At 37.5% G+C, this 72,089-nt stretch overlaps 3 protein-coding genes across 3 annotated transcripts in view; 2 read left to right on the top strand and 1 right to left on the bottom strand.

Moving 5' to 3' along the window:
- Positions 1 to 11,576: 11,576 nt before the first annotated feature.
- On the bottom strand, positions 11,577 to 36,809 carry LOC121866060 (run domain Beclin-1-interacting and cysteine-rich domain-containing protein-like). Its single transcript, XM_042365656.1, has 14 exons — positions 36,728 to 36,809; positions 34,091 to 34,319; positions 31,786 to 31,863; positions 30,671 to 30,837; positions 30,228 to 30,360; positions 25,207 to 26,874; positions 24,490 to 24,706; positions 24,131 to 24,250; positions 22,351 to 22,526; positions 20,551 to 20,696; positions 19,983 to 20,165; positions 19,536 to 19,718; positions 18,641 to 18,794; positions 11,577 to 17,539 (listed from the first exon to the last, which is right to left on the bottom strand). Exons 2-14 carry the CDS (start codon positions 34,298 to 34,300, stop codon positions 17,336 to 17,338), a joined length of 3,639 nt encoding a protein of 1,212 aa, XP_042221590.1. The 5' UTR covers positions 34,301 to 34,319; positions 36,728 to 36,809; the 3' UTR covers positions 11,577 to 17,335.
- A 2,183-nt stretch (positions 36,810 to 38,992) lies between these two features.
- LOC121866061 (ADP-ribose glycohydrolase OARD1-like) lies at positions 38,993 to 53,480 on the top strand. Its single transcript, XM_042365657.1, has 5 exons — positions 38,993 to 39,067; positions 40,595 to 40,675; positions 46,299 to 46,466; positions 46,898 to 47,002; positions 47,286 to 53,480. The coding sequence occupies exons 2-5, from the start codon at positions 40,616 to 40,618 to the stop codon at positions 47,490 to 47,492; spliced, it is 540 nt and encodes a 179-aa protein (XP_042221591.1). The 5' UTR covers positions 38,993 to 39,067; positions 40,595 to 40,615; the 3' UTR covers positions 47,493 to 53,480.
- A 9,201-nt stretch (positions 53,481 to 62,681) lies between these two features.
- The window catches only part of LOC121866062 (probable glutamate receptor), an 11,140-nt gene continuing 1,732 nt past the window's right edge, over positions 62,682 to 72,089 (top strand). The window contains exons 1-9 of the mRNA XM_042365658.1: positions 62,682 to 62,763; positions 63,305 to 63,382; positions 66,980 to 67,138; positions 68,551 to 68,641; positions 69,565 to 69,868; positions 70,254 to 70,471; positions 71,012 to 71,192; positions 71,449 to 71,548; positions 71,979 to 72,089. The exon at positions 71,979 to 72,089 is cut by the window's right edge and continues 19 nt beyond it. Coding sequence (XP_042221592.1) covers positions 62,735 to 62,763; positions 63,305 to 63,382; positions 66,980 to 67,138; positions 68,551 to 68,641; positions 69,565 to 69,868; positions 70,254 to 70,471; positions 71,012 to 71,192; positions 71,449 to 71,548; positions 71,979 to 72,089 — 1,271 coding nt within the window. The 5' untranslated portion in view covers positions 62,682 to 62,734. The remainder of the gene's footprint in view (positions 62,764 to 63,304; positions 63,383 to 66,979; positions 67,139 to 68,550; positions 68,642 to 69,564; positions 69,869 to 70,253; positions 70,472 to 71,011; positions 71,193 to 71,448; positions 71,549 to 71,978) is intronic.

The raw sequence follows: 72,089 nt of genomic DNA on the forward strand, positions 1-72,089 counted from the left end.
CCTCACAGTCGACCAATTTTCCTCGTTTTCCTGATGGAGAATGATGACGTCAAGTTCTTTGACGAAGGAACACCCCGAGATCCTAGCAGGTGTTGTGGTGGTGATGGTGTGGTAGTGCTGGAGTGGTGTCTAGCTATCTCTCTACTCTATAACGACCCCCACAACGACCGACCCCCACAGCAGCCACCCAACGACCCCCAACGACCTCCACACAACGACCTCCAACGACCCCCCAACAAACCCCCCACAACGATGTCTCTCTATCTATCTATCTATCTATTTATCTCTCTACAACGCCCCCCCACACAACGACCCCCGACAACAAACCCCCACAACGACCCCACAACGACCCCCGACAACAAACCCCACAACATTGCGACCCCCAACGACCCCCACAACAACGACCCCCTACTGGACCTGTACTGTTATGAATTACACTGAGGCAATGGGCCTGTTTGTGGTTCCTAAATCAAATTACAATATGTGGAATGGCGGTCATTTGGCTCAAAACTAAATTGACGGTGCCGGGTTCGATGTGTAGAATTCAAACCCTCTCTCTCTTTCTCTCTCTCTCTCTCTCAGGAGGATAACACAACAGCAGAATCTACTTTAGGATATCTTATCTCTGTCAATACTGATAACTTCTGTCAGACAGAATAATCCCTAGATCTTATGTAATATTTCTCACCGGTACTCAAACAATACTATTTGTCCCCTAGTACCAACGCCGTCTAGGGAATTTTCTCACTCAATCACAAAAAAAAATAGCCGTCTTCCTACCCTGCCCCCCCTCCGCCCCTCTGGTCACCTGCCGTCTGTTACCTGTTGATTATCTCACCTTTAACAGAAAAATATCTCTTGTTAGTTCACGCCGTTAAACCTAAAAACAAAATCTATTATTATTATTATTATTATTATTATTATTATTATTATTATTATTATTATTATTATTGCGTTACTTTCTCCATAAACACCAACACCGCTGAAATCACTACACATGTTCCATTCGCCCACCTGCCGTCCATTACCTGTTGATTAGCCTCTCTTACCTGTAAATTCAACAACAACAAAATAATAAGCTGGCTGGCTGGGTAAACACGCCCATTTGTTTACACAGGTCTGTCGGCTGCATCAAGTTCGCTTTATGGCTTGGCTGAATAACAAACTCGCTCGCTATATTGGTGGATAGAGAGAGAGAGAGAGAGAGAGAGAGAGAGAGAGAGAGAGAGAGAGAGAGAGCGACTGACATGAAGAGAAATAGATTGACAGAGAGAGATTAAGAGAGAAAGATTAAGTGAAATATGAAGGAAAATGGAGACAGTGAAAGAGACAGACAGATATAAAGAGATACAGATAGACATAGACATAGACATACATAGATAGCTTTAAAAGATACATAGATACATACTACTTATAGATAAAGATTATATTTTCTTTTATTAATATTTCATAACACATCTCGAGTTAATTATATTTTTTAATACCTCCTCAAAATTATAACTTACTCCAAATAATTAACAAATTCTACACAACTCAACTCATCAGAATACATCGCTATGATTCACTATAACTCACTAAACTCATTCCTCATCTTGTCCCGACATTTACAATCCCTCACATTAATGCTCCAAGGCAATCATTATGCTCCAAGCCAATCATTATGCTCCCTTGAGATTACACGCTGGTCCAAGGCTGTCACATCTTCCTCCCTCCCCACCACTTACCCCAATCACGGCAGATTAGCTAATTCTCTCTCTCTCTCTCTCTCTCTCTCTCTCTCTCTCTCTCTCTCTCTCCACAAACAAATACAGTATTATCTCCCAAATGACTCTGGTTTATCGTAGTTTTCACAATGTAAATAAACAAACATGAAGCTGTGGACATATTACGGGAAAAATTACCTCACTGTATTAAAATTTTCAAGAGAGAAATTTCCGGGGTTTTTTGAGACAGAAATCATACGGGAATTTTATTAGAACCTTAGTGCATGATGAATAAATGAATAGAAATGATGAAGAGGATGTAAAATATACTTGTTGTTGTTTATAATTCATTTTTACGTGTGAATAAATGATGTAGGAACCTAAGGCCTTACGTGACATCACCCTACCAGGACAAGTTATCTCTGTTATCTATGTAATGGGTCGTGTTACTTTGTGTTATCGTAAATGAGGTGTAACTGTCTGTCTCCCTGACGCTCTAAAAAAGAGATTATGATTTGTTTATTAAAGTTTCGTGTGTGTGTGTGTGTGTGTGTGTGTGTGTGTGTGTGTGTGTGTGTGTGTGTGTGTGTGTGTGTGTGTGTGTGTGTGCCGGAAAGACGCTGCCACCGCCCCTCCCGCACTCGACGTAACCCTCCACATGTGCAACATCTGTGAACGACTCTGCCGGTCCCGATTCGGCCTCTTTAGTCACCTCAAAACTCACTAATGAAGGTGACATCCTTAATAACTCATATCATTGTACCATAGCTGGATGATCGTCATACTCGATTCCGAGTGACAGAAAGCAGTAGTAGTAGTAGTGTGTATGTGCACGTAATGTATAGTATATTCCAAAGGCAACACAAGAACTGACTGACAGCAAAAAATGCATCTTGTTGACTGATAAACAACACCAACAAGTGAAGACCCTCCTTCGTCATCACCTCCTACAAGAGAGAACACCACCACCACCGCCTCCTCCTCCCACAGTGAAAGCAATGCATTTTTATGTGGATTTTCTCCGTGAAAATAAAACCTTCATTCTGTGTTGCCGTATAAGTTGTGGTGAAAGTAACTCTTATCTTTGATGTAGGTTTTCGGAAAATAAAAGTCTCGTTCGAATGTCAAGATCCTTCCCATCTAAATGCAGATCTAAGGAATTGGTGGTGGTTGGCGGCACTTCCCCTCAGGACAACATCAAAGGCGTTTCCTCCCCAACTCCTCGACCCTTCTCTCCCCTCTTCCCCCTCCCCCTCCTTCCCCCTCCTCCCCCCTTCCCCCTACCCATCCTCCTGGACCTCTTTGGATCTCTCCCTACGCCCACCAACTCACCTTATTCACTGTATAAGATTCTTCCCTTGAGCTTTTTTTATTGACTCCTGATTGACCCAAATGTAAGACTTCCAGAGAGAGAGAGAGAGAGAGAGAGAGAGAGAGAGAGAGAGATACACCTCGCTCACTTCTCGAAAGGGAAATTTACGATGGCAGCTCCTCTGGGTCTTTTTCGCCTGCTGGAGTGGACGGTATCACTAGGTTTTGAGGGCCTGGCGACGATACTGTCTTGATTTATAGACGGGAAGCTTCCGACGCGGGGGGGAGGGGGGGAAACGGGGAGAGAAGATTCATGTGTACCTACGGTGCTTGGGGGGAGTGATTTACGGGTCTGTTCTCTTCTACTCGACCCTCATGAAGGAGGGCGATGCAGGAGGATGAAAGGGGGGTAAAGAGTATGTGGTGCTGACAAAAAGAAAGATCTGTCCATTATCTATTTGGACAAAGACACACACACACACACACACACACACACACACACACACACACACACACACACACACACACACACACACACACACACACACACACACACACACACACACACACACACACACACCTACAGTTACCATTGCCAGCGATCAGAAGACGTAGCGAGTGTGGTGGTGAGCTGGAAGTGTTTGCTCCTGCTAATGTTTGTGTGTTTACGGTATCTCTTGAAAGGTGTTTTGATGGAGGTTTGAAAGCGACGGCTGAGCACTGAGAGAGAGAGAGAGAGAGCTAAGCTGGTAAGATTCTGAATATGTGTTTGTTGGTGTTGGCAAATGGTTGAAATGTTTATTTATTTATTATTAGTATTATTATTATTATTATTATTATTATTCCTGTTTTATTTCTTTATCATTCCCTTCTCTTAATTTTTTGTCTATTTCTTATTTTCTTAATTTTTCCTCCTCTTCTACCCCCTTCTTTATCACTTTCCTCCTCCTCCTCCTCCTCCCCATTCCCCTACTCCATCATCTCTTCCACCACCTCGTCCCACTCCCCCCTCTTCCTCCTCTTATCTTACCTTTCCTCCTCCTCTTATCTTACCTTTCCTCCGCCCCCCCCCTCCTCCTCCTGTTCATCTTACATTTCCTCCTGCTCCTCCCTCCTCCCCACCCCAACAGCCTCTCGCCCACACCCACCAGCTAGAGACTCACTAGAGACATAGACGTAGCCTCCGCCTGTCTTATACTTTCTCATCCTGTGTAAGTATTTGAAAGTCAAATTTTCACTTCACTTGGAACTCTCAGACTTGTCGGAGGAAAAGTTTCATATAATGGCTTCGTAGTCTGACAGTCTGACAGTTTAAACCACCTCTGATAACCACCTGACTTGATAGCCTGATACCGTGATTTTTACAGCTGACTCTCTGATTACTTATGCTGACAGTCTAAACTACCCGTGATAACAGCCTGACTTGATAAGCTGACGTATTGATTACTTATGCTGACAGTCTGACCAACATTGCTGATATAATTGAAGTATTATTGTTTAGTCTCTCTCTCTCTCGTCTAATTATCCACCTATCCAATTATCTATCAACCTAACATCTTTTCGTCTACCTATCTATCTATCTATCTTAGCCATGCGCATCTCTCTGTTCATTTGTCTGCGTTAGTAAACAATGTGTTAGCTGCATCACCATGGTAACATCCCGCGCCACCAACATGAAGAGAGACTAATTATTCTTTCCTTCATTCCTTCCTTCTTCCACAGAGAGAGAGAGAGAGAGAGAGAGAGAGCTATGCTAGTTATGTGAAAAATTATCTTAGGAATCTTTGAGAATTTAAAGAAAAAAAATTTAGTTGGTGTTAACAAAATTACCTGGGTGTAGGATGGTAGGACCTGGGTGTGGGATGGTAGGACTGGGTGTAGGATGGTGGGACCTGGGTGTAGGATGGTAGGGCTGGGTGTGGGATGGTAGGACCTGAGGTGTAGGATTGTGGGACCTGGGTGTGGGATGGTAGGACCTGGGTGTGGATGGTAGGACCTGGGTGTGGGGATTGTGGGACCTGGGTGTGGGATGGTGGGACCTGGGTGTGGGATTGTAGGACCTGGGTGTGGGATGGTGGGACCTGGGTGTGGGATGGTGGGACCTGGGTGTGGGATGGTGGGACCTGGGTGTGGGAGGGTGGGACCTGGGTGTGGGATGGTGGGACCTGGGTGTGGGATGGTAGGATCTGGGTGTAGGATGGGGGACCTGGGTGTGGGATGGTAGGGACCTGGGTGGGGATGGTGGGACCTGGGTGTGGGATGGTGGGACCTGGGTGTGGGATGGTGGGACCTGGGTGGGATGGTGGGACCTGGGTGTGGGATGGGACCTGGGTGTGGGATGGTGGGACCTGGGTGTGGGATGGTGGGACCTGGGTGTGGGTGCGTCCGGGGCAGATAAGACACCGTATTCGCCCCAAATTTGAGAATAGCGACGAGGTGAAGCTGATAAAAACTTTGGTGCTGGCGGGAAGTGTGTGTGTGTGTGTGTGTGTGTGTGTGTGTGTGTGTGTGTGTGTGTGTGTGTGTGTGTGTGTGTGTGCATTTATCTCTGTTTATTTGTTGTATGTATGTATGTATGTACTGTATGTATGTATGTATGTATATATGTATGTATATGTCTACATTGATTCTGGACTTGACAACCAATCTAAGACTCTGTCTCTCTCTCTCTTTCCTTGGTTTAGGGAAAGTCGAGAATTAGGAAGGTATTCACGAGGGCGCCTTTGATGTCCGCCTCAAGATTTGCATAAGAGCATCCCCAATTTTCGTCTACTTATAAAAATGCAAATGGGAAATAAGGAGGAGAGGTGAGAGTATTATGAAATTTAGCCCTCCAACATAGAGAGGCGCAAATAGGGTATGGTGACGCGCAAATAGGGGATGGTGACGAAGTGAAATTGGGAAATAATTGTTTGAAGGCAGCAGCTATTTTTTTTTTATTAACATTATGTAAACTGCGAAATTAGTAGGTTAATTATCATACCCTAATTGACCATTATATGAGTAGGCTATTTTAGGTAACGACTGCTTGTCTGCTGGGTGGAGAATAAATTGAAAAATAATTACAGTAATGTTATGACCATTATAGTAATTATGTGCATCGTATTTTTACGTAATGAATAATAATTAAGACATGGCTATTAATTTTAAGTACCAATTAGACTATTACACCTAATTGGGATAATAGGTATAGGGATTAGACTGTGTTACCTGAAGTGGAATTGGGTTGTGACGTGAAAATAGGGTTACAGGTTACATTACTTAATGAGAATATACACCTGAGTTATTACACCTGTCCTTTTTACCATTTAAGGATAACAAACAAACACACTCACAGAAACACCTCTCTCTCTCTCTCTCCTTCCTTCCTTCCTTCCTTCCTTCCTTCATTCCCTCGGATAGTCAGGTGGAGGACCTTATAAATGACCCCCCCCCCAAAAAAAAAATAAAAATAAAAGCGTCTTCCACCAGAATATAACACAATTTAGTAATCATTTAAAACTTCATTGAGTAAAAAAAAAATTAGTCTAAGGATGTAGAGATTTTTTTTTATAGTTTATTTGGATGACTTTCGTGAAGATGTGTGTACAGTAGTTTGTCGTATTCGTGAACGCCTTCCTGTTAACGCCCAGGCAAATTCAGATAAGTTATTCACAAGTTAGTTTATAGAGATTATATCATCCCCTTAAGCCTGTTCTAACTTTGTCATCTAATCTTACAAACTCAAGTGAATAAAAAAAAAAGAGTTATTTCGAGTCATTTTATAATAGACAGACAGACAGACAACAGAACAGACAGATAAGGCAGCACAACAGACAGACAGACAAGGCAACAGAACAGACAGACATAAAGACAGACAAAGACAGACAGACAGACAGAAAGACAGACAAACAAAGGCAACATGACAAACACTCCCACCACCTCATCTTATTGCACGGCGTAATATCTTATTAAAACAAAGTGATTCATTAATAACAATAACTACCACCAATCAGCTGGACTACGAACCAAAACACACATCACCTCCAACACAAACCACTACCCACCCATCACCTCCAACACCACTACCCACCCATCACCTCCAACACCACTACCCACCCATCACCTCCAACACCACTACCCACCCATCACCTCCAACACCACTACCCACCCATCACCTCCAACACCACTACCTACCCATCACCTCCAACACCACTACCTACCCATCACCTCCAACACCACTACCTACCCATCACCTCCAACACCACTACCTACCCATCACCTCCAACACCACTACCTACCCATCACCTCCAACACCACTACCCACCCATCACCTCCAACACCACTACCCACCCATCACCTCCAACACCACTACCCACCCATCACCTCCAACACCACTACCCACCCATCACCTCCAACACCACACTCCACCCATCACCTCCAACACCACTACCCACCCATCACCTCCAACACCACTACCCACCCATCACCCCCAACACCACTACCTACCCATCACCTCCAACACCACTACCTACCCATCACCTCCAACACCACTACCTACCCATCACCTCCACCACCACTACCTACCCATCACCTCCAACACCACTACCTACCCATCACCTCCAACACCACTACCTGTAATCTAATCTACACTGCTAATAAGGTTTTGGGTAGCTATTCCATTATAGAAACTAGACCCTGGAATTATATAATATAAAGTATACACATCGGTCCATAATATGTTATAGGAATTGGTGGAGATAATTGGGGGAAGAGTGGGCTATTAAACGTCTCGCTAAACAATAGTGAAATTTGGGCGTCAGTTCGCGTTAATATTCATAGGACCAAAACGGGTGATTTGTTCATTTATGTACCGGTGGGAGGGGAGGGGGAGGGGAGTGGTCTCGACTAGAAAGGGGAAGGTGTTGAGGTAGGGGACAGGTAGGTGCCATGGGTCGGTCATCACTGCTACACATCATCACTACCATCTCCATCGCTGCTTGCACCCTCCACCACCTCATCACCACCACCACCACCACCCTTGTCTACACCCTCCATCTCATCACCACCACCATCACCCTTGCCTACACCCACCACCACTACCACCGTCACCCCTGCCTACAAATACATTCTGACAGACCACGTAAATCCCGTCTGTTTTATGTGACACACACACACACACACACACAGGTGGCCACAAAGGGTTGGTGGGGAAGTACTCAGACAGGAGCCACCCCTCCCTCCCTCCCTCCCCTCCGTCCTACGTGGCCTGGGGCAGGTAGTGGGAATTTCAATCAACACTCGTGATAGTTGTTGAGGAGAAAGGGGGCAGGGGGGGGGGAGAGGGAGAGACGGTGTGTGGATGAGGTAGAGGGGGGGGGAGGGGAGGATAAATGGGAGAGGGAGGGAAGGAGAGGGTGATAGTGATGGGACAAATGATGATAACGCTTAAAAAAACTCACTTTATAACTAATATTTTTTTTCGGTTTTTACATATCAGTACTTCAGCGATGGTTCATTTTAGAGATCTATTTTGGCAGTGGTTGGCATTTAAATATAATTTCATAATAAACCTCCAAAATTCAAGATTTTCTCAAAACAAAACAATGAAACGTAGCCTATTGTGGAGAAGATTGGTACTGCAGGGAGTGTTTGTGATCAAGTCAAGCGAGACAGTGTTTCCTTTTTCTGTGTGGTTTTATCAATGAATCTTCTGTCTTTCAATGTTATTCTCGGAGTTCCGTTAATAATGTACACTATATGATAAGTGTTTTCTTGTAATTGTTGTTCTTACCTGTACTGTAGTTTATTAAACATGTGTTGAATTCCCAATAAAATCAACCAATCACTCAATTAATCGATCAGTCATTCAATCAATCAATCAATTAATTAATCGATCAATCAACCAATCAACTGCTAAGAAGCTGATAACAGGGAAATGATAAATAAAACACGTTAAATAGTCTCCAACATAACACAGTTAGCCCTCTCGACTTACTGAAACGCCTAACATTAGAGAAAACAATTCATAGGATAACTACTGAATATATTTCTCATTCACCAAATTTTACCAACTGTACTGTACCTACTTACTGTCTTTACCTGATGACCGCCCACTATAGTTCACCATGCTGAGGTATGGGCGCCAGCAGCCTGTGTAGGATCCCACCATTGTTCTTGATAGTCTTGTCAATGACTGTTTTGAAGCCCAGTACTGTTTTCGCTTCCACAGCTCGATTTGGTAGACTGTTCTATAGGTGTACGTCTATCATCCTCTGTGTGAATAGGAGTACTGCATCTGGAGCATTGTTTTTCGAGCATTGGTTCTGGAGTATTGTTTCTGGGGCATTGGTTCTGGAGCATTGTTTCTGGGGCATTGTTTCTGGAGCATTGTTTCTGGGGCATTGATTCTGGAGCATTGTTTCTGGAGCATTGTTTCTGGGGCACTGGTTCTGGAGCATTGTTTCTGGGGTATTGATTCTGGAGCACTTGATCTGTAACACTGGTTTTGGAGCACTGTTTCTGGAGCACCGAATCTGGGTAGCTGAGGTGCCGAAGTGCAGGCAACAGTCTGGTGGGCCCTCCTTTGGACATTTTCAATCGACTGACAGTCCCTAGCATATCTCGGGGACCAGGCGGGGAAGCACCTCACTCTTGAAGACTGTTACGAGGTACGGACCGTCTAGATATCTGAAGGTCGTTCAGATATCTAGACGGTTAAAAACTGGATCCACCATGTTAAAGTTTACTGTTGGTTGGGCAGCCAATCAGACCCCTGTTGTGCACTGTTGGTAAGTAAAATTTTTATTACAGTACTGTACATGGTTGTGTATTGTCTTTAGATGTGATTTTAACTGTTTTGAAATGCTGATTAATCAATAAATAAGAGTTCTGGGTGCCATTTTTTGCACCTTTTACTGTTGTACTAAAGTTGTAAACAATTCCAAAGCAATAAGTGCCCATTCTGAAGAAAAAAATTATTGCCTTGAGATTATCGCTCTGTTGTGGCTTATCAGCTTGTACTTGTAACCTTCTCGTAGTCTTTCGACACAGCTTGTATCACTAAGTGCTCCCGTGATAGCACAACCCTTCCTGCTTAGCCGATCTCACACCGAGAGCACCTCTCCCATGAACAGAAATGCCTTGTGGGTTGGCAGATGCATCTCTAAGGGTACAATTTAGGTCTGGATAACTCTGCCTAATGTTTACTAATATATTGAAAAGTCGTTCCTGCATCGAAAGACCGCAAGGGGATGAGATTGTAAACGACACTATTTGTGTTGAAAGACCACAGGGGTTGAGATTTCTGACCATGGCCAAGAGTACCAGAGGGTTAATTCCTGAGCACTAAGGAACATAAGATGTAATTAATACTTGACAAATTGGTATTTATCCTATTTATAATTCTATGCTGGAATTTTTCTTTTAGCATTTTTAACCATTGGGATTGTAGAACTGCTACTTCAACTTTAACAGTACTACAACTACTAATACAGTACTGTATTACTTTACATCTACCACCACTATAGTGCTACATTAAACCCTCGCCAACCATGGATTTCCCATCCGCGGTTTCCATGTATTCACGGTTTTCACTCTATACCATTTTACCAACCGCGGCATTAAGTTTTATGTACAGGTATCCGCGGATTATACCATCCCCGCAGCCAGCCACAGCTCTCCATGCTCAATGTTGTGATCTCATAGCATGCTGACATACTGTACTGCTTCGTATTCTCTTACTTATTTCATATTATAATAACATTGATTTTGCCCTTGATTATGGTCCCTAAGCATTCCTCAAGTGGTAGTTATAAGGTGAGAAGAAGGCGAAAAGGGAAAGGAATGACATTAGAAAAAAAAGATAAAGTGTGTGATAGACTAGAGCATGGGGAGAGCATTTATATAGCATCAGTGGGATGTGCTATGGGGGTAAACGAATCATCTATTTGTACCACAAAAAATAGCGAGGCTATAATACGGGCATGTGTTGCCCTTTCCCTCCACATCAAACTTATCCATCAATATCGTGAAGGTAAATACTACCCCTGTACAATAAAACTTACATCAATATTTAATTTATATTAAGCTATTTTATATGTATTTGACTCAAATATAATTAAAAGTACAGTGAAGGAATTGCTTAGTGAAGGAACAGGCATCTTAGTTAGGCTTTGATGAGTGTTATCTGCAGCCATGGAATCTACTGCATAACCCCCTATTTCCCATACGTAAGCCTTTATGCTTGCCAACCGCAGATTTAAACCCACGATTATTTTCAGGAACCTAACCTCCGCAGTTGGCAAGGGACCACTATACTGTACTACTACTACCATACAGTGCTGTTAATAGTGTTCTGTCCTCCTCCCTCACGTTTTTCCAAGTTTAAGTTAATGAGAGTTGCCCTAATGACTTGTCTGTTAGAGTACCAAAGATATTAAATTGAGCCAGAGAGAAAATTATACAAAAACAGAAAATTGTTCATTGTGTTCCCCTCCTCTGCTCCAAACTCAATTTATGTGAAGGCAGCTGTAGGGTCTTGCAACCTATCATAATACATTGAATTATATAAAATAAAAAGTATTTTGTTTAAAGGGAACCTTTATTTGAAGCACATAAGGCTACATCTTTGAAAAAATATAAGGCTTTGGAAGTTAAATTATACATAGAATGAGTATGAAAAAGATATAATGTATAGTATAAATAAAGTCATTGTGTAAATGTGATAACCAGTTCCTACCAACATAAAGAAATGTATACATCCTGTGGTAAGGCCGCCATTGTGCTAGCATTAAACAATTATTATAGTCTGTATTTAAAATATATATTATTTACATAAATTAACATAAGCTCTAAAAACTAAAGAAACAAATAATATGAAAATAATAAATTGTAAGGAACAGTGTATCCTATCTTAAAGAAAATGACAAATCATGTTCCTACAACTTTTCATATAACTGGGATTCATCTAATTTTATTGTGGAGTCTGTTATGAACTTGTGAAAAATGCAGTTACGAGAAACATCTTATCAATACAGGTAGTCGGTTTCTTTTTACTAGACTGTACAAGCCCTTGCAGCTCATTGGCTCATACACAATGTTCGATTAATACTGATATACTGTATAGCAAATAAATTCGTATATAACTATTGAGACTCAGTTGAGTCTCATTTTAATACCCAAATTAATGTATGTAAAGATACAGTATAACTGCTTGAAAACATTATCTTTGAAGATATGAGTGAAAAAAAAAAATATATATATATATATATATAGAAATAAGAATATTTACTGTCAAAGTTACAAACAAACTGACACTTTCGGAGGTGGAAAAAAGTTTTGTCGAGTGATTCGAAAAGATTGGAAACACTGCCCTAAGGGGGGAGGGGTTTAGACACCAAGCAAACACCAAAATAAATACCACATACTGTACATGATTTAAACATTTAATGATACCACACAAAAGCTAACTTTCTCCATGTACTATCCTTGAATATAACATCATCATTCAATAAATTATATCTTTTAACACAGTAAAGAGTACATGAGAAGTGTCATTGTACTGTACTGTATATTAATATAAGGTACAGTATTTAGATAGCCAATTTACCTACACAGTAATTCTTCTGCAATCATTTTGGCAATCTATGCATACTGTAAGCATGTGCATAAGAAACGGTTCGGAATCAATGTGTAGTAATTCAACAATACAGTACTGTAATGTGAATTTGGTAATTATTGTCCAAGCCAACAACCATTGCAGATGAAGTCCACTGATGTTAAATCTGTACTGTAAGCTCCCACTACACATATAGCTGTAATGTGTCCCAATAGTTGCCACAACATAACTGACTGCATTACTCTCAGATTTTAATCACGTGGAAAACAAGGCTTTATTCTAAAACATAGTAAAATAGCTGCTGTATCTCCAATTACAATGGTTGAGCATCATCATCATTTTTTATGGCCATTTTCCACGCTTGCGTAGGTTAACTGCAGTTACCTGACGGCAGCTCTCCATGCTGCATGGTCTCTTGCAGTCTCTCTTGTCGGGTTCCTAACTCTAAAAGTTATTTCTTACAACCTCTCCCATGTCATTCTTGGTCTACCTACTCCTGGCTCCCCCCCCCCCTCCCCCCCTTTGCATTTAGGCTTGTGTACCTCTTGACCCAAGGTCAGTGGTGGTCAAGTAAATACAGCACTCGCCTCCTGTTCCAGGGTTTGGTGGTTCGATTCCCGGGTGCTCCCAGTTCATCCAACTGTAAATGGGTACCTAGTTTACAACTTGGGGACGTGAAGGTGGTCGAGTGCAGTACTGGCCATGCTTTCTCCTCGTGTACCTCAGGCTTAGTACAGTATACAGTGTGCTGTATCCACACTGCCCTGGGCAGTCATGCCTATGGGACCCACTTTCATTTTTGCCTTTTGACTCAATTGGTCTCATCAATTCTCTCCGCATGCCCAAACCATTTCAGCCTTCCTTTTCACAGGATTTTGCGAATACAGTACTGTACTCTCAATACCCAGCCTCCCTCTTAGCTCTGAACAGATATATATTCTGAAAGTTAATTTTATTCAGAACTGGTATGAAGTGAATATCTAATTAATCAGTGTTAACATTGATTTCATACATGCAATTTAGCTTAAGTCAACCAAATACTGTAGGTCCATTCTTATGTCTTCACTCTCGAGGATTATTTATTGTCAAAACAACTGAGAATCTGAACTCAGTCAGTTAGTTATTACACATTCACCAGGCTTCCCATGGACCTGGTTACACTTCATAGCTGATAAGCTTAGCATGTTTTTTAAATTGTATTCTTGTTTCAAATTAATGATAATTGATAAAGTACTCTTTAATCATAATCAAACTGCAAATTCTGCAGTACAGTAATTAAAATTGGAGATGGAGAACTATGATCACTGCTGAATGTATACAGGAAGCTACAGCCAAAGCACACAACTCCTCAAATGGCTGTGCAAGACTCAATATGGTAATTTAAACACTTTGCCACATAAAAATACTTTCTCTAATTAGTCTGCCACAAAACAACAAACCATGAATGTTTATGTCAATGATTTGGTGGTTTTCTCTGCTTTATGCAAGGGTTGTGTTAAAAAAAAATCGGAAAAGGCAACTTTGTATAAAGAAATCCATTTATCATATATACCACATTTAACAAGGAAACATTCCTGGACCTCTACTCACCCTACTGGTCCTCACTACAAAATCCTTTCATAACAAATCCAATGAAAATCACAACATAAAATAAAACTACCATTTCAAATAATAAAGTCAATAAAAGAAATAAAACAGGTGCAGCTCGACCAAGTTTATCCCAAATTCATATACGGTACGTATTGCAATTTCAATCTACGTATCAAAATTTAATTTGTGACCAAAATTTAAATTGTTTCAAAATGTTTCATATTTTTGCTATGTTCTTGTAATAAAAAAAGTAACACCATGTGCTTTTACCAATTTGTAAATGTTTCTCTATGAAAAATCACCCCAAGTACCCACAAAATTCCTGGTCAGGAATACATCCCCCTTAATACATTGTTTCTTGCTGAAAAGTTAGCTTTGAATACACAGCTGCTGGATTTATCCTTTCACCTTCCCCCTAAAAATTAAAATAGAGATTATGAAGTCAAGTAAACCTCAGGTATGAAGGAAATATCTGTAGGTGACACGACTCTAATATGTCACACCATAAAAATATTCATTGGATGGGTTAGATGTACACCTGCCCGCAAATGTTATGTTCCTCGCCCCTCACTTAACCTGGTACATGTGGCACCGCTGCAGTCAAGGTAATCCAACTGGGGGATGGCCTCTAGACCTAACGTATTTGTGTTATAATTAAATTGTTCGACTCTGTTGTCCCTCTCCACCATTCCACCCCAACTCTCACTGCGGTGTTGTCATATGTACCAAGTCGTATGTCAGACAAGGAATACAGTATAACATATGTGGACAACTGTACATTCTAACACCTGTACTAATAAAGCACTGTACTGTACATACAATCCCCAAAAGCTATAAGAGACAATACCCAGGCACTTTCCCCAAAATAGTGTGTAAAAGTTCAAAGGAACCACTACATCAAAATTTTACACACAGCATTCGCCTATACTATACAAAGTCGAATGAAAAAAATAAAATAAATAAATAAATAAAATAAAATAAATAATGCTATGTTTTCATTTACAACAGTGGACTACAGTTGGGAATAACCATTTATTTTTACTTTGAACATGTATTATTCTTAGGAAAGTAAGCTAAATGATGTTGGTTCATGGGATGGATACTAAACTGAAACATAGTCACATCAATATTACTTTGTTTCCATCCATGACTCAGGTGTAGTGTTGCCCTCTTCATTACCCAGTAATAGCTTAAATGTAGTCAGTCATGACAGTGAGGTGTTAAGGAAATACAGGTAAGGGGTTTTCTGGTATTAAAAAAAAAAATTAAAATCTTATGCAGTACAGTATGTGCAAAATTGTTGAAAACCTTAAAAATATAATTAACACGTTAATTATACATTGCTAAAACTCTAATATTTAAATAGCATTTAAGCATACAAATATATTTAGTAAATCCAATTCATGGGGTTCCCTCAATAGGGTGGCATTATCCCATTGAATATTATTATGTAAACATAAATCTTAAAATACCTTTGTTCCAAAAATACAATACACCCTCCAATAAGCCAAAGCCCAATTAATAAACTTTCATGGATAATAACTGTTAATAGTTTAGAATGCAATTTTGTGAAAACTAAATTACCTGTATTTGATTAATATAGTACTGTACTGTTCAGTATATCACTTTTCAAATCTGTTCTTCTTATATAGACTGTACAGTACTGTACACTTCAGAGTGCTATCCAGTGTTAATTTCAATGATGAGTTTTGTATTAATATTATAATTTTCAAAAGCTTGGGCACAGCTGCCAAATTTTCTGTAAACTGAAAATGACCCTTCTATAAGGTAAACATGTACTGTACCCTATACTGAATCACAGATGGCATCTCACAAGGGGATGCTCTCAGCCACCTTATGCACAATCCTCCGCAAATATTATTGTTACGCCATTCTAGTTACCTTCCGTAATAACAGAAACTCTTGGGCAACCTGAAAATTTTTATACAGCAATGGAACTAATGGGAGGCATTCTGTATCCTCGAATTTCTGTAAACCAAGTGTTCTCTAACCCGGGGAGTGTCTGTACAGTTAAACTCTGATTTTTGTGGGATTAATAAAATTCCTAAATTGACAAGTAACTCTTAATTTATGCCATTAACGGGTGGATTTATTGTATCATGCTATCAGTGTATTAAAATAATCTAAAAATTACTAAACTATTGTCCATACCAATATTTTTTAATACTGGAGCAACAGAAATATTAATGTGTACATAAATGTTTATTTCCTCTATATTCACTCAAGTTCTCTTTATGCACAAACATAATCTGCTGTAATGTGTCATCTGTCTTATTACACAATACATATACAAATTATATTTTTATATAAGGTTCAAAGTATCACCTTCTGTGTATATCTGACCTCTTGGACTGTCTAATTTATTATTCAGCTCCAACAGAATCACTTGCCACTACTGTAGCAGGTCACACAAAATATGACAAGTTGCATAGGTCTACACATAACAGAAGTTCACACTTCAGCTTGAAGCACTTGAAGTATACTGTGATGAGTGGGATGATGACTCCCTGGCAAGAAGTTAACTAGCATGGATCAGTCATGGTACTTGACTACTTAGCACTGCAATTGCTTACCAAACTGCTTAAACTAGCTCTTGGTTTACAATACACAAACAACTTGGCTAATGGTTGCTTATAAGCAGTAACAAGTACCTATTTGAACTGTTATTTGGCAGTCAGCTTTGATTCTTTCAGCAAACAGTAAAAATATTTACAAGCATTACACAAGAACCAGATCATATTTTGTGAAAGGATAATGGCATTCTTTGGTTAAAGTTTATCGGTAATTAGGTGCAACTATCACATGTGTAAGAAGCTTCCTAAACTAGAGCTTCAGTGCTAAATGTATATACAAGAAATAAGAAGATAAAGGTGGATAGTCAGGGATATATAGATGTCAATTTGCTGGATAGATGGAATAAGATCGATATGCATAATGGATAGAGGGGATATTTTGGCATAATGGATCTACTGTAGATACCGGTAAGTAGCTTGACATGATGGATAGTTTAGACAGTAAGATATTATTCAACATGAAAATGGCAAGATTGATAGGTAGACATAAATATATTAATAAAAATTAAGATTCTCAACTTAACAAACCAAAGCAAATGTTAGGAGTCTGGTTTATCAAGATGATCTTGGGATAAACGCCGTGTCTCTCGTCTGATACAGCGAGGACAACGGAGGGGAGAGAAGCAGCCAGCATGGAAGCAAGCACTGCAAGTATTACAGAGTGCAGTAGAATCCAACTGAAATGGGAAAATGGCTTCCCCCTCCCCACACACTTCACAGATGAAGCCTCGTCCCACACACACCTGTAAAGAATGGTCAAGATTTATATTTGTACAATGTGATCACCAAACTTCTCATTCAAAAAGATTTAATTAGCAGGACTGAAACCATTCTGATCTATCCCCCTATCCTGCAACAGAAGGTCATCTGTATATACTGCACTACAATGGCTACAAACTCAAATAAAAAATGTTCCAAAAGAGGTTGCTGATACTTATAACAGAAAACATACAAAAACAGATAGTAGATTTCTCTTCACCCCCAGAGGCAAGGACAACTTTTCAACCTTTTTTAACAATCTACAGCAAAGTTCTGTTGAATGAGTACTCGATGAATAATAATTCAGTTTAATGGCAGCAGTGATTTAAGATACAACAATTCAATGAACAAACTTGCATTCATGGAGTTGGGATAGTCATGCTTTGTCGTTGGTTGAACGGCCAGTTAGCCTTAGACAACTTGGCAATGTTTGTTTATCATCATGTTTTCTCGTGTTGTGGAATGTACATTGCATTTGCTAGCTTGTTTCTTGTTAATTTTATGATTAAACCCAACAACGATGAGCTCAAAGACAACTGGCATTACAAGCAATGCCACTCCAAGACAATTGAGTACAGGTACCACAATGAGGTGTATAGAAAGAAGCAGCAGAAAAAAAATTATACACCTCTAGGATTGACAAAGACATATACAAGTGAAGTAACTACATTCAAGAGGAAGAATTCATTGACTCTAGTTGACTCCTCAGAAGGAAAGACAGGAAGATGCCTCTATCTCCTCCACCTTCAAACCAACAATGCTCTGCCAACACAAGCAGAACACATCTTCAGTACTGTGCCCCTCTGTAAAGTGTACTAAAACAACATTTAATCATTGTTAGGTTAGGCTTTAGGGTAAAAATTCTTTGGGCTGGAGCACATCAAAATTTATATCATGGGGTGTTAAAAAAAAAAAAAAAAAAGGCTGGAATACATCTCAGCTTTTAACACGAGATCCAAAGGGAAAAATGGGTGTCGTTAAATGAAAATTCACCAAATGAGCTTTTTTCACACACTAATAAATTTTAATTCTTGTCTCATATGTTTTCTGTTTAATTTAAAAAAAAATTATACAACTACACTCACCTGACATTTAGCAATATGAACTATACATTGTGAGGCAATATTCTTCATTTCTATCATTAGCAAACCAGCTTTGACCGATATGAGATCATCCAGAGAGTAAGCGTGAGGTTCTGCAGCCCAGTGTGGAGGTGCCTTACTTAGCATCCTCTTTTCCCTGTAATAAGAATTGGATTACAAAACCAAATAATCATAAATGCCATCTCAACATTATTTCTTTCTATTCTAAGTGTTTCCATTATAAGGTAGCATGATAAGTTCAAGTTACATTAAAAAATATCAGAAGCATAATATAATTTTAATAAAATATCCTAACTTGTTAAGTTCCTAACTCTAATGTGATTTCTTACCACCTTTCCTCAAGTTGCCTCTCTTGGCCTACTCCTGGCTCTCCTCCCCTTCACATTTAGAATCATGCACCTCTTGACCCAATTAGTCTCATCCATTCTCTCTCATGCCTAAATTATCTCTGTCTACTTTTCCACAACATTTTGCCAATATTCTCAATAATACACAGCCACCCACTTAGCTCTGATCAGGCTTCCTATCTTTTAGTGTCACATTGCACATCTACCTCCTCATCCTCATCTCAACTCATTCAAGCTTGCATATGTCATCCTCTTTGACCATCAATGTTTCACTGCCATAAGACATCACACTTCTCACACCAGTTGTATAGATTTCCTTTTACATGAAGGGACGGTTCTCTTGCCAGCAGCTCCCTAAAATTCCTCCAGCCACTTTCGACTCTTTTTAAACTCTTTCTATAGGCAGAGAACGCAAACCAGAACATTGTCAGAGTTAATGATACACTACCTATACTGTGAGACATGCCTGAATTAGGTAATTACAGAGACAGATGGATCACTTCAACACAAAAATTTGGAATTTGCATTACTTTTCGGCTCTGCTGCAAGTGTTGATGTATGGCAGTGTGTGGTACAGCTGTAGTCGGTAGATATATGTCTGGTGAAGATGTCTGCATCGCTTGTACAACCCAGGGTTGAGCGCATCAACATTAAATAGGGGATCACTCCTCATACTTTTTATTAGTTCAGAAGAAAAATTAGCAACAGGGCATCTGCAGGAGAGAATTTCATTAAATTAAATTATTTACTGTTTTGAGGTAAAAAAAAAAAATTATTATAAAATATCAAATATGATGAGTTATACATTTAATAATTACATAATTATACTATTTTAAAATGTAAAGTATAGTGGTATAGCAAAGAACAGTATGTGAAAAATTAAGATTAAAAATCTGATTCTACATACGGAAAAATGAAAATAATGAAGACACACAGTGATATACTTTACATTAAAGCAATACACAAAGTTGTCTTACAATTTGAAGTCCCATTTATGAAGAATTTTGGCAGGAATCATAGCTGTCTGGTTACTGTGGCAAGTAGTACAAAAGTACCGGCCTAGGTAGTTGCAGAGCCTGAAGTGCCTGCTGAGACTCTCTGATACTCTCATTCCGCAGCCAGCACATCGCCACCCTTGAGTCCCCATCAACACAGAGCGTCTATAAGATAAAAAGGAAGTAAAAAAAAAATAAATATAACAAAAACTGTCTGAAAACAACTAAGCTCACCTGCAAATAAACTAGTTTTCACCCTGAGCTTTCTTTTAAGGCTGAGACTAAGTGTAATCAGCTGATCATTTACTTCAAATTTAGTGACTGTTACCAATTTTATTATTATACAACTATAACTATAGATGTTTAGAAACCCCAGCACAGTGACCTCATTGGAAGAGAGGTGATTAGATTTGCCTAGATGATCATACCCATAAACTTTGGAGATTATAAAATAGTTTGTATTAGTGTAAAACCCAAACTGTATATCTCAGTTACATACTTTTCAGAATGCAGTATTAATATATGTAGGAATATTACAGCCGTTCCTTACTTAGTGTTGGCGTGGAGAGTAAGAATAAGCTGGGGACGGGGTGGAGCCCAGTCAGAAGTTCCACGCAGTTGAGTTTGTAACTGGGATTCCTTAGTTGCCCCGCCATCATCAGGACTAATTGCTACACTTGTTGGTAAAGGTAACAGCTACCCCCAGACAAAGAAAATTAGTACATTTAACAGGGCATAATTACTGTTTAATTATTAAGTACAGTATCAGATTATCTTCGAGTGAAAACATTTGAGGGATTAAAAAAGAATAAATATGGTTAGTAGTACAGGTATTGAGTGGTTGAAATGTTTAAATATGTATCAGTTGAATGCAATTCAGCAATAATGAAGTATTGATATATTCCCATGACAATTTAAACCAATGAAATTATCAATACTGTACATAATAAGTGCCTTTTGTCCTGCAATGACAATGAACAGCTATAATTTGGATCTTTCTGTGTCATATTTTTTAAAGTTTGGTGCCTTATTTTGGCTTGAGTGAATTATTGTAACAGGTGGCAACTTTTCTTTCTCTCTGTTAGTTCCTCCCTGTACGAGTAACACTTTTTGTCATCATGGAGGAGTATCTGTTATTTCGAGTGACATGTAGCACGGAAAGACCTCTCACCACAGTAGAGCTGTCTTGACAACCAGAAAAAAGTACTGTACTGTACAGTAAAATACGATGGGAACCAAAGACTGAGGGCGAACTTCAAGAACTGGTAGAGTTGTCGAGTAAATTCAGAAATGATAGCTCGTGTGAACTTCAGCAATAGTCACGCTGATAAATTAGTTATCAGCGTAGAGACAAGGAAAGAGAGGTAGAAGTGCTTCTCTATACAGTATGTTGCATAAGGTGTTTGTCATGCAGGAGACTGTAGTAGTGGCACTGATTTGGACCGCAAAAATCATTGTGGTAAAACAATAGTACAACACCTCCGAGAATCATCTTTCGTTTGTTTTCGCCCTATCGACGTTGATGCCCCATGCCCATAAACCTGTTCTTTATGGTGGTCACTGGGAGAGATACAGCCATCTGAGGATACCTGTGTTTGGAAAGGGACAGAAAACAACGGCATTGTCAAGATACAAGTCCGCATTCCTTGTAAGTCCAGCCCTATCAAGTCTCGGTCTCGCACCAATATACTGTACTGTAAAATTAAAATTATGAAAAACAAAATACTGTACAGAGTGTAATTATTTTCATCTTGGTACCTTGTTTCATTTTATTTTTCATCATAATAAAAGGATTTCTGCCATATTGAAAATTTTCATTAGCTTTAAATGTTGTGGGAGGGAGAGAGGGAATGAGGGGCTCAAGAAAGTGGTACTTTATGATACAACTTATTTGGTTATTCTCAGGTCAAATTACAAATTATATCCCGGCAATGTATTTTTTTCTATTACGGATCATGTTATATTATTTATGATGAAGCATGCACTGCGGGAGACTGATCATATGAGAATATAATAATGAACCGGTAATAAAAACAGGTCCAAAGGTGGGGCGCACGGCAACAATCCTCCCACCTGGTCACATACACAGTTTCTTCCCTCCCATTGTTTATGGGAGGGATTACAACACCATTTTCAATGAACAAATCTTGTCCTTTTCACAAGAAAACTTTAAAATTCTAAAAAAATTTTAAACCCTCATCTTTCCTTGTCAAGCAAATACCGTAGTCTAAGTAAAAATTCACCATCATTTTTAGGGTTAATAAAAAAAAGTACAGTACTGTACAGTATATAGTAGTGATAATGTAATGAACAGGTAACAGTGATATAATAACACGTATAGGGAGTTCACCTTTTGTGGGACATCCTGTTCAGACACTAGCCACTCCAGTTCACAGGCTTTGGGAAGCCTCCGTTCGTTGAAATGTTTCAGCAGGTTTAGGGCCACATTTTCTGCAGATGTTATGTCACTCTTGAAGGACAACTCTCCACTATTTGAAGTACTCCTTGATCGTAAGATTGGAGTCTCTGTTGGTCGGGTTTTGTGGAAAAAATCAGTACTTATTTATAAGGTTAAATAAAGCTCTTGAAATATAATGTTGAAAAAAAGTAAACATACAGGATATACTCTACTGCACTCTTGAGTCAGAAGTAAATTAAATGAATAAGATTTTTTGTTTCTGGCATCTCCTACAGGCAGATTATAGGGAAATGTGTCCTACATTAAGATGAACAGCTAAAGGTAATTCCCCTTTTCCTAATGAATTCCCCACATATTACTCTTAAATATCTCCAAAGGTCTTTGAGAAAGTGTAAAACTTGTTCTCATAGCTCACAAGAAGAAAGCAAACTTTAATGCTTCAATTTTTCTTTTCATTCTTTACTGGTTCCATCTAGTAAATTCAACAAAAGAGTGAATATAGAACTTGCCTCCTGTCCTAAAGGTCCCTGGTGTGTGCTTAGGGTATCCCATGTCCACAAGATACATATGGGTACCTAACCTTGCTGCTGGGGTACTAAATGAAGTCACATGCAGTGGCAATAACACTCTCTCCTTGTATATATCATTGGTGTACAAACTTTGTATTCAGGGTGCTGTATTCACACTGACTTTAATAGCACAACAAACCTATGGGACTCATTTCCACTTCCAATGTACTAGAACCTAAGGACCGTACAGATTACAGTACAGTGCATGACACTGACGTATGAGGCACTCCTGGCGAGAACAAGACAAGTAACTTTGAGTTGTGTTTTATCACACAATTATCCTTATTTCAAAATTTTTAAAACTTTAACTGCATTTTTTTTTCACTTTTGTCACTTGGTCTACTTCTCACTTGGAGCATCTCATAAAAGGGGGTCCCCGACTTACGAACGCCTGCCGATATGAATGGGTTAAACTTGAAATTTACAGTACTGTATTTTATTTACCTGATGGCTTATTTTTTACTTTCATTTACTGTATTTTGTCATTATATTTCTACTTTTCTCTTAAATTAAGTGATTTTAGATGTATATAAAGACTAAGGCTATGCTATAGTGGGATTCTAAACATTATTATGCAAGTACGGTATGCAGCATGTGTTCTGACTTAGGTACAAATCTGACTTAAGAACGTCCTCAGGAACAGAACCCGTTCATAATCAGGGGACCCCCTTATTATGTCTGCAAAGAACTTGTCATTTGACCCATTATCTAAAATGAATGTTTTTGTTTGTCCCTACTGTAACTTCATAGTTAAGCTTGAGGATGGTGTGGTGTGTAGAACAGTCACCATAAAGACACCAAAATGGTAACAGATAATGAATACTGCCATTTGCCATAACATTATACACATATAGGAGCATCTACAGATGCAATCCCTAGGAGAGAAAGCTAGCCATATTAGGATTCATTGATAAAGTGATAGTTTTGAGCAAAGCAAAGATAATCAAGTTCTCCAACCAAGGGTGATCACAGAATCAAACCAGTGTGTCATGGAATTGACCTTACCTCTTTGGTGATGACCAGAAAAAACTTTTATTTTCATGAATTTCCATTCTCTTTACAAAGAAATGACACCTTAGCCCTTTGTGTTACTGGCAGAAAATTGATTTAATAAATGGCAAAATTAGCGAGAATATCCTCACCTTCACAGCTTGATGATCCATCATTCCCTGTGGCCTCCTCCTCCATCTCTGAGATCAAATCTGACTCACTATTATAAGGGGAGCTCTGTGTTGACTCATATACACTGTAATCTGTTGTACCTGAAAAATTTTCAACAAAATACATATGTACACATGCTAATACCTTTCCTACCTATGTCCAAATTTGTAACCATTGTCTTTACAAGAGAAGTCTAATAATCTTTACATATGAAACTAAAAATCTTATAAAAGAAAGTCACATAACTGAGATAAGTACATTGAGTAACACTATATCTGATAATTTGGTGACATAACTAGCTAAAACTGAAACCCTTCAAAAAGAGTGAAGGTGCTCTTACTCTCTAACTTTACTGGAGAGTTGCAGGCCCAAGTCTGAGGATCAGAGGTTGATTCAATTACTGTGGTGGTTGAAACTGATGTTGATTGTACAGAGCCTGATAATTTTTGTTTTCTTTTCTCTCTAATCTGAGCCTGTAGATTGCGAATCTCTTCATCACTATCATCAGCTGTTCCCGGACTTGAACAATAATTTTGTTGCCAGGAATCAAACTGCATCTGAATACAAAATTATATACTGAATTAAGAGTCTTCATAAAATCCTAAATACATAGTTTAAATCTGAAAACAAAAGCATATGAAATTTTGAGTAATTGGTCCTCCATATGCCTTGTGAATCAGAGAAGGCAAGCAAAAGAGGGATGAGATTCCCTTCCCTGAGTTTTAGATCCCTAATAGTCTTTGGATGTGGATTGAGTCATCTCAACCTTTGATACATACTTAAATTTAATATTCTGCACTTTGTCAAGCATGTGAAGTTTAACAAAAACACCCATTTTGATGTAAAAGTGATACACTGGAAACAGACCTTACCATAATGTGGCCTTTATTAAACCAAACAAATGTGCACATACATGCTTGCACAAATATGTACACACACAGAATAATTAGTTTTAAATCTATGCCTTTCTGGTATAAAAAATAGAATGTTGCACCAACCTGGAGTGTGTAGGCTTAACTTTTATCTCCTATACTCTACAGCTTAATATGAACCATACCTGAGTTAATGCAGCAATCACAGCTTCAGATATGTTAAAATGAGCATTTTCTCTGTCAAGATCAGCATACTGCTTGTGAAACTCTTTTGATGAGAGGAATCCTATGAGGCTCTGTCCTGGCTGAGGACGTGGGAAGAATCCATAGTCAGCTGCTGGTGTTATGCTGTGTCCCCCATCTTCCATAAAACGTTTACGTACTGGAATTGGTGCACTCGCACCAGTCACTCTTTGGGACACTTCTAGTTTTCCTGATTTCATCTTAGATTCTAACTCAGGAGCAGTGTTAGACTGTGATAACCGTAATTTGCCAATCAACTCTTGGGATCCATCTGACCGAGAGCGACTGTGAGTTTTTTTATTTGTTTTAGCTGCTTCAGTTAATAACAAATTTGGTTTTAAAATTCTCTCAGGAGCACTTAATGCTACATCTTCCATAAACTCAGGGGGAATTTTAGCAACCACTGGTGTTGACATAACATGTGGAAGGTTACTTCCTGATATATCAGAGGTAGTAGAGGGTACTGGAAAATCACTGGTCAGTGGTAGCCCTGATGTTACAGGTACAACATTGGTAAGATGATCAACTGAAGACGAATTTGAGACAGAAATATTTCTTACACAATCACTTGAATTGTTTTGAAGATTACCTCCTTCAGACTTTAAAACACCTCGACTATCTACTAATATCTTGACAGAGGACTGTTGAAGTGGTGGGGGTCGCCTCCTTCTCCGAGAAGCCTGAGAATTCCCATCTACAGTGTCTTCACTATCTGGGTCACTATCTGCAGGTACTGACGCCAGTCTACCACTACTAGCCCTACTTCGTAACTGTGGAGTTCTGAACCCTGTGCATCCTTTTGGTCTGTGGATGCTATAAGCTGAGCTACTGTCCCCATCACTGGTGGAGTATTCACCTCCATAGTTAACCTGCAAGAGGCTAGGAGAAATACTACTCCCTGGTCCACTACAACTATCACTTATATCCAAAAATTCCTTATTAATAACTGGTTGAATAATTGGCTTAGGGGTAGTAGAGAATTCCTTTGGTCTGGCTCCAGTTTCATTTGTTATAACATGGATATTTTTCCCATGCACTAGTTTTGATATTGTTGTAAGAGCTGCATTACTGGATACTTGGGAAGTTTCATTTGCTATAAAAATGGGAGACTGATTAACAGGACTTGTTGCAGGCCAGTCTGAACTATCGGAACTGCCATCTGGGCTCTCTCGTGGCATAAGCGTGACGTCTTGGGTTTTCAAATCATTCACTTTCAGGGGCTTTGTGGTATCTATGGAATCTTTTGATTTTCCCTCATTTGACAGCACAGTACTTTGGCCCTTGACTTTACTATGCATCTCTTTACTCTTACAGGATTCCACAGCATTTAAACGAGAAGGGCTGCTTGGAGCCAATGAATCTTTTAAAAACTCTCTATTCAAATTTCCTTTCTGGGTACTAGAATGTGACCATACTGCTGGCCATTCCTTATCTGTCACCGGACTGGTGGGTAGAGATGAAGTGGACTTTTTATCAAACCCAAATTTACTTGTCACGCCAGATGATTTTGCATCCCAAAGAAGTGGTTTGGTTCGTAATCTCTCAGAGTTGGCAGGTTCAGTCTTCGCTGTATACGTAGTGCCAGGTGGTGGTTGATATGTCCCTACAAGCTGCAAGTATTAAAATTAGGCACTTGTGAGATTATCAGTTGTGCAAAAGATCAATGTACAATATACTGAAATAAAGAGTTAAACCAAGGCAAAATTAAAAGGAATATTATGCAAATGATAATAATTCACCCTAAAATCTACTTTTCACCTTACTTGACCTGATCTCTCTCTTAATACATGTACATATACAGTAGTCTATTGCAATGAGGAATTTATTTCTTAAATGTATTAAATAAAATGTTCATACTCCTAATCTGCTTAAAAATACTATATTTGTGTTTAGGCATTACAAAGTGACTTGGATGCAAGAGGAAAAAACAGAAAATTAATTTTAGAAATGTTGAAATATTTTTCTTCACAGCAATACTACATAACAAATGGATTGGGTGTAGTAAACAAGAAATACAGATATAAGGGGGTATAGATCTGAAAGAAGTATTAGACAGACCCTGCCATGGCAGCTAAAAGGGCACGTGGAAGTCCTACATGTAACGTCCAGTTACCACTCTAAAAATGGGTTGGCAATAGGAGGTGTATCCAGTCATAATACTTGCTTGAATTTTGCCATCAGGTAATCATGGTTAACCCTTAAACAAAGAAAATGGCCATAAAATGGTGATGATGTCACATACGGTAGATAGCTGGCCTGGAGCTTGCTAATGAGAATGGATGAGAAAATGAGAAGTACGTGTATATATATATATATATATATATATATATATATATATATATATATATATATATATATATATATATATATATATATATATATATATATATATATATATATATATATATATATATATATACATGTATATATATATAATATATATAATATGAGAGAATTGCATGTCTCATATCAACAGTCCACGAGGTGTAGGACTAATAACCCTACTCTCGCACACTCACTCACTCACCCATGAAAACACACACACACACACACACACACACACCTGTGTGCATGCATGTGCATGTAATGTCACCACAGCTGTTCAATATAATCACAGATGGGGTAGTGAGAGATATGTAAGAAGAGAGTGATGGGGAAGGAAACAAGTTTGTTATACAGTACTTTATAGGAATACAGGATGCAAATGGGAGGTGTGGCAGCTGCTGGTGGGTGATTTAGAAGAAAAGTTAATAATCTTAGTGAATGTGTACTAGGAGAAAGTTAACAGTGAATATGAATAAAAGTCAAGTGATGAAAAAAATAAATAAATATGAGACGGAAAAGTGGTTCAGACATCTTTGAGTGAATGTGTCAATGAATGGAACAGATTAATAAATTTGAACTACAGTTAAAGATATATTTACAAAAGTATGGATAGAGAACTGGGTCACAGGAGTCAAAGTTGGGAATGTATAGAGGATTCATTGAACTAATGTGAAAGTGATGCATGGGCTCTGGATTAAGGGATTAAGAGGAAGGAAAACATTAGGAATAACTGAAATGACAAACTTGAGAATAATATTTGGGATAATTAGGTTGCAGAGGATAAGATACAGTATAATCATTTAGATATTGTTTAGGTGGAGTGGGTATATTTAGAGTACTGTATGGGGAGTAAATAACCTGCATAAAGACTGTACAGTATAGTCTGCATTTACGCGGTCAATTGAACCCGTGGAGGCCCGCGTAAAACGAGAAACGCGTAAATGAAATAACAGAACATATGGGATTAATTGAAATAAGAGACTGGGCCGACCCCCAAACTCCACTTTTTCCGACACAATACGTACGTTGTAGTAAAAATAACATCTTAATTTTATGATGGTATGCACACACAATTAATAATTAAGAGAAATATCAATAATATTAGGTTTTTTAACACTTACGTTAGTAGAAAAGCTGGGTCGGCACACGTGGATGGCGGCTCGTTCCGAGGCAGTGGGCAGATTAGTTGCCCTCCAGTGAATCACTTTCACTACTCGCAGAGGTTTGCAGGGCCTCCCAGACAAACCTCTCAAAGTCCATATCACTATCACTGACTTGGGCTGGCTATCGTTGTGGTGGGTTGCGGGCGAGGAAGTCCTCAATACTACCTTGACGACTAGCATTGATGTTGTCGAGATAGATCTGGATATACGACTCCATAACTTTCGTCAGATGGTTATTAGACGCTTCATACCGATGCTTGTCTGGGTCGTTGTCAAGGATGAGCTTATGTTTCTCCCCCAACTCGATGATTTCCTTCACATTATCATGGCTTGGTCCAGGTAATTCAATGTTTTTCTCGGGTGGTGGGGGTCCCGCGGAAGCCATTGTGAATTGTGAGGGGAATAGCGGGCACAAGAGAGAACTGTATACGCGGACTGAGAACAATGAGAGGGGCCCTGCTACGTCAGCGACTTCTACCCTCTGGTGGCAGGGCACGTCATGTTACATTAGACCAATCACAGCTAGCGGCGGAGGGAATGCGTGGGTGATAAGGATGCGTGGCCCAATCACAGCCGATACGTCATATGACGTCAGCGATAACGCAAGAGCGGCCTAATGCGCACAACTCACCGCGCCGCTTCCCGAGTATGGTCAAGAATGGACTTCGTGGGTAAAAAATGTCGCGGCGGTCTGGACCTCTCCAGCCACTCGCTGCGTAAATGACCAAATTTACCGCGTAATTAAAGCATTTTCATTCTGGCAAGGCACCGCGTAAATGACCAAACGCGTAAACAAAATCCGCGTAAATGCAGACTATACTGTATATTCAGAAGTAGATATTAGATGGGAGAGCAAGGAAGAGAAAAGGACTTAAGTTGAAGATGATGGATGAAGCAAATACTAGTCTAGAAGTGAGAGATGGACACCCAGTAAGGCATCAAAAACTTCATAGGTATGTCACAGCACTTTAAGAGTACTGTACTGTAAGGTAATGAAGAATGAGTCTGTGTTTTGCTCTCTATCTCATCAGCCTTCAGCATAACAGAAAACAACTGGCAAGATTAAAAATGAAATATAATGTGCACGTTGATTTGTTTATCTACGCTGATATGATTAATCTGTTTGTGTATGCACTTTATATTCTCGTTGTTTTGGCCTTAATCATCACTGAAGTTGGGATATTAGGTGATGCTTCCCCTCCCACCCCCGGTGACTGTGAGAAAAAACTACAATCACCTGTACCAAATTGATCAGACGATGATTAAACAAGAAAAATGGCACGGAGGTATCTGACCACAAACAATCTTCCCAAACTGTCATAATACATAAGGAGTTGGATTTGGGAGAGCCATACAACATTGTGTCCATAGGAGAACTACCAGCACTAGTATGAAGAAAATAAAAATAACTGATGTTCTCAAGTTACAACAATTTAACCCTTTCCACTAAATATCTTGTGATGCAATTCACTAACCAACTTTGGATTTATGTCAGCTAAGACAGACTGTGAGTTCTCTTCAAGAGCTCGAAGGCAAGTTATAATGGCTGAGGTATGCTCCTGTGATCGCATCAATGCCCATGGATGAAAATGTTTCTTAACATGGTCTCTGCAAATAAAGACTGGATATTAGAAAAAACACAAATAATAAAATTTTGAAGCAAGAAGCCAAATACACAAGAACTACAGAAAGATGTTAACCAAATTTTATATACAGTATTCAACACCAAGAACTAACTAACAGATGGGTAGAAAAATGCCATAGCCAAAGCAGGTTATATTTCATATGAATGTCCACACAGGAGAAAGGAAAGCTAAAGCCAAACAAGGAAGTACTTAAGTTACTTCTAACTGGAAAAGAACGTGGGTATATGGATATAGTTTCAGTGAACAAAATATGCTTAAATTGAGTACTGTACCTATCAGATGTAAGTGCTTTAACTTTAGCTGCCAGTTGAAGATTTTGTAAAGACATACGAATCCATTCATCAGCAGGCTGGGGCGTTGTCGTCATCTTCACACAGGGCCCAAGTGTCGGGTTGAGAACCCGTAGACCAACCACAAATGGCCATAAATCTGCATTACCCTGTAAAGGACGGACAGGAATAATATAGGGTTTTATAGATCCAAATTACTCACTTTCATAATGACAATTACTGAGTTTTTAGAATTTCAAGGGCATTAGTTAAAGGATTTGGTAGATGTTACACAGAATCACAAACCAAATGCAAATACTGTACAGTATCATGCACTGAAATAAGTGAATATATATCCCTCAACATCCTCATCAATTTAAAATACTGTACCATACTTGTGTAAAATAGATCAAAAGCCACACATGCAAATTTCCACAATATATACAACACCTGCAGCAAATGACAAGTCAGTTCAGTGACTAATGTAAAAAAAATTTCAGTCCATACTGTAGTACATTTTGCTCTTGTTCATCAGCTTTATAAGGACCAGCTTGGGATATACATTACTGTACTTGGTTTACTTTATGCAACCCAATATGATACTGTACTGGTTCATGTGTACACAGCTGTGAATCACTGCCAACTCCTTCCCTCCCTACACTCACCAATGAATGAGGTTATGCACCAGTTACTTACCACCCCCTACATGTCTGTATTTACAAGAAAATGAAATAAAAACAGTACACAGTATTCCAATCTTATTTTTGTTTAATACTGTACAAAGTCATCAGTTTTTACAGCATTTCAGTATTCTCTATTGTATTTGTTAATTTGACTGTTTTGTTCATCCTGTATTTATTATGTACAGCCTTAACACTGAGCTAAGTAATGTAATGTCCCCTCCAAAGCATTTTTATGAAGAAAAAAGAATTACCCAGTGTACAGTGAACCCTTGATCTAATGGACAATCTCTGAGGGGAAGGGTTATACAATAGACCCAAAAGTCCGTTTTACATCAAGGATGAAAAACACAATACGGTAGTGTATCTGGATTCTGATACTCACGATACAGTACTGTAATAAATTAGCACAAGCTGAAGAATTAAGAGTCAACTCACCCGCACATCTATGTGTTTACACCCATGGTAGAAAATGCGTTGAATAGCATCATATATACGCTGGAACCCTCCATACACCTGTGAAAAAAATACAGATAAAATATCATGTTACCATTGTTTCTTAATTAATTGGGGGAGAACATTTATACAAAATATAAAAAGGTTAACTATGTAATTTATTATAATTAACCCTCACTAATCAGGGCTCCTCTGATCTGGACTATTGTAGGTTTGGCCTGGCATGGCCACTTGGCATCAGTTTATGTTTATTCACATAGCAGTGAGGATGTCTCTCAAACTTTTAGCTCCCTATAGAGTTTATAATGGGTCCAAATAAAGATACAAAAAAAGTGAAAACAAAAGGAAACATGATTCCATAACTGTATTCCTTTATTTAAAAGTTCTTTACTTTATTTTTTTTTACTCCAGCTTCCATTCTCCTGTTTATCAATCCATTTACTGTATATTATTTGCCTTCAGTCCAATACTGCATTTTCAAGAAACATCCTTAACCATTACAAGTCATAAATGGCCAACATTAGACATAAATGCTTATTATTTAGGAAATATATTTTGTTAATACTGTATAAGATAAATCATGGGGGAGCCTCAGGACTTAATGTGTATACTACATATGCAGATTGTCAAATCCATTTCCTGTGGTTTATATTTTTGTCTTCCACTATCACCTCTGTCACTTCCTCCCTTTGCTTTGTTTGAGGCTTCTCAATCTCTTGATCTACACTAACAAAAGTAGAAGAGTGAAGATGAAAGAGGGATTGTTTCTGAAAGCTTTAGTTCAGTCAACACTCTAATGGGTTAAAAACCTTGATCTCAGGGCCTTGGTATGTGACACCGGAGTCAATTCAGAACAAGTTTGAAAAAGCCTGAAAACTTTCCAAAATTAGTTAATCCTTCCCCACACAACCATAGTCCCAGAAGGGGCTACAGTATTGTGGGGCATCAGCTACTATTCAAGATTAAATGCTGAGAGTCTTCAGCACCATTCTCCACAATCATACATTGGCTACAACACGACAAATCTGGATCAACCACTTCAGCATCACGTTCACTTAAGTATCCCCAAGGGAGGAGGGAGGAAATCTGAGTCATTGAAACTAAACATGGCTATAAAATGATATTTCAAGAACAAAAGGTTCAATGTGCTATAGCTGTATTGAAAGGTACAGCACAAACCTTACCTGCTCATCAAACGACAATCAGGATGTTAAACCTCTATGGTCAAGAGTAGAGGAACATTGTTTAACTGTGTGAGCTAAACAGCCTTAATAATGAAGATTTCCTAGAACCTAAAAATAATTATCAACTACCATCACCAGACCAAGTTAATCATAAGAGTTATCTCCCAAGTCTCCATAACAAGTGACAAATACATTCAGGCATAAAACTAGGAGTAGGTTTCTTTGATACAAACTTCAGGCTTGGCCTATGAGAGTGATGAAAAAATAAATCATCTTCCCTCCTCATAACCAGAAGCTCAGAAACTTGGCCTACCCACTGTTAGAACTGGAAGGGAGGTTGCACAATGACCTGTTAAGGCAAGGATAAAATAGGTAAGGGTTAGGGCATAATTAATCAAAACTCTTCCCCCTTCCTTCACACAACTGACTGCATATTACTGGACTGTAATCAGCTAGAAAGCTTGCCACATATTACTTCAAAACAAAGGCAAAATTAAGCAATGATTTTATCAATAACAAATATATCACAAAATAAAAAATTGTCAAGGATGGGATTGATGTAAGCAAAAATATACTTACACGTGATGAAAAGTGAAAAACTCTGCACATTTTGTAGTGAATTTCAAATGATGAGTTACTCATATGTATGAGATACATACTATGGCGAAGAGGTAAAATTTTGTGAAAGAATATATACCCTCGGCTAGAACATCAAGTCATAGTCAATGTGAACAGGATAAAAAAGCAACCTAAACCATATACAAGTACAGGTAGTCAGAATACAATATACAGAAGAAAATCAACAAAAGATGAAATATGGAAACAAATTTAGCAGTCCATTTCTCATGACCCGTGGACCACCATGAATCAATATGTGCAATAAAGCAATCTTTGGGCTAATACAGCACTTTGGTCCCTGTTTTTCCTGGCCACAATGTCCACTGGTACTGTACAAGCAGAGTGTAGTACCTCACCAGTAAGCTCAACCTACAGTATACATAAAGAATATTTTGAGTACTGTTGAGGGCAGTAGGTGATGTATCCTTCATGACATAACCCCCCAAGACAGCTAATGAATTAAAATTATCTTTAAACAAACCTACCTGCCAAACATGTGTTGGTCTTGATGTAAGAACCGCTCCAACTGTGTTGACCAACTCCGAAAGCAATGACTCGACCTCAGCAGAAGGGGCAACTGTTCTCTTTGTCACATCTTTGAGATTTCTAATGGACTCCTCTTGTTTTGGCCTTTGACCTTTAAAGGCATTTTTGTGTTGTGGTAGACCTTTAGCTGCTTTAACAGGCTCTGTCATTGTCTACAGTTTAAGTACACTGTAAAGAATGAAACATTTTCCAAATCACGAATAAATATTACATTTTAAAAAGAACATGACATCATTTATTTAAACAGATGTCCCCTTCTTAACAATGTCTATTTTCTAGAAATTGTTAGATTACCATGAGAGATTTATTTTGATTGTTTTTCTTTATTAAAAATTAAAGGTAGTACAGTACATTATAACATGCATGTTAAAGACTAAAGAGATGATTACCATTATTTCTTGGAAGTTTTTGATTGGGTCTTCACTGATATGTTTGTTTTATGCAGTTAATGAAATTAAGTGGGAGTGTGGGAAGTTAGGCATTAAAAAAAGTTTTAAGGCTCAAACATCAAAATAATGAAACAGATTCATTATTTTTGTTTTACATTAATTAGTACAGTAGTATTATTCTTACCCATAAATAGCATAAAACCAGACAGACAGCTCAATTTATATGATACAATAATAATCTTATGGTAAACACAATATCATGGTAAACTTACTCTAACCTTCTTTACTTTACGATTAACTGATGATATTCAGGATTTCAACATTCACTTATTTTAAGACCATTTTCCACACTTATTTGGGTTCACTGTGATTAACCAATGGCAGCTCTCCAGGTTGCACTCTCTCTTACAGCCTCTCATTCTCTGAGGATATTATAACTTCTACCCCGTGTCATTCTTGGCCTACCCCAAGCTCTCCTCCCCTCCCCTCCACAATGAGACTCATGCATCTCTCTCTTTCTCTCCCTTTTTTTATCACCATCATTATTCTACACCTCAGCTTACTGGCCGCCTGGATGGTTGGCCTGTTCTTGTTACAAATGTTTTTTCCAGTTGATCTCCACTATCATCTCCACATGCCTATATGATCTCAGCCAACATCTATGCAAAACCTCACCAAGACTCACCCACTACCCAGACACCCTTTCAGCTCTCAACACGGTTCCTATCTTTCATTTGCACATTACACATCCATCATCACCATTCTCATTTCAGCTTGCTCAATGTTTTACCACCATACAACATACACTTCTCATGCTGATTATACAGTACAGTACACCGACACTTCTGCCATTCACTTCTGACCCTTGCAACTGAGCTAACTTCAGCACAGCTCCAGCACTGATCACATCAAACAGGCTACAGAACTAATCAACACATCCCAACATTAAGTTTTTCTCTCTTCACAGTCATAAATCACTTGTAGTGGGCAGTGCATGAAGGATCTGGGAAATTGGAGGATAAAACACCCCGAAAAACTGATATGACACTAAAATGATGTCTACGTACTTTGTATGCGAAGAAATTAATTATTTACCATAAAAATTCCGCCAAAAAATCTACTGTGTGGATGTGTGTTGTTGTCCACTCTTAGTTTGTTCCAGTAACCGATTGTACTCTCACGTGTAAAAAAAAGAAAAAAAAGAAAAAAGTAAACTTACACCAGGTAGCTTCAAGAAATTTGCTCTCATTGGTACCAAATACCAAAGAATATTCTTTCTGCTTAATAATCCAGGTAAGAGTTAGGGGTAATTATATAGGACTAACTCGCGAGCGAAATTGATTGAAAACAATTTTAAAAATGCCGGATTTTCATTGTTATACAGTATTATCGTGGAGACTTTTGTAGTTTATGGAGTAGTTAAAAAATGGATATTTTTAAAATAAACGCTACTTAACATTTGTGGGTATGAAGAACAGAAGACCTAACCAACCAACCAAACAAAACTACCTAACCTTACCTAACTTCCCCGGTATATTAAACAGAAAGAACTTAATATGATATGGTGAAATTTGAGGCATTTTCTGGACGTGAGATGATACGGCCACATCTCCGCTATGAGGCCCTGGCGGGTTAGTCCTATACAGTATATTAACCGGAGTTAGGTAAGGTTTGGTGGGTATCTTTGGTTGGTTAGGTCAGGTTCTATTCGGTTCAGTGCATTGTTGTACAGTTTTTATTACTATGTACTTAGTGGTTTAGTGTGATACCGTCTTCCAGTATTACCCCCCTCTACCCCCTCCAGTACTGTAAACAAAATGGCAAAATAAATCATTAAATTTACATATACTTGAGATAGGAGTAATTTTTGCCTGGGTGAATTTCCTGGTCGTATATAGTGTGTATACACTATTGTTTCAACAGTTCTATCAATCACAATTAATTTGAAAAAATCTCCACCACTCCCTTTGTCAGAAGGTTGAGGGTTACTGCAGTAATATAATTGACCTGTCCGTCCTGCCATTAACAGAGTGTGCATCAGAGATAATGGAGACAGGTGATTAAGGCACCGTACGTGTCTCCTGCAGTTTATTCATGGTAGTATAGTGAATTTAAGCTGGAATTATTTTTTGTAATCATTTTAGATGTAGAATAATTCAAGAAGAGCTTCAAATGGTAAACTCTTACTATTTGAAGGGGAGGAGACCACCCGAGCCCTGGTGTTTGTTGTTAGGCAGCTTTTGTCCTGTGTTTCATCATCACGTTCAAGTTATATTTTTCCTTCTTTTTATATTTTCATTTATTAAATATATCAACTTTCTAAATATTTAGTGAATACTATATATTTTTTATTTACACTTGAAAGCAAGTCGATAAAAATATGTAGATATTCATGTAATAGAGTAACTGTGAAGTCGCCTAAATAAAATTTTTGTATACAGTATATATTTATACAGCATATATACATTATAGGTTCTTCTTAGTTTTTAATGAGTTCATAAGATACACAATCACAATGATAAAACGACTTGATGGAGGACAAGATATTTTCCAAGAAAACTTTCAACAAAAGCTACGCCCTATAATACTTATACAGAGGAGCTAAAACTGGGACCGGATACTTAAAAGTATTTACAATGTTGTATCTCCCAGTTAGCTCTTTAATTCGATGTGAGGTTGTAAGACCTCTCTGTAGCTCTTCCACCGAATGTTCCTACTACCCAGTTCGTCTTCGAATTACATTGGCTTCCAATTAAAGCATGTTCAGTACTTGCCTACAGTGCGTAACAGGCGTGACCTTCCGCCCAAGCGGCGAACGACCCGATCATTGGCGAAGAGAATAAAAACAAAAGTAAAAGCATAGAGTTCAAACTCTGTCTAATGACTTTTAAGACACTAATGTTTGGTGAGCCTAAGTATTTGGCCAACCTTCTAATTCTTCTGACCACGCATTCTGAAATGATTTTGCGTAGTAGTGATGACCTTCACGTCTACAGGCTCCTAGAGCAATACGGGAATACTCTTTTGCCTTTCCTATACAGCACCCAGCTCTCAATGTTTACATTTAAGTTACAATACTCAATAACAAAATTGTAAAATAGTTTTGATTTTGGGCGACTTATAATATTGTTAGTTTGACTACCGTAAGTTTACAAGGTCGCTGAGCGTGTAACTGTGGGGAGTTTTGAGTATCTTGTTCTTTCTCATTCACCTTTATCATCGCAAAACAGATGCGTCTTCGTTAGAGCTGAAGTATTTCTTCTAATTTCGAGCACGATTGGTCTAGATATTGTCAAATATAAATAATAATAATTATAATATGCATTTATACAGTTCAGCATGAGATAAACCAGTGGTTCCCAATGAAGGGTAAATTATAAATTTGACATTTTTCCGGGGTAAAGACAGGTCATGAGATATAGCCATATTTTTCCTGCTTTTTTTATTCCATACACAGCCACTGGTCATTCATGAATCAGACACGTCCTGGACACGGCAGAGTTGGTACCTCTTGCCTCTCTCCCACCTAATAACCAAAAATAGTAAGGAAATAAACAGTTGACAAACCTATGTCGGGGTAGTGATTATTGTTGTCAGATTTGTTTTGGGGTAATGGTTAAAACTAATTGGGAATCACTGGTGTGATAATGTAGGTGCACGTAGGCCGTGGAAGTACTGTTCCCTGTGCCGAGCCCAGGACAGTGCAAGAAAACAGCAATGGTAAACAGTAAAGGCAATTTGACCAAGGATAGCCAACAAAAGGTGTCATGTGCTTATTTCCAGGAGACATCATGATATTACCTCGCTTCGTATTAGGTTAGGATATACATAAATTATCTATACCATGCACTTATATTCTTGCAAACTGTATATTAGCCTCATATTACTAGTTTACTTGACAAGAATTGCCCAACTGTTAGATAGGTCTGGTCACAAGCGAGTCACAAATCGCACTGACAGAATTTAGTCAGTCACCAACTGACTCATCTTACTTTTATTTTTATCTACGCATTTCCTGGTACCCCATAACTTAGATGTACTTCTGGTACACTACTCGTATTTAAGTGGTGCTAAATAACATATTGTTGTTCCCTAAGTTGTACTTAACCGCGTATCTTCTACTGAGTTTACCCCGGGGCGTAACTTGTTAATTAAAAGAATCCTTTTGTTTTTATCTTACCTCAACTCATTCTTAGACTGAGAAGAATATAAAGCCACTTATGAAATAGTTAGTTCTTAATATATTTGTATACTTTACTGACCATAATCCTGCCCATATTGTATTACTGTAATTACAAGAATGCAATCATAATCATGTTCAAATATATATATATAAATGTTATATAAAGCTTTTCATGGTTATTATGTGGAGTTTTATTACCACTTTAACATATTTATATTACTATATATTGTGTCATGCCAAAAGCAGCAATATTTGGTGCAGCTTGAACGGCACTCATCATCACAGCTGAAGGATGTAAACAAATGAGGACGGCGTGTCTCTTAAATTCAGCTTGAATTTTCCCCGTAAGTTCAATGCTTTAAAGCAACCTTTTATCACCCATGAAGTAGAATAGGTACTTATCTATATGACTACCATAGGAGTTGGAGATGTTGAAGAAAGGAAAGACTTAAAATACATGAAACATGAGAGCCTGGGGTTTCGCCGCCGCTCTTCAATAACAAGAGGAACCACTGCAGCCATGCCCAGTAACACCAAGTCATATTAATAACCTCTCTCCCTCCCCTCTAACATTATTCAAATTATGTGAGCCATTGTGATTGAAACTAGCTTTTCAGTACACTACCAAAATTGAGATTATTATTTAGTAACTGGATATTGTAAGTCTTAATTTGTTTTGAAATACTGTTAAGAATTAGTATGTTTCGTAGATTAGGGATATTATCATTAATTAATTATTGTTAATATAGTTGTTTTTAAATATTTATTCAGTATTAAATAATATAATAAAAGATATTGTACTAAAATTTTCCCCAAGAACACTGGTGTAGATTTTTTCAGAACAGAAGTGAGAATTTGAATTTAATAACTTAGAATATTATTAAATATATGGGAAAATTTTTAGTTTCGGTCATCCCTGTATTTAAGTATCCAAATTAATGTAACCTAACCTAACCCAATGTAACCTAACCTAACTTAGACACAGAACCCAGGAACTATATGTAACCAATGCACCCCCCCCAGACCCCCTAAGATTCCCCAGATGACTGAAACTAAAACAATACCAATATATTCTGTGGATATCTGTCACGTTAATCTAAAAAAAAAACTACCTAACTGACAAAAGGGACAAATATCCACAGCCTTACATATATACTACAGTATATATAAGTAAAGATGTCCTGTTATCTATTGGTGATGTTGACTGACCTGTAAAGTAAAGCTACATCTTAAATAATTTATGAAACATGAGGTAAACCAGATTAACCCAACTCAATTAAGACTCGAGGTGCCACTAGAAGTCTCGTTAGAAATATTGAAATGAACACACCGGGTACAGTATATAACGTAATTTATGTTCTGGAATGTAAGATGAAATTAGTTTAACTGGACTTTTTATTTATTTCTTGTGTATTTACTGCCTGCTTAGCTCATGGATAGTGAGTATATACAGTACAGTATTCACATTAAGTGTGTGCTGTATATGCTGTACAGTATATAAATAGCTGTACTGGTCCATGAAGACTTAAGTGAAGGAAGGTGACTTATTAGTTGAATATATGTAACATGGTATTATTTCCCCATACACTAGCCTTTACTTTACAAATCCAATCAATACCCAGAAGATTATAATAATAGATTGGGGGGGTGTGTGTTATTTGGGTGTCAATTCTGTACAGTACTGTATTCATTTGGTTTATTTGCCTTCTAGTTTTTGTTTTCATGAGACTATTATTATAATCAGTACATTAAAAGTAAAATAGTTCATAGTACAGTATTACATTTGTTCATTTGATTTTAATAGAATTACTGTATATAAAACCAAGGAGATGAATAAGTGACACTGATTAGTATAATAAAATTGTTTTCAGGTCAAGTTTGTGGATGTGGAAATGGACAAATACCTGGTGACTCCAAAAAGAAAAATGACTGAGGAGATTACTGAAAACTGTGTAAGTATTTTGCTTTTTAATATTAGTGGTATTTTTTTTTTTTTTACTTACACCATTCTCTTTCTCATCACACATCCACCAACTAACTTCTATAGTCCAAGCAACTAACATTTATTATAAATTATGTAAAGTGTAAAATATACCTTGACAACACATTACAGATTACTGTACTTATTGGTAGGCAGGTAATATTAATTAACTTATAGGAATTGTGACCCTGCCTTACCAGCTAAGAGGGCACCTGGAAGTCTTACATGAAAAACATTTTACAAGCTGCCACTTCTGCTTGACAGTACTGTACAGGAGCCTGAAATCAGGGTCAGCACCCTGAGAGGCTGCATTATCATTAAGTGCATAATACTGCGGACAGTTTTAGTGTCATGTTGCATGTGGAAGGGCATCCCAGAAATTGGTTTTGGTGGGTCACCTTGAGGCCATTGGACTGCTGTTGCTATGGTATCAGGTTCACTGGCATGCAAGTACAGTAGAATCCCAGTTATCCAGCACTTACGGGAATTGAGAGGTGCTGGATATAGAGTTTTTCCAGTTATTTGAAACATACTCTGAGGATCCCCCAATATATCCTACAATGCACAGTGCTACAGTCTGACCTCGCAAATTCTTGTCTCAGAAAAACAGACTTCATTAGCACTTTCTCCACTATATGAAGGATGTGGATTGGAAATAAAGGAAATATAATATAAAACTATAAAATAAGAAATATGAAGAGCATTGGTGTACTATATGTGTGAGAAGTGAACGTGTGTGGAGGCAGTTATAGCCAAGGCCTTGGCTATAACTTCTTCAACTTGTCATCTCCGTGGGACGTGAATGTGTGTTGAGGCAGTGGGTTACTGGGCTATAACTGTGTGGCTGCACTCTCTCCTGATGTGCCGTCATGGCAGTCACACAGCCAGTGCGGCAGCCACATGTCTGTGAGTCAGCTGATTGACTACCTGAACTGTGTCGCCTCGCCCAGAAGGTGGTTTGAGTGTGGAAGGAGCAAAATATTTGTACATTAAATATGTGTTATTGCATTTTATGATGTGCTATGCATCAATTTTACTGTTTATCATAGCAATAAATATGGCAGCTCATCCTTATTAAGAACAATATTCAAACTTACGATTTTAGCTGATTTTGGAGGAATTTTTATTTTAGTAGTGAGAATTATTATTTCATTTTGGTGCCAGTTAGTTGAATCCCAGTTGGTTGAATCTACCATTTGCCTGGGTACCGAATAACTGGGATTCTACTGCACTTGGATTTTCAGTAGTCAGTGTCCATCTCCAAACATGATAGCTAAATATGACAGGACAACTGAACATTCTAAGTACACCTGTTATATATAAATCGCCTACACAATGGGAAGCAGAGTTGGTACAATGTGGGGAAGATCAGGTGAGGTTATTGAGACATTGAGTTGTAGAAAGGTTGTATGAAAGAAACTAGATGAAACAGATGAGTAGTAAGGTTGAATACTGGTAGGATTGACAGGTACAGATTCCTTTGGATAAATAGTCATTCTGAGTCAGGTGGGATCTTTATTGCTGAAAAGTGGGTGGAGAAAATGCTTGAGGTGAAAAGGGTCATCAACATTATCAACACTTTATGGCTATTTCCCACACTTGCATGGGTTAGCCCTGATTATCTGATGGTGGAGTTTGGTGTCTTGGTTGCCATCAGGAAAACTTGAAGGAAGTTTAACAGTCGGATGCTTTTCCTGTTGCCAAACTTTTTTTTTTCTTTCAGAGTGGGAACTGAACATTATACTGTATGTAGGATTTCTAATGTTAGAATTTGGGTAAATAAATGCTACAGCAGCTGGTTCTTGACCACAACTTATTCATATTTGACAGCAAAATTTGATAAAAGGGGTAGGAAGAATATGAATTTAGATTTCTCTAATTATCGTGACTACTGTACTGCTGGCTTCAGCCAGTAAGATCTGGTAATGGGAACATTTGTCCTCATTGACCGGTTTTACTGCTCATAAGATGTCTCAAAACACACACAAAGTATTGGTACTGACGGCAGTAGTTTAAAAAGAAAACTGTTTAGTATCAAAGAAATTGTGGAAATTCTCCCCAAACTCTACATAAACTTTGTGACTGAACATATCTGATTGCTGATACTGTACTCAAGTGTACCTCATAAGATGTGCATTTTAATGGTTGTGGAATGTGTGTAACTTTTTTGTATTACAGTCTTTTATGTTCTGTATACACAGAGAAAAAAAAGGAAATCCTCAGAATAAAGCAGCAATCACACAAACTCTTTCATGATCAATTCCTGGACTGAAATTATTTAGATTAATTTTCCAGAAATTCGATCAAGCTTTGGAGCAATTTTACTGGACAATTGTGATCGTCAAGTCTTGATGATTTCGAGCAAGATTCTCAGGTTAAAATATGGCAATTACTATATTTAAGTGACATAAAGCTTCTTTATCAAATATTTACATATATATAAAACATAGGTTAATAACATTACTATGTATAAAATGCACTCACAGTTTTTTTAAGATACATAATAAGTTTATAATCTGGGAGACCACCCTACTCCCTACTACTGTATTGCTATGATAGTCCAGTAGGTAGCTCATTAAGCTCGCTCTTCTTTAGTCCGATCTATTGCCTCATGGTATGTGGGTCGTTTTAGCTCAACTCTAACCAGTATATAATAAACACTCAGTCATCCTCTTCACCAGCCACTTATGAGTCCACAAACGTTTCTTCTTCAGTTTCTCTCGTTTCTCTTTAATTAAAAGAATACCAAGGATAAGTGCTGTGTCATCTCCCATCTAAAGTAAGTCCTCACCTAACGTCGAGGTTACGTTCCTGAGAACGCGACGTTATATGAAACAATGTTAAGCGAATCAATTTTCCAAATAAGAAATAGATAAAATACGGGAGTTACGTTCCTGAGCCTCCCTTTGCCCCATGAAATGCATTACATATACAGAAATTCAATATATATATATATATATATATAATATATATATATATATATATATATATATATATATATATATATATATATATATATATATATATATATATATATATATATATATATATATATATATATATATATATATATATATATATATATATATATATATATATATATATATATATATATATATATATATATATTGGAGTCTGCATTTATGCGGTCAATTGAACCCGTGGAGGCCCGCGTAAAACGAGAAGCACGTAAATGAAATAACAGAACATATGGGTTTAATTGAAATAGAGACTGGGCCAACCCCCAAACTCCACTTTTTCCGACACAATACGTACCTTGTAGTCAAAATAACATCTTAATTTTATGATGGTATGCACACACAATTAATAATTAAGCGAAATATCAATAATAGTAGGTTTTTTAACACTTGCGTTAGTAGAAAAGATGGGAGGTTGGTTCCGAGGCAGAGGGCAGATTATTGGCCCTCACCTGTATCACTTGTATCAATTGTATCACTATCCACCACAGAGGCTTGCAGGGCCTCTTTGTCAAACCCCTCAAAGTTGATATTCTCACTATCACTGACTTGGGCCGGCTGTGGTGGGTGGCGGGTGAAGAACTCCATAATGTTTTGATGACTGGGCGACCTTGTGCGCACCCTGCCCGCGCCGCTTCCCGCATAAATGACCAAATTTACCGCGTAATTAAAGCATTTCATTCTGGCAAGGCACTGCGTAAATGACCAAATGCGTAAACAAAAGCCGCATAACTGCAGACTATATATATATATATATATATATATATATATATATATATATATATATATATATATATATATATATATATATATATATATATATATATATATATATATATATATATATATATATATATAACTAAAACTAAATCAATTTGTATTGTACTCACTGATGGTGGGAGGTGGTGGAGCGAGTGTGGTGGGCAGTGGAGCAGAGGAGGATGGCTGAAGAGGAGGAGGAGGGTGGTGAGTCACTGAGACTCAGTGGGTGCCTCCTCCTCCCACTCTGACTGGCGTTCCTCCTCCATTTTCGTAGCAAGGCTAATGGTCTTACATTGCCTCTTCACAACACTAGCATCAATAGCACTTGATGGGCGCTTGGAAGCCATTTTGAATGGTTAGAGTACAGTATTTATAGCAAAAACACTTAAGTACACACGAATGATGTGGAAGCTTAACAGAGACTGGCTTGGCGTCGCTTGGGGACGCTGTGACATTCCGTGAGTTGAGACACTGCAGCATGTCGAGAGAGGGTGATGCGTCGTAAAAAGTAGTCCATGACGATGCAAAAACGACGTTATATCGAGTCGTCGGGACGTTAAACGAATTTTTGGTATCTAAAGGTTAGTGACGTAGTACCGAAACGTTAAGCGGGCCAACTTTATACCAGGATTTACTGTACTTGCACGACGGTGTTCACTTTTATTTTCTTGCTGTACAAACTGGAGCAAGAACCACCCGTGTGATTACATTTTGAAGGAATTGATCATATTATCTTGCTCCATTATTACTGCTTCAAATTAATTGATGATAAAAGCATTTGTGAGACCCCACCTCAAGGGACAGAGCTTGCATGAATTAGTGTGAGGATTTACTATATAGGTATCCCTCGCTATGCGAATGTTCACTATACAAAAATTCTTTTTTTCGGGAATTCTGTTCCTGTACCTCATTCTCACTATCTGAAATTGATATTCGCTTATACGAAAAATGGTATGGCCCTTATTCAGTGCACCTCTCCTCGCCCCATGGTGAGCCATCACTACCCTCACATAAGGTAATGCACCAACAGTAGACAGCATTTTATTTACAGTACAGTAGTTAAGTATATTGTATTATATTTTGTTTTTGTTGTTGTTTGTAAACCATTTCATTAACCCTCTTTTCCCCTTTATTTTGTTATTTGCTATCCAAATACAGTATTCAATATCCAAATGGTTTTCAAGGAACCTAACCCATTTGGATAGTGAAGGAAGCTTGGATATGGTAAGTACCTGTGCAGAACTGTACATACTCCATTGCTGTAAACAAGTTCATTGTAAATGGTTTTTAAGTTAAATGATTGATTTATTAACCCCCAAAAAATCTATATACTCATAAATGGTGTGCTTCAGAGTTAAATGATTGAGCAAACACAAGGTGAACCCAATTCAAACGAATTTTGAGTTGCCACCCCCCCCAAATAAAACATACACACCCATGCTCTTAATTTTTTTCTTATACTATAGTTTTGTATTATATTTTCTTTATTTCTAAGTCACATTTGAGAATTGTATTGATTTTTCACAACTTTTATAGTTTCCTTACATGAAACAATGGCAGCATGGTTAATCATCTCACAGGCCACCTCACCCCAGTTTTCCCCCTTCCCAGTGCATATATATATATATATATATATATATATATATATATATATATATATATATATATATATATATATATATATATATATATATATATATATATATATATATATATATATATATATATATATATATATATATATATATATATATATATATATATATATATATATATATATATATATATATATATATACAGTATATATATATTATTATTATTATTTATTTATTTATTTTATTTTATTTTTTCCAGGATGCAAATGGAGATATCAAGAAATCCAAAGGAAATCACGTCCGCAGTGAAGGATTTGCTATTACAGAAGTACGTGGGGATGTTTTTACATGTCCAGATGGAACCTCGCTTGCCCATAGCATATCACAAGATATACGTATGAGCAAGGGTATTGCTACCCTTTTTAAGGTTAGTGATATCTTTAGATGGCTGTTGCCATAAAAAAATTATGTTGCATTATATGTTGTGGTGCATATTGTAAAGTACCGGTACTTGTATTTGTGGTGAATATTAACATGAGTGACAGACATACACTTACACACAGATGTACTTGTGTGTGTAAACACACACATTCACACACACACACACACACACACACACACACATACATACATGCACACTTTCTCTATTTCCCTCTCTCTTAGCAAAATTAAGAGGTTCATGTACTGCACCATACTACAAAATTTAAAGCTTTTTTTTTAAGCATGTTTCTATTTGTTTTAGTTACTGTAGTTTCATATTAATTGAAATATTAATTTCTTTTAATTGTTTGGTGTTCTGTTTTGTTTTCATTATTGACAGCTGAATAAAATAAATTTGAATAACATTTTCTTTTTCAGGCCAAATTTGGTGGTGTACAGGAGCTGACAGAACAAGGCAAGAAGCCAGGTGATGTTGCCGTCCTGAAGCGGGGCCAGAGATACGTTTATTATTTAGTTACTAAGGTGACTATATTCCTATGTTAATTATCTCTCTTGGTTTGATGGCTTCTATGTGTTGTCATGGCCATTTCCTGAAATGCTCTACAAAAGTTTCCCATCAATTGCCCATATTATATCTCTTTTCTTTGAGGTTCTTTACCTCATTATTCAACTCACACAAATGGATAGAAATAAAGATAGATTGATAGGTAGATCAGTTTCATATATACATTAATAGCTTTCCATTGTTCTGATTATTTATAGTATTTAAGTGTAATGAGAACTAAAACTATTATTTTGTTCCCAGGAGAGGTACTGGCACAAACCCACTTATTTAAGTCTGCGTTCATCTCTACAAGCCATGAAGCGTCATTCCTTACAACACAATGTAGCAGCCATTGCAATGCCACGTATTGGATGTGGACTTGATGGTCTGGTATGGGACCGTGTGAGGGACATCCTTACTGATGTCTTTAAAGATACTGATATTAAAATTTCAGTGTATACTATCTGAGGGTTCATATATAACTTTCTAGGCACTTGAAGAGGCAACTGTATAAGCTTGTTGCACATGCATCTCAAGGCTGTGTACTCCACTATCATGGATGAGCATATTTTGAGGTAGTTTGATGTGTGCATGTGAGCTTCACAGTTTTACAAACCCAAGATAGAACCTGGGAAGAGTATTTTATTATAAGCTTTAGAATATAGCTGTTGGAGCTACAATGGATCAAATGTCCTGATCTGAGGAAAGCTTATCCCTCCAGCGGGTACACATTGGTTTATATAGAGTAGGTTATTGTCATCAAGTGGCAGATGACATTACCCTGAGTTGAAGGATTGTCACTTCTTGTGAAGAGCAGCTGTACTAATAACTAAGAGGGATGAAACCTAATATGCACTGTGATGGCAAGAACACATTTGTGATATCTTTGCTCTTATGTATAGTGTGAGCTAAAGAATGTACTGAGAACAGAAGAAATTCAGAGTTATTGGGTTTTTCGAAGTAGCATGATGTATGCAGTTGAATGAAAGGATGTAGGCAATGACAGAGTGTTGAGCATGCATCACTGCAGCTGTGTCAGGTTTTCTACAGTGGTTATATAAAATTGAAGAATTTTTAATAAATTTCTTTTTTCACAGAAGTTTTCAAAATGTTGATAGTTGGATACAAATATTATTTTTTGGTGGGGACTGTTCATTATATCACACATGTAAATTTCGGTAGAACTGCTAAGGTGTGTTTTTATGTGAGCATAGAAATAAGGACCCTCCTGGTGCTCCAGTTACCTAATACTTCGCACATTACGCTTACCCGTGAATGCAGACAACAGAGGCTGACCAATTACAAATCAATTACTGTTTGAGACACTGCAATTACTGGACAGGGAATTGATAATTTTTAGTAAAAAATTCACTTAACTGTCCCAGTGTGAAATTGTTTAATTTTTATCGTAGTTTCTAAAACTTGTAGCTAGATAATAATGTATCTTATCCTTTATTACTGTGTAATTGGATATGGCTTACACTGGAAGCCCAATTAGGAAGTTATAACAAAGATTTGTTAAACTTTAAATACTAATTCATGTAAAATTGTAAGTACATTCCCTATCCTTTAAATGAAGAAAAATTAAAGTAACATAATAGATTTCAGTGTGATATCACAAAATACTCAAAAGATATTACAAGATTCATTAATACCTGGTTTGCTGAGAATCTGATTAGCTAAGATTATGTCAGTGTAGTTGTGGGTAGCTGAGGATTTTTTCCTTTGTTGATTTACAAGCTAAACATAGAATTGATATTGAATAATATACCGATGCCAGAACCGAGTAAAATTGTATATATAAAAAAACTTTTTTATGGCTTTTAAATATAATGTGGTTTTAAAGTTTTAAAAATGAATAATATTACTACTTGTGTCAGTCACAGTCTGATTCCCACTTGTAGCTGGTGACAGATTCAACTATAGAGTGCAAGAAAATCATGACTTTTCTTAACTTCACCTGGAAGAGCCTGAAGAGTAAAAAAAAATGATAAAGAGAAATGTTGAGGAGAGAAAAAAGAAAAGAGAGTTCATTTTTCTAGCTAGGAATTAAGATGTATATACCTTACAATGTATTTAACCCCTGTTTGTAAAAATATATAAATAGCCTTGGACAGTATAGCTTATGAGATGACATTTTCACATGGCTAACATTTTATGGGAAGACCGTGAGAAGGGGCATATCCTCTTTGTCATTCACCATCCACGCATACATGTCATTCATTTTAATCCTAGCTAGACTCTTGAAGTACATTGATGTAACTCTGTGCTGACTTCATATATAAAGTACTTTACTGTAATTCAAATTCCTTTCTGAGAGACTGACTTTTCATAGATGTAACGTCACACAGCCGAGCAGTCATCAGAGTATTTTGTACGGTGAGACTGTGACAAGTGCCAAGCTTTCCGGTATAGTGAGTGGTGTAGCAAACGCTCCTTTTCTCTCTTGTACTTGTTGTGATAGTGAGTATATGTGTGAGAGTAACCTGTGAATCCACAAAAGTGGGTATGTAAGTACAGTAATTGTAATAATTTGATAATTATGTTTACTTAGTTGATAGCCATATTTATCCACAGAAAAATGTTGGTCTTACTGAATGTTAGTCGGTGGATTTTCAATTTATACATATGTCCAAAATATGTAATTTCTTCTTTACTACTGTGTCACTAATGCAGATTTGTCTTCAACCAATATGGTCATGGCACTTGTGCACACATTAGCAGAAATATTCCACATGCTAAAAAACACCTGCATCTGGACTGTTCACTATAAATACTTTAGGCTCTAATCTTCACCCTCTGAATACAGCATAAACTGTTGGACATGGAAAAGTTCATAGTCTCACATGTGTTAGCTTCTTTTTATTCAGTTAAATTTACAATAATCCTCGGATGATACACGGTGTTAGTTTCCTAGAAACACTGAGTCGAATTTTTTATTCCTTAAATTCTTAATGGAAATTAATGAAAAGAATATTACATTCACAGACATTCCCAAATACAGGGAAACTTGGCCCAGTGGCCCACTGTGCGTATCTGTATAGGATACAACATTTACGTATATTCAAATAGTTAACATAATCAAACATTAATGTAATTAAACAACGATATGATAAAACAAGCTTACTGTTGGATGTTAACCCATTGAGTGATAGGAGTTTCTCTCAGCTGAATAAAATCGTCTGGCATCAGCTAGAATAAAATACCTAAGGACAACACTGCTCCTTAAAGGGATAAGACTAATCAAGGCTGGTATCATGGCAGGCTCACTCAAGGTCGTGGGGAAAGACCTTTTCATTACACAGAGTGCAGATTTAGTTATATGTTTTCCTGATAAAAGTCAGCACAATATAAGACAAATATTGACCATTAGAAACACTGAAGCACATCACCACTATGTGACACGATGAAAACATAACAAACCGGGTAAAGAATTGGTAGGTAAATCATTTTTGTTTACCGATGGTCCCATGAGTCAATAACAAAGTTGTTAGTAGGGGCGTGCCAAAGCTTGCTCAGGTTTCATCATTTTTAAATAGATAACTCTTAAGGTGAATGCAGCATCCCACAACTTAAACTGCTGTGACACCAGATGTTTTATATCTTAAATAGTAATAATGATAATACAGTACTGTAGTCTAAAACCATGTTACATGTATACTACATTGGTCTAACTTTTTCATGAAGTTATCCAAATTGTATAATGAATGTTTTATCCATGGGTTATTGTATATATGATATTGATGAGAAAAGTAAATAATGTAGATACATGATTAATCTAGAACAAATTACCAAAGCTTTGCTGTACAATATTATATACTGTACCATAATGCACTTATCATATACAGATTGTGTGATTATTGAAATATTTAGAAACAATTGAAAAATAACTTCTTAGGAAATGTTAGGAACATATAGATTTGCCTTCAGATCATAACAAAATTTAGTGAAAATTCCTTTTGCCAAACCAAAGTGTACCTGATAGCAATTGATATTTGATAGAGCTAGAAAATTTATCAAGTGATGGACTACAGTGAGAAAAAAAGTGATTGAGAAGTGGATATGGAAGTGAATAATTAAGTGATAAGTGGATATTAAGAGGCATTTTTTCCCATCCTGTATACCGTGATTCATTGTACAGTTGTGAGCGCTGTATGTGGAGGTGTATGGCGGTGGAATTTCAGAGATTACCTCGTCTTTTATCTGTATTTCCCAATGTTCTATCTGCAATTCTTAACATTTATAGAGAGCACAATCTTCTTTTAGTTTATAGTGATGCTCATTTTTGTTTCAGAATATATATATTAGTTGGAATAAATCACGTGTAAAATTTTTGAAGGTATTGTACCGGTAATATTTCTTTGGAGCCTATACCATAGTATAGCACGGTATTAATGTATAATGTGTATCCATATTGCTTTTTCTTTTCTTTTTTTAGAATAACGTATGTACATTTGACGGCTATAGCCATTACAGTAGTGTTTGGCTGCCCCATCATCATTGCATTTTTGTTCTCCAGATTTTTTTAATGATACTGTATATTACTTTTCACCAGATAAAACCTCATTTCAGGATACTTTGAGTTTAATACAAAGGTAATACTGGTTTTTATCATATCAGGCTTAGAGTTAATGTTTTTCCCCACCACATAAAACCTCATTTCAGGGTAGTTTATTTTAAATGACTGTACCACTGATTTAATCATACAGGCTTAATACTGAGCTTAGTAGAACTGTTTTTGTGCACTAACACCCCGGCTGGCTTTTAAGATTGGTTTCATATGTTCTGTCTCTGATGCTTGTTATTTTATGGGGATGCATGGATGATGTCTGTGTACAGATGTAAAGATAAAGAAACTGAGTTAGGAATGTAATAGAAATATTTAATACCCATATGATTTTTTTCTTCCCTGTATGGATTTTATTTCATGATACTTTTAGTTTATATTCTTTTATTGAGATTAATAATTAAATCAGGTGGATATCTTGGAGTTTTCAAGGAGGACAACTCCACAGTAGAACACCTCAGTTAAGGATTAAGAGAGTGAATGTCAACAAATGAAGGGAGAGTCTGTGTTTGCTCTGGATCACTGTTATCCAGCATCATTGTGGGGAACAGCATGCAAGAGTGTAAAAATGAATAGCCATGCGAATGATACCAAGAGAATAACAGTAGAATAAGATTGCCAAAAATGTTCAGTTGTTAGGTTAAACAGTATTTTTTTTATCTCTGGTGAAGAAGCTTTAATTTCTTTTCTGTGACTGATACCATTACAATTAAGGCTTTTGCTACTGATGTGGATCCTGCACACAGTATATTTTTGCTTGAGAGTTGGGTATGTGTCACCTGTGTTCTCAGTAACCATATATAGCCAGGAATATGAACAAAACCAGGTATAACTTAACCTTACTTAGGTGTCTTACTCTTTTAGATTTAGTTAGGCGTGGCTTAAGTTCTTTCTTACATACTGTACCTACTGTGCTTGTATAATAAGATCAAATTAGCTTTTTGCATTGGGAAGACAATGTACAGTACAGTATTGTATAGTACTGTATAATATAAACCAGCTGTGGCATACCTGGCTCAAGCAAAAATAAATTGAGACCTTAACCTGAGTCCGTAGCTGCATCATTATACATCAAGCCATCTATTTCTCCAGTTGGTAGGAAATAGAAGGAGGTTGATAAGCAGATGATATATTTTTTTATCTATTTTGCATATGTTAATAACAACTTTATGAAGTTTTGTGTGGCTGAAACCCACTCATTATTTTTTGTGTTTGGGGCTTGGTTTTGCTTGCTAGACTTTCAACTTTTTTCACTGTTGGTTGTTCAAGGTTCTAAGTTACCAAGTAAACAAGAAGAGTAAGAACATTATTTATGTGTGTTGTTAATGATAGTGGTACTGTACTGTACTTCAACTGGCTAGTGTCATCTCTGATAAAAGGTCTCTTCATCTGGTGGACATGAGAGTGAAAATATGATTTGAGTATTGTATGAACAGTTTTGTTAAGTATTACATTCATTTACCATTGGTTAATTGATTTAATCATTAATTTGTTTCCATGCAGGTTGTTGGCATGTAAGTCTCCCTTAAACCTTTAAAGCCATCTTCACCTAGTGTAAAAAAGCAAAACAAGAGCAACTTTCAAAGTGTTTACTGAAAAAAAAAATACTGTAGTGGCTTCTTGGTTTAACTGTCCTGTAAAAGAAAGCTACTTTTATTAGATTAGATCATATGAACTAAGGCTTTTTTAGGTAGTTAAAACAGGTGGAAATGAAAATTGGAGATTTAGAAAGAAAATAGATAAAATATTAATAAAATGGATATGATGAGGTAGAAAGAATTAAAGGGATATGATAAGTGATAAGAGCTGGAAAGTTTGGGGTTTTAGATAAATGAGCATTCAAGAAGAACTGATTATCTGTCAGAATTTTCAATAAAATAGATAATGTGTGTCTGCTCATTATTATCATGCTCATAAGTCATTTTCTGTGAACTGTGGTCTTAACTTCTGCAGGGTACCGGGTATGTCTTAATTTGAAACAAATATATCATTATAAAAGTGACTGGTAAACCAGAAAGATGTCTAACTGTGGAAAGGGGCCACCAAAACAGAACATGTGGTCTGGCAGCTAGAATTAATGCACTACAGTATAGTGAGTAAGGGAAAAATTATGTTGCTCTTTATGGTGGCCTCAGCATTATATTGGGTTAGGGCTTGTAAGAATGAAAAAAATCATAATGTGTTAAATATTCAGATATGTACATGTTCACGATAAACTTACCATGGTTTGAGTAAGAAAGGTGGGGTTACGTTTGAATACATTTCAGCCCTTGCCTGCTACTTTAAGTCAGGCTCCCAGTAATTCATGTCATGGCACCATCAGGTTATGCTCATGAGCAGCCCGGTATAGTATAAGAATACATTATCATCATCATTGATTTACGACCATTTTCTCCCTGCTCACTTGAGTTAGCTGTGATTATGTGATGGTAGCTCACCATGCTGCATGGTCTCTTGCAGCCACTCTTGTCAGGTTCTTATTTCTGAAGTCATATCCTACAACCTCTCCCCTTGTAATTCTTGGCTTGCTTACCTCTCCACATGCCTAAATCATCTCAGCTTAACTCTTCCCAAACCTCTCCTATTCTCGCAACACCCAGCCACCCTATGAGCTCAGAACAGGCTTTTTATTTTAACATCAAATTATAAATTTATGTTTAGTGATGTAAGTAGCCACATGTATAAGAAAATGTTGTACTGTATATGACTTTAATTAGTAAATTTAATGCAGTACAGTATTAAAAAAGGAAATACCTGTACCTGTTGATTGCATAACCAAGTTAATGGTACAGTATTTACATGTAGACATGGATTAGAAAAGGACCATTTATGCTAAACAGAAAACACTTGTAGAACTCATTTTTGCTATAATTTCACACATTAGAATAAAATTTAGTCATTGATGCAAGTTTTAATCTTACAATTCACAGTTACCTTAGAGAGTAACTAACTAAAATTGTTGAAAAGAATTCATAAGTATGCAGCGTATTGTCAAGGAGAAATGTTTCAGGTTTAGAAAATGCTGTATAAAGGGAATACAGTACTGTCTATGTGTACATGCTTAACAGCTTGTGTTACATAGTGTGTAAGGTACAGTACTGTACTATAGAGCATGATACACAATACCATGATGAACATGCCTGGATGCTCCTTCTTGACACAGTTGCTGGATGTGTGATCATAGATCTTGGAATGTGGTGAAGTTATAGATAATATGTACAGTCCATTCAGAAGTTTGTTATACACCCGTGGTAAAGGGCGCGTAACCTGTTGCACCCTTCCTGGACGGCAGGTTCACTGTGCCGACCCTCCCACCAACACACAGAGCGAAAACCGTAACAAAGTTACCCTAGCCCTTGTGGTGACTTTTCACATGAGATTTTTCTATAAACATATAATCTTTGCACTCTCTCTCTGCTCAATCACAATTTGTACTGTTCTTTTGATTTGTGTTTCTGTGATGATTAAGGGCTCCAGTAGTGGCTAATAGTGATGATTTTGTGTATGATTCTAGCAGGAAATATCTCAGAAAATAATGACAGCAGCTAAGAAAGGTACAGTACAGAAGTGCTTTAACAAGATTATGAACTGAAGAAGAGTACTTTGTGCAATATATTATTAAGAACATGTGAAGCTGAGGAAAATTGTAATTCAGCAGGAAAGTGAGACTTCCTCTTGAAGGAAACCGATATTACTGGGGAAGCATGCAGAGTAGGCAAGTGTAACAGATGGCTGATGGTGCTCCTGTGTGTGATGTGGAACTTTGGAGTGTTGCTGGGTGGTTAGCTAACCTCTTGAGGATAAGATAAGGTAAGTGTAATGGATTTTAATCTATTTATAATCTACTTGTATCATTATCTGCTTGTCCATAGGGTGGGCATAAGATTAGCAACCTTGTTTAAATTCTTAGGGAGGCTGCTTCTCTCCAGTCTCAAAATATTTATCAATATTTATGCTTTTAAACTTATCTGCACACAAACTATTCCAAATTGTAAAGTATTTTCTGCATATAACTGTTTTTGTAAGTATGTGTGTGGGGTCATGCACATACTAATTAGGGATAATCTTCTGATGAGTCTTTAAGATGCAAATAAGGATAACACTTTGGTTTTATTGTTATTAATGGAAATTAGTACAGTACAGTATTTGGGATTATACTCTTGATTTCTTGAACAGCCTTCTTCTCTTCCCAGTTTGTCCAAATTATTGAGGTTTTACTATATGTATGAGCAATTATAAATAATATTAGGAAGATATTTTGCATGAATCTTTTGGATATGGTAAATAACTCATTTGGTAATTACAGTATAAGTTTATTTATATTACATAACTGACCCATGAGAAGTGAATTTGATTCTATGGCCAGGTAGGGTAGGAAAGATAATTACTGTACACATTCACTGACACATTATTTTGTGATCACATGAATGTCAAAGATTAATTTGTACAGTTATTACTTGCCAGATACTATAGCTTTTACTGAGTATTAATCCTTTGATTTCGTCATGCACACTAGTCATAACATAACCTTTCTTTTTGTTCTGGTACCTCTATAGGCTTCAACAACTTTCATTGCATTTGATCTAAAAATAAAATTTTCACTTAGTACTGTATACAGAAATAATTTTTATCACATACAGTATAGGTATAGATTCTGTACTGTTCTGGGATTTAGTGACTTGACTAAATTCTCTTATAAGTTAGAAATAGCCAAGACAACCAAAGAAAAACTACATGATATGGATGGAACACTAACAAAGTCATACAGTATCTTCTTCAGTGTCTTGTCTGTGTTAGCCCAATGTCCATCTTTTATGACTGACTACATTTTTCAGTATGGGTTGTTTAAAGTACAATATTGTTCAGGGCTAACACAGTTATGGCCAATGCATGGCCGTTCTTGAGTTGCTATACAGGTATTTACCTTATAAAAGAATTTGGTTGGGTCACAAAATAACAGTACTGTAGTTTTAAATAAATGTGGCAGAGAAGGACTTAGTATTAAAATAATAAAACAAAAAAGATTAACCGAATACCGGATGAGTGAAAACCTTGTTTCATATTTGAATACCATAGTTTCAATACAGTGTGAGCTTAGTTTTCAGTCATAGACTTTGGTGTTTCTTAATGTGTTTCTATATCCATTCTAAGACAGCAAAATACTTGGGAAACTTTTCCTAATGAAAGAGTTTGGTAATAAATGTATAGTTAAGAAAGGAAGTACAAAAGTTATTACATGTGCAGTACTGTAAATGGTACTGTGCATGAATTAAACATTAAAGTTAAATGACATATAAAAAATGTACCACTGTGGAAGGTAAGCTATAATCCTAAATAAGATATAGCTTTCCAACCAAACACTGAAATGTTTCACACTGACCATGGTACAAAATTTATAGAGATGAGTGTAAAACAAATACTGTACATGTATTGTAAAGAAATCTTTATTATAGGGAAATGACAGCATTAATAAGGGGTGGGTTATCATATGCCATCATGGAGTATATCTCATGCAAATCATCATTAATAAAAGATGTCCTTTGAGAATATTTTCAGCATCATGCAATACTGGTATATTACCTTTTTTTTAAATACCGTACTTAATATGTACATACCTCATAATTATACTTTGCTTTCATGTGTAAATATTCTTGTACTGTAGTACTGACATTCAACAGAACACCTTTTGAAATTTTATCATATTCATTAAAGTGCAGTACTGTACAGGGTACTTGTTTTGTGGGATCAAATTTAAATCTGAAACCCACTGAGGTTTTAAACAATGTGTTGATGCCATAATCTGGTCTGCATAGATTATACCATATGTCCTCTGATATCTGTTTTTTCTTATGTGAATTAGGTAATTTCTGAACTTGGATGATTGTATATCCAGATGTTCATCTGGTTCGGTGATGGGGTGAGAGTACAGAGCAGTACTAAGAAAAAATATGCAACATTTGCCCTTTGTTAAGGTCACACTATACAACACCCTTTTCACATCCAAGCTAAGTGGGAATTGAATCTTGAGCACAGGGGTGAGAGGCAAATGCATTACTTTTCCATTACACATTCACTGATACATTATTTTGTGATCATATGAATGTCAAAGATTAATTTGTATTGTACAGTTATACAAACAGTTGTATGAACAAAGATGCATATACCCTTAAAGTCAAGAATTATTTTTTATATTAATACTGTGAACAATTGTATTAACACAGGGATGGGTAAAAAGCAATCCTATTTGAGTAGGATTCATTTCGGCAAATAGTTATATGGTAGCAAAGGAAACACAAGGTCAGAGAGACGATTTTACTCCTGATGATTCGTCACAAAGAACTCTTTCAAAGGAAAAAATCCAACGTGATGAAATATAAGTACTGTAGTAAAGTTGTCTCTTTGACCTTATGTTTCCTTTGCTACCACATAACTACTCCTATACTGTATCATAATCATTGAAGGCATAATGTGTTGTGCCAAAGAGGATCATCACAACCTTAAAGCAACATTCCACTTGTATGTACTGTATATTACTGCTGGTGTAATTATGAGTATTTCATCCCCCCCCCCCCAAGTTTACCTCTTTTTCCATCTTGACCAGGTGCACCTGTTCCACCCAGACCAGGTGCATCTGTTCCACCCAGACCAGGTGCATCTATTCCACCCAAACCAGGTGCATCTGTTCCACCCAGACCAGGTGCACCGGTTCCACCCAGGCCTCATATATTGTACTGTACCACTTCCTTCTTATTTAATTTAAATGATAGAAAATTAAGTAATGGTAATTGTAAACTTGTGAATGGTGCACTGTGATGGAGTTTTGTTGTAGAATGTCAAGACTCCAAGACAGGAGTGGGGTGAACTTATTGCCTGGTGGGCCACACTAGAAACTTCTGCAGGCAGAATCAGAACCTATGTGCACATCTGCTGTCAGTTGATTGTGATCATTAATATGACGTTGGTTAACATTTATGTGTATTCATGTCTTACTAATGTTCAGGTTTCTGTGAACTAAAAAGGAATTTATGTAATTATTAACTGGGACTAAGGAAAAATTTGCAATGTGGTAATGGACCTAAAATGTACAGAAATTCAGATAAGTTGAGGATATGTGTATCTCCCCAGTCCACCTGAATTGTTGTACAGGTATATGACAATGATGTATGGTCCATTAAGACATACTACCTGTACTATAATGCCTAGTTTACACACATACACAGGCCCGTTTGATCATGAAAAATAATTTTTTTTTTTTACCTTGATAATGCACACACAAATGATTTTTTTTTTCTGTGAAAGAAGTACTATAATCCTTTACAATTTCTCTGCAATCTTTTTCTATTTGTTCACATTTATTTTTATATGTTAGTATTTTTCTACATACAGTACATGTATGAGTTTTGTTTTTGTTACAATTAATGTTACGTTTTACCGCAACAGTAATACTCTTTTCCTGAGTCTCTGTGGAGGCTATGACAGAAAGATATTTATGGTATGATTCCAGACAGCACGAACCAAAATTTATCTTAAAAGTGACCAAAACAACTGAACACAATATTAAGTTAGGTTGTGTTGGTGTGTGTCATCTGCTGTCTGGAGTGTTTTAGTACAGTATTGTCGTAGCCTCCATGGCACAAAGAAATCTACTACTGCCTATTTACCAATGATGCAGTAACATATATGTAGCAAGAATTCATTAGAGCTGTAAAGTATAAAACATTAATGATAAGATATAAATATTAGTACAGTTAATGGTATTAATGAGAATGTATTATTGGGCATTATATTGGTAAACAATGTTGCAGTATACTAGGGTTTTGTTATTACAGTATTTTCTTTATTGCGTGAGCTCTTTTGTTAGAATACAGTAGTGATTTCTAATTGTAAGTGATTTGCATCTTCTCAAAAAATGCAATAGAGAGTAAGGAGCAAACAAAAGAGTTAAATGATTAATAATCCTTTTTCGTTAGAGCAGTAATGTTTCTTTTTAATGTGAGGATAAGTTAATTGTAACAATTACTGGCATAATTAATGTCACCATGGTGGTTTGATATTGTCATGCATGGAGTAATAAAAGAGGTGAAAGAAAATGTGATGGGGAGAGGCACAAATTTGGTGAGCAATAACACGTAATATAAATGGGTGGTGCATCGGCTCTGCTCAATTGGCCAAAACAGAAGAAGAATTATGAATGTTTGATAGTGACTGTACTGTATACAAAGAAAAGGGATGAGCCACATGGTCACTTATGAGGCTTCTTTTTTATTACCTTGACCCCTGAGCTTTGATGATATTTTATACATCAGGAGTTTGCGGTAAGATTCAATTGATTTTTTTCTCCAAGATTCCTCTACCGAAGTGAGTAGTGACCATAAGTTGTTTAGCATTCATATTCAGATAAAACCTCATTAAAAATAAAATCCAGTGAAAGCAAAACATCTCGAACTAAATACTGTACTGTATACATACAGTGCAGTAGATTTACTGTCAGTGCATCACTACCAAACTAAAACCCTATGTCTTGGCTGGACCTTATAATGATCGTGTAAACCATCATTTTAAGATTTTTTTATAGGAATATATAATAGCTTTTATAATGGGGGGCCTAGGGGAAAATGTGAGCCAATTTATGAAAAATGGTTTACAAAAGGTTTTTCAGGAACCTTTCTTGTCTTTACTGTAACTTAAATTCAATAGGACTGATACAGGAATCAGTAACCAGTTGGTGACCCAAGGGTCTTAGATGTGGGGACACCAATGCTACATTCTCCCTCTGTTGTTTGATGTTTGGAGGACAAAATATGATTTATGAATATGCTGTACATGTGAAATATAAAGTGATAGATGAATATAATACATCTAGTGTACATTCAATGTACAGGTATAGCTAAACCCAAACCAAAAATTACATCCAGTGAAAGCAAAAGGTTTGTATCTTAATAGTTTGTGCTGCAGTGGAAAAATATTTATGCACAGTGAAATATATGAAATTAAAATGGCATTCATAAATCTTTTAAGAGGATTAATTAACAATTCTTTTCATTTTATCTTTTTATTTTTTCATGTGAGATTCTATGAAACTGTGTCACATGACTTTGGGTAGTAATGGAGCAGGGTTGACAGCCCCTAACCCACATGCATTTCCATACATGTTGAAGAGCTCAAAGTTGGCATAACTCTGATTTTGGTGCCCATCCACAGACCCATTATAAACATTATCTTTCCAGTCACACAAACATAAAGGCTTTAAAAACAGTATTGTGTCACCTTTTAACCCATAATATGATCGCTGAAGAGAAGTCACTCTTGAAGGTCAGATATTGTATTCTCCCATTATCAAGTAACTTTGTCATGTATTCCTGAAAAAGTGATTGTTAAAAGTACAGTACAGTACAGTACTGGACATAGAATGATTCATTATTAGTTCAACTTTTTTAATTCTTGTTTCATTATTACAGTTTTCTGATGATTTATTCAGCAGTTCATTACCAATTCTTTCAGGGAAGAAACTGATTACATATATAGAATACCCATTTAAGTTTCATCGCTTTGTAATAGGCTAAGAAATCCTCTTGTGTTATGTATGGAACTAAGTTCAATAAGTAATAAACTATCTGTGATAAAAATGCATTGTCTCTATCACTGAGATTTTCTAAATTTCCCTGTTGGTTACCCTACTTTTCTGCACCACCTGACACCCAATAAACGGATTCCTCTTAATCTTGACAATAATATGAAGTAAATACTCTACGTAATTCTAATTTATTATTCCCTGAGATAATGTTTTAAATTTGAGAGGTTACTACAGTACAAAACAAAGACATGGGTCATGAGAAAGTACCAAACTTTAAATTTTAATGACATGATTTTCATGGATCTTCTGTGCCCAAGGACAAGACATTTAAGGAAAGTTAAGTACATTTCAAATCATCAAACAAATGCAGGGGTATCAGAAAGGAGAAAACAGGATTACTTTATTGATTTTTATTAGATTAGTGTTTTAACCCATACTGAGAACCTCTAGATATGAATGGGCATTGATCCTTTTCAAGAATGAGCTATAAGTAAAGAGAAAGATAGACAAGGTACAGTATTTTTATTGGACTCGAAGTTTGCATTGTTTCAACACCAGCTAATAAAATAACTGAGAAAATTATACTACAGACCAAAGAGTCTAAATGAGTTAGTGTAAGGGGTACTTAAAATATAGGAGGCACAAACATTTTTGGAGGCAATGGAAATATGGTAGGCACTGGAAATGTAGAGTACAGCTATTGAAAAGGAGTGGGAACTGAAAACGTAGTAAGCATTGTTAATGTAGAGGTACTGGCAGTGTAGGGGGCACTGAATATGTGATAAGAGTGCACTGAAATTTTTGAGGAATACTGTTGAAAACATAGGAGGGAAATGGAAATGGAAGATACATTGTAAAGGCAGAAGGCAATCAAAATGTAGGGGGCACTAAGAATGTAAGGGGCTGCCAAATGTAGGACACTGAAGATGTAAGGGTTTCTGAAAATTGAGGAATGAAGCACAGGAAATGTAAGGGGGTATGCTGACATGTATAAAGGCATTAAAATTTTTGGAGGTTGTGTGAGCAATTAAGTTGTTCGTGGGAACACTAAAATGCAGAGAGTAAATGCAAAAGTTGGCACATTTGGAAGGGAAAAAGCAATGCTGAATTTCCCTGAGCAAAAAAGTTTTTTTTCTCTGAAGATGAGATTTTGTACTGTATTCCGTGTGGTTTCGATTTTTGCATATGTATTATTTACATTTCCTTATTGAAACTTATTTGTATTATGACTTTTATGTGTGACAATGACATGTGTATAAAGACAGCTGTTAAATGTTAAATGATTCTGTTTGCTGAGAAACATTCAGTGAAATTCTTAATACACTGTATACTTCTCGGAGTACAGAAAGCTATACTACATCATAATTTGCAACTTGTATGTATCTTATAAGCAGAACAACAAAAATAAAATTCGTTATAAAAAAATAGAAAGAAAACGTGCGGAATTCTAACGTCACATAGGTCCACGGAAAAACGGCACTACGGCAGCCTCGGTCAACAGCGGTCAGCAGTGCGTCGTGCTAGTCATAACTGTGAGACGGTGGTTGTTGTGAAGTGCACAGGGTGTGGATGGATTTCTCGCAGTCTCCACAACACAGGTAACCAAGTTGCTGGCGCTCACATACTTATTACTTGGGTCTTGTTATGAAACTGTCTTGGTAAATGATAAGCATCGTTAACTTTAAATTCCGGCTTTGTGGAAGTATCCGGCAGATTGAAAACTTCGATAGTAAAGAAAACACAGCTGTTATTGTTTCAGAAATGGACACATTTAATCAAATAAAGAACTGACACTTCAATCAAGTGTCAAACTGTGAAAGGTACTAGCAGTAACAATTTCAATTTATCGTAACAACTGCATTAATGATAGTTGACTAAACCACACTAAGGTAATATTGAGTTATCCAATTAGGTTTTAGACCGGAATTTTATTAATTTTAAGGGATTAATTTTTTTTGTTACTGACAAGGTAACAACAAATACAAAAAAAAGAAGTAAAAACACCGGAAATTTTTGTTTTTTATTACCGTATTTGTTTCTTAAGGCCACTAAAAACAGCATTCCTCGGACATGAACAAATTCTCCCTGCGTGGGGGGGTCCAGGTGACGTTACCTTTCATCTGTCTTTCACGACCCTAGGATGGTGCGGCCACTACTGGAGGTTCTCAACTCGTCCAATATCCTTCAAGCCATCTCAGACAATCCTGCCAACTTCAGGTATGTCTCATTTGTCATTTATTTATTTTTTAAGTTGCTTCAAAACATTCAAGAGTCAATAAAAGGTGAAATTCATTTATGTTTAGATACATACTGTTGCACTGGCCCCAGAGTGTAAAGGAGTGCACAACGATAACGCTCATAACTCACTATTATGTCAAGGGTTCGAGCCTTGGCCTGGACACACGTGAGAAGGGTGTTATTCAGTGTGCCCTACCAAACACCACAGGTTTCCCGGTCCCCTCCTGTACAAACATTGGATAGACCGCCCAAACGGCTAGTAAGGTGATAAGTGGTGAATATGATATTAAAATGTCTGATTTGAATGAGCTCACACTCAATCCCCCCACACTCACACTTTTGCAGGTTATTCCACGAGTACTCTGACTAAAAAAAAAGTTTGCCCAGACATTTTTCTGAACTTGTGGCTTCTGTCACTTCATTCACTTAGCGGACGAAGTTAAGTAAAGAAAGTAACACGCACGAGCCAGATAACGTAATATAATGCAATACATTCATGTTGACTTTCTTAATTTATTGATTTGGGGAGGAAATATTTTATATTTTTATTTCACAACTGTATTTACCTTTGTTTTTTCTCGGACATTGTGGAGTAATTTACATTTTCGAGGAAGAACAGTCAACATTGCATACGCGAGCTGATAGTGTTCCCCTGTTGTCATGTACTGAGACAATATGTATCGCTGACATTAAAAACTTATTACTCGTCTTCAGTAAAGCGCGTAACTAGTTTCTTAATTACACTAATCTATCAGCAATTAAAACTTATAAGAGATTCAACTCCCAATTAGCGGAATGTCTACCGTAGTGTAGGAGAGCAAAAAATTCTCACCTGCTTTAGGTACGAAACGCGTTTATTTCGATCGTAATTTTTGTTCCCCGCTTTCATGTGCCGTGTTGGATGTGTTGGCTATCATGGTTTGGCCTTCTAGTCCAACAGTTGTTCTGTTAATGGATGCCTCTTATGTTTGTATATAATAACAGGGGGGTCAGTTTACCACACTTGGATTGGCTGATCTCAGAGTCATCACTATCGTATTTTCTTGTGTTTACCTCCCGTTGTTGAGCCTTCACACGCACCATGAATTAAAAACTAGGCTTGGACAATTTCCTGGTACAGTAGTAGTACAAACACTCAGTGTAAGTATTGCTTGAAAATAACTGACACAGCTAATAGTAATTGTAACAAACAGTTAATAGTCGGGTGACCCACGCGCTGAAGTCTCATTTTATCCTTTTTTAGTCTGTTTTCTAACGCTGTTCGCATACGAAATATTAAAACATGGGAGCATAAAAGTTAAAGCCAATAGATGGGTAACTGTAAGAGAGTAACACTACAGTAACAACAAAAACTGATCGATTGGCCAAAAATCCCCCAGAAACAAGTAGTGTACACGCCTCCTCACTCCACCATGCCATGAACAAAATTTGGTGCCCCCCCCCCCTAAAGTAAATCCTAAACCACTTGGTCATTATTATATCCAAAATTCAGTTTCCGATCTCAATAAGTGTCTGAGATTATCACCCGGACAAGCGAGCGGAAAAGAAAACAACAGACAGACAACTGGATCAACAACCACTAAGTACACACAGCTCCTGGAAACGGAATGGGGCACCAGGGGGAGGGAAGGGTGGGTGATAGTTGTGGTACGCGATATTCACTTCACTTGTTCTTCCACTTGCTTACATCGTGTACCAGCGAGTCACTGGTACACTGGCAGTGACCTTCTTCCCTGAAAACTATCTGGAGAATTTATCGAAGTTTCTTAATACTACTACTACCTTCTTCTTTTTCTTCTATTTTGATGCTTTATTAAAAATAAAAATAAAATATATATACTGTTTAGCCTCAAACATTAAATAAGAATTGGAAGTGTAGTTAAAAAATATGAGTTTAGTCTTGACAAAGAAATGTAAAAACTCGACCTTGTTCAAACACATGAGTAATCCATTCTATATGTGGATAAATACCTGCTGCTTGCGTGCGTCTGAGGTACTAAACTACCAGAATTACTCGACTATTCACGTGATAACTAAGGAGTTTTTTTTGTACCTTATCTGACTTTTTTTTTCTTTTCTTTTTTAGTATTCTCGCGTGTGTGAGTGTGTGTATCTGGGTGTAATTTTCATCGGGTGGGTGGAATGGGGAAGTGAATGTTTCAAGCAACCCCGTAAAATAGGATAGCACCAACGTCTCTACAATTACTGTATCCGTCGTCAGAAAATGGGGAAAGGAAGTAATAAAAATAAATCACTCAAAAAGGAAGAACGGTTATAACAAATTCAGCATCATGATATATACAGAAATATTACACGACAATCATTCGTACCTAAGTAAGGGTTCCAGTCTGTACTACAATGGTAAAGGGGTCGTAACTCTGGGTTGGGGAAGCCACGAGTCCAGAAAACTGAGGGCAAACTTTTTCGGAGTGAGAATTGTGAGCACTTGGAACAATCTGCCAGAGAGCGTTGTGATGGCACCGAGTGTGAGCTCATTCAAAGCCAGACTTGACCAACATTGGAGCAGGTTCCGATATATTCGGGAGCCAGTATCTGCCAACAGTGCGTATCAGAGACGTGGCCGACCGCCCAAGCGGCGAACGTGCCGATCAGTGGCGAAGAGGATAAAAGACAAAAGTAAAAAGGTAAACTCGTCGGTGCAATGAACCTCATACAACTGCACAAACTCTCTAGTCAACGGTTTGTTTATTGGAAGGCGATACTTATTTTAATTTTAACTAATTTGCGTTGATTATTCTATAATTACTTAACAAGCAAACATATTTCACTATTCTTTTGAAGAGTTTACTTTCCTAATCATTTTAATCAATAACTATTCAACGCCGAATTATATCAGCAATGGCTGGGAAGGTGCCAATTACTTGCTATTATTTATATATTCGCTTAAGTTATTCTACTTCCATTACCATTTATGTAATACATTTCTTAAAATAAATCTTCTCTATTATCTTCATATCCTACAATTATCAGTCGTCTATCATGAACTTTATCTGACATCATAGCACTGTCTAATTATAGAGAAAAAAGGCTAGGCTTTTATTTGAACAATGTTGATGTATTCCATATTGTTAATAATATAATATACAGCAACAAGAGTTTTTTTTTTTAAAAATCACATTTTCTAGTTCACTTGCTAAGACTAACTACCACATTTTTTTAATTCTACGTGTTTAAATCTTAAGTTTATAAGAAAGCAAGGGCAAAAATTCAGTCTTGGCACTAAATTAATCAAATAATGAAATTGGCCATAACACATTAAGCTAGTGGCAGTGTTTCATAATAAGAAAATCTGGCAGTCGAATGATGGTGATAGTGGTGGTGGTGAGAAGGTAGTGGTGGTGGTGAGAAGGTAGTGATGGTAGTAGTAAGAGGGTGGTGGTGGTGGTAGCCAGAGAGTAGTGAAGGGAGTTAGTGATACTGGAGTTACTGTATATTTATAATGGCGTTAGAAAGAATTCGTGGTATTAGCCGGTATTAACGGTGATAATTGTGAAATGTTGCCTCACACCTCCACACTGATTAGGGATTAAATAATTCATCTTTGATTTTGGACAGATTCCCTAAAGGCGCGTCGGTAGTGGTGGCTGTTGAGGACTGGAGACCACACGCCTTCGTCGACGTGGTGGAAGATGGGGGACCTGGACGCCCCTCTTTCACGCTGAAGGGTCCTATGATGCAGCTCCTCAACACACTCTCAACTTCTTTAAATTTCACGTGAGTGTTCCTGCTTCCTCTTACTCCAGTTAATCCTAAAACATTCCACTGCAACCTTTTCGTCTCCCTGCAAATGTTTTCATAATATGCTCACGTTCTTTTGTTCAAGACTCGAATAGTACTCGCAAGAATGGGATGGGAGGGGATGGGAGACAATGAGGTTAAATCTTTAGGTAACGCTAATCCAATAGGCATGGTCAAAGTACATTTAGAATACCCGTCCATGAGGAAATAAAAAATAAGAATAAGTTGTAAGGAAATAGAAAGTTAAGAATGAACTGTGACGAAATAGAAAGTATCAATCTACCCCTTTGCACGCTCATGAATAGTATTCGTTACTTCGCAGAATGTATAATGAATACAATATTGTTTTATTAACTGACTGTTATCTTGTTTCTGCATCTTGTATATACTGAAAAAAATGTCAAACTTAAAGCAACCCTACTGAGTACAAGACAGCAATTGACGTGTGGCTAGCTGGATAGAACGATGTTATGGGTATAGTTTTTATATTCAACAAGGTCTAATAAGAGAGACTGAGGGTGTGTGTGTGAGAGAGAGAGAGAGAGAGAGAGAGAGAGGGAGAGGATGTATTTTTTACACTTTGACTGTCATGGCAGGAGCTGGGGATTTTGTATTTATTTATATCATTATCGATTATTAGTTAACACACACACACACTGTATAAACAAGGAAATAAAAGCAGTACAGTAATATTTTTATTCTGCGTAATAGTAGATGAAGTATAACAGAAAACGCCATAAAAACTGTTTCCAAGAAGTGACTAAGATCGTATTTCATGGTCTCAGCTTTGAGGTCAGGATATCAGTGTGTCAATGTTTACATGTGTACATTCGAGTGTGTGTGTGTGTTTGTGTTTGTGTTAGTGACCGGATTCTCAGAGGTTCAGGCAGTGGATTGTTATTCTCACTGGAAATGCAAGAACATAGAGAATTAACGCAGAGAATGCTTGAGAATCTGGCATTTTGAAAGTACATTTTTTTTTGGGGGGGAGGGGGAGTAGCGTCAGGATTATGTGAATAAAACATAATACCCTAGAGGCTAGAATATATAATTTTGGCGATATTAAAATTGTTGGAGAGGAGACAATGTTTTTAGTACGTTAGATACAACAGAGTGCACGCTAGATTATCCTCCATTGAACATAATAGACTTAATAGACTCGTGATTACAGGTGTTGGAAAGACGTCAATGATCCTTCAGACTTATGGCTTCTACTAACAGAGGTAATTGTGTGAGAAATATATAGCCTAAGATATCAAGAGGCTATATGGCCATCAGTGGTTTTGAGGTGACGAAGGTGATATTAATTAGAGTATTTCCTTTCTAACGCTGATTGTTATGATGGAATCTAAAACATCCCTTTTCTAAATTTTGCTTGGTCTTCGCAGGTACACGCTCGTAAGGCCGCCCGACGGTGCTTGGGGTGGCCGGCAAGCAAATGGCTCCTGGTCAGGCATGGTGGGCTTAGTCGCCAGAAAGGTGTGTATTGTTTCATTCTACCGGTAGAGGGGGTGGGCGAGGGCTTCTGACTACTGAAGGAGGGGTGACATGTTGGACTACTGAAGGGGGGGTGACATTTTGGACTACTGAAGGGGGGGTGACATGCTGGACTATTGGAGGGGGTGACATGCTGGATTTCTGAAGGAGGTGTGACAAGGAGGGTGACATGCTGGACTACTGAAAGACATGCTGGACTATTGACATGCTGGACTACTGAAGGAGGGGTGACATGCTGGACTACTGAAGGAGGGGTGACATGCTGGACTATTGAAGGAGGGGTGACATGCTGGATTTCTGAAGGAGGGGTGACATGCTGGACTACTGAAGGAGGGGTGACATGCTGGACTACTGAAGGAGGGGTGACATGCTGGACTACTGAAGAGGGGTGATAGGTCTGTTGGACTACTGCCTTAACTGTCCTATTACCTTTTAAAGGGGTCGGCACCTACGCGAGCTACACACCCCCCCCCCTTCCCTCCCAATTTAAAATGTGATTTGTTTATAGGATTTAGTATATACCTTGCCAGGAATTTGTCGGTGTTCCCCACATAGAATTGACAAACGTTTTCTGTTGGTCATTATTCAGTGTTTTCTTACTTATATTTGGTAGAGGGAATTTTTAGGTCATCTTGTCTGTTTCCCGTTTCATTTTTAGTTATTATTTTTTTTGTTCTGTTCGTACTGTACATATGTTAAGAAAAGGTGGGTGTTGGTGTCTGTTCACTTAGTTATCTACGTCTTTTCTGTACCTTTATTCATTATCAGTTTTTATATTCTCTTGTCTATATCTTCCATGCTAAAAAAAAAAAATAAGAGTTTTTCTTGGAATTTTAATGTTTTGTTGTTGTGAGTCGAGGAATGATAGACTTTTTATACAATGATACGTAATACCTGTGTCCCAGGATGTAGACATCGCTCTGGGGCCCTTTGTTGTGACAGAGAGCCGGGCTTCGGTGGTCGACTTCTCCCTGCCTTTGACCATGGATCATCTGAGGGTGATGAGCCTTAGTGGAGCACCTGAAATGGATCCCTGGGCATTCCTGTTGCCCCTCCGCCCAATGGTGTGGGTGGCCACGATAGCGACACTGTTGTTGGCGTGGGTTGCCACAGTGGTGATGTTGAAGCTCTGGCGGACCCCTGGACACACCTCTGGCTGGAATCCCTTCAGGCTTTTGTTTGAACATTTACGAGTACTCCTGCAGCAGAGTGAGCCTCCATGTGTGTGTGTGTGTGTGTGTGTGTGTGTGTGTCAATATTGTAAGTAACATTTTATTGATATTCGTCAATCCTAAATAGAAGTGAAAGTCTTGCAAAAAATATTCTTGAAGTTAAGGAGAGAAGACTGTAGACAACTTTTTAATTGTTGTTTGTTATCACAGAGATGTGGTGTAGACAGTCAAAGAAGAGACGAAAGTAAATGAAAATAAATCGTTAAGTCCAGAGAGAGTAACTGCTGCAGACACATTGTTAATTCAGTATTTACATGGACTACGAACTCATATATTGTATACAATATAAACCATACATCCTGTAGACGAAATATAATTGTGTAATGTGTGTGCAAATTTGTAACTATTATTCACGTTCATAGACAGCGAATTGGGCAATTGTCGTGGTTGGGAGAGGCTGGTGTTTGCGTCGTGGTTGTTGGTGACGAATGTGTTGATGTGGAGTTACAGCGGGAACCTCATGTCCCTCCTGGCGGTGCGCTACGTGCCTCACCCCATACAAACCCTCGCAGATCTCATCACTCATCCTTCACTTGTCGCCATCCTTGAGGCCAACACCGCCTACACCCAGCTCCTCAGGGTACGTTTGCTCATTAAATCGGGCTTCCAGATTCTTAAAAAAAAATTTTTTTTAAATTTCCTTCCTCTACCTAAGGATACGAGAATTCATATAACTCTAGTCTCAAGGAAGTTTCAATAGAATGTCGATGCTATTTTCAGTGTTTTTATTCTGATAGGTGAGTCAGACACGTCTTTACATCACCACCCACTACTTGAAGAAGCTCACACTTGGTGCCGTCATTTCATTCTTCGGCAGGTTATACACAGCTCTTACTCCAGAAAAATTAGCCTTGACAGTTGAAGTTGTGACCTTTAGTGCAGGGCGGCCATTTGAGGTCTTTATAGAGCTATTAAATCGACACTCATCCAAGTATAATATAAACTAGACGATTGAAGTTGTTGTAATCTCTTAGTTAGGGAGGTGTCTGAGTGCCGGCACCAGTAGATGGCCCTTCATGGCACCATCAGACATTTTCAATCAGAACAGCAGGTAGAGCAGTATTTGATGTGTTTGACAGGGCGTTGAGTATTACAGACTGAAGTGTTTTGTACCTTACAGGAAGTACAGGACGGGACATTCCATGACCTGGCCGCCCTAGAGGAGGCAAGTCGAATGATACACATCAAGGCTTATGACTTCAGCAGCGCCCTTCAGAGACTGCTGAGGGGAGGCAACCACGCCTTTATCATCGAGAACAGCTCCATCGAGAAGCTCATGGCCGAGGACTTATCTCGCACAGGTACACACAACTCCCTCCTCATTATCTACCACATTTTTTTCCTCAGGATTTAGCGGAAGAGATATGATTGTGGAGTTATTTTGTTATTGTCGTGTTGTATATGTGTCTGGTATAGGGCAGTCAGCCTTCAGACAAGTATGATATTTCCTTTTGTTCTTTTGTGTAATAGTATGTGTGTGTGTGTGTGTGTGTGTGTGTGTGAGGTACATTATATATATGATATGTGTTCCACTACATGTGTCAATCACCATAACAGGTCATTGTGATTTCTACAAGTCCACAGAGAGTTTCCTTCCGAGTTCCATGGGATTGATAGCCCAGAAAGACACTCCACTCCTGCCCGCCATCAACCAGAGGTCAGTCTATTGGTAACATGACTTAGATTTTGGTGATGGGGAATCTAAAGATGGGAGAGTCCAGTGTATGTTTTGGTTCCTCGTCATTAATATTTATAACACGAGTTTTTTTTTTAGTTTTTTTTATTTGTTGTCTTTTTAATACCTGAATCGTTGAGTTTATTCATACAATAGTTCTTTCTTAGTCACTTTTATGCCTTTAAATGTTATCTCAGAGAAGTAAACAATTTATGTTTCTGTCGAGTTATTTTACAATCAATTTTGGATAACATGAAGATTAACCAACCTAACCTAACCAAACCTGACCTAACCTAACCATCCAAGTAGCCTCATCTGTTGAAATCTACTTGAGGGGCGGAGGTTAAACTTGAGGTGATCCCTTCTAACACCTCTGAACACTTCATAAACTCCATGTTGTGTTGTCCTCCAGGATCCGGATGCTAACAGAGTCAGGGTTGTATGAGTACTGGGTGAGGAGCTCCACCCCTAACTCTTCTGTCTGTGCCCAACTGCCCTCCAGAATCACCGTCAAGGAACCTAT

This window comes from Homarus americanus, unplaced genomic scaffold (genome assembly GCF_018991925.1).
Source record: "Homarus americanus isolate GMGI-L3 unplaced genomic scaffold, GMGI_Hamer_2.0 scaffold4854, whole genome shotgun sequence".
Lineage (NCBI taxonomy): Eukaryota > Metazoa > Arthropoda > Malacostraca > Decapoda > Nephropidae > Homarus > Homarus americanus.

What these genes read in the sequence shown, in the direction of transcription:
- LOC121866061 (XM_042365657.1), top strand. Translation starts at nt 40,616, where the DNA reads ATGGACAAATACCTGGTGACTCCAAAAAGAAAAATGACTGAGGAGATT. An exon ending in AGGAGATTACTGAAAACTGT is followed by an intron (nt 40,676 to 46,298) that starts GTAAGTATTTTG and finishes TATTTTTTCCAG; the next exon opens with GATGCAAATGGAGATATCAA. An exon ending in GTATTGCTACCCTTTTTAAG is followed by an intron (nt 46,467 to 46,897) that starts GTTAGTGATATC and finishes TTTCTTTTTCAG; the next exon opens with GCCAAATTTGGTGGTGTACA.
- LOC121866060 (XM_042365656.1), bottom strand. Translation starts at nt 34,300, where the DNA reads ATGACAGAGCCTGTTAAAGCAGCTAAAGGTCTACCACAACACAAAAAT. An exon ending in GACCAACACATGTTTGGCAG is followed by an intron (nt 31,864 to 34,090) that starts GTAGGTTTGTTT and finishes TTTTTTTCACAG; the next exon opens with GTGTATGGAGGGTTCCAGCG. An exon ending in TTCATATTGCTAAATGTCAG is followed by an intron (nt 17,540 to 18,640) that starts GTGAGTGTAGTT and finishes CATTCTTTACAG; the next exon opens with GTGTGTGTGGGACGAGGCTT.